Below are 72,089 nucleotides of genomic sequence, written 5' to 3'. Positions count from 1 at the left end.
CAATGCATTCTCCCGGATTGAGGCTGCCTGGGACCAGGGACTTAAAGTCCCATTGCGGGCAATACAGGACATGTGGTCACCCTTGGACTGACCAGATTTCAAAATTCCAAAAAAGCACACCTTGCAAAGGTGGCCTTTTACCTCCCAAATAGCCCAACAAACCAATGCATGGGGGTATCATTGTACTCAGGAGAATACTTGGGAGATGTTGAACACACATTGTGTGACACATAACAAGAGCTGTAAATCCATATCTAAAGTATAATGTGTGTAGAAAATACACACATGGAATACTACTGCAAACTTTTACAAAGGCTGGTAGTAAAAATGTGTTCATGGAAAGAGTTAAAATTTCAGCATTTGAAATACCCTGGGGTGTCTATTTTTTAAAAATATATAATTTGATGGGGTAAATTGTCAACATGTCAAAATTCCAATTTGAAATACGCACACCTTCTTGTGTGGGTACAGTAAATGAGAAAGAAGAAAATTACAGCTAAACATGAGCACCACAGAAATATTAACAGTCATTGTCACAAGGGGGTTAACAAAGTAGTCAATCTTGTCAAGGACCCTCTAACATGTATGCTGATATTGTTATTATTATTATTATTATTATTATTATTAGGATAAATAACAACGTATTTACCAGAATTAGGAATGTGTGATGTAAGTGGTGCTCAGTAATTTACAGGCCTAGCCTGGAAAACAAGGACAAAATTCTAAATTGTAATATTTTGAGTATTGTTGCCTTGAATAAGTGATGGAAAAAAACAAAGAACTATTATATTTCTATAATGTTCATCATTCGAATACATTCTTAACTACATTTCACCATGTTGACAGTAAAATACGTATGATATAGGATAAATATGTGTTAGTAAAACTATAATCTGTACCTTTTGATACCTAAAGTAAATTTTTAATCTGTATAAAAAACCCTGACAATGTAGATTATAGATTCTTCCTGCTAGATTATTTGTGGAAAACAGTAACCTTTATGTCATGTACCTCCCACCATGGAGAAGGGGGAGACATGTGCAAATGGGCCAAAAACAATTCGGACAAATTTTTCAGTTCGTTTTTGGCTCGTTACTTTTCAGGCAATGAATCATGTATCCTGCCCATTCAGTTTAGCAGAAAATTTGGGGGCATTTTTAATTCGGGTACGAATTTCAGTGCACACATTCAATTTCATTCACTCTCTCACACTCTCATTCTGGTTCACTCTCTCACGGTCTCTAAATGTTTCCCTACCTTCTCTGCCGACGATTTCCGCTTCTGCTGACCACTTCTTCTTTATTTTCTATCTTCTCCCTTCTTTTCTCTATTATATCTTCGTACTTCAATTCATAATCCGCCAAAACGTCAGCGCTGTGGTGACGTCTTCTTCGATCGTCTAATGGAGAAAGAGGACGTCACCAAAAGCGCCAACTAAGGGCAATATGGCAGTGCTTGTGGTGAGGTCCTCTCGGGGGGAGGAGTGTAATAAAAGGGATTTATGGTAGTATGATTCATGGGCCTGGTCACAATAGAGTTAAGATTAGTTGTATAAGTAGTTATATAACAAGCAGGGGAGGGCTGGCAGCCTAAGGCCTGGGGGGCAAGTCAAGTGAAGTGGCTCCGCCCCCTCGCACTCACCTTTCACCCCTCACGCTGCTCCCATCACTATGCGGCCATCAGACTGCTGGAAAACTTATCTAAACGGCCGCTGGGTGCTGATGCCACCGGCCGGAGCTACTTTAATCCTTTTTTTTATTTATTTAATATGCCGGATCGGCTTGCCATATTAAAAATAAATAAATAAAGTATTAACCCCTTCGCGACCTTTGCCGGTTCACGACCGTCATGACATGCAGGTCACTAAATGACCTTTGACGGTCCTGAACCGTCAAAAAGTTAAATAAGCTTAGAAAGTGATCAAGGATCACTTTCTTCGCTTAAACGGCCTTGCTGCAATGCCTCGATGTCGAGGCATTCAGCAAGGCCGAGATCGGCATCGGGGGCCATGTCTCGCCCCTCCCCGGGGCGTCAACAGCCGCCATACATTGTATGGCGGCGGACGCCCGTTTTAAAAGCGTTTAGGAGGCGATCAACGATCGCCTCCTAAACTTAAATGGTGTCGCTGGAATGCCTCGATCAGGAGGCATCCAGCGACACCAAACACTTACCTTTAGGTGGGCTGTGACCGCTCCGGAGAGCGGTCACAGCCGCCGCTGCCGGCGATCTTCGCCATCAAGCAAGATGGCGGCGGCCCGGCAAATAAAACAATAGAGACGAAAAAGTTCGCTAGAGGGTCTCCAGACCCTCTAGAGAACTGGCTCCACTTGCTGGTTGAATACAGGTACTGCATTCAACCATGCAAGTCAATGGAGCCCAGCTTTCTAATCACTATGTGATTAGTAAAATATTAAAAAAAAAATAAAAAAATAAAAAAAAATAAAAAAATGTGCTAACATTTAAAAATAATTATGCAGTGATGTCACTAGATGAACCATCCAGTACCAGCAAAATGTGTAAAAAAATATAAAAAAAGTATTAAAAAAATAAAAAAAATAAAGTTTATTATTTTGAGCAAGTGCTAAAATTTCTCAAAAATCTCAAAGAGTTAAATAAAAGCACTTCAAATACCCAAGGGGTGTCTAATATATAAAAAAAATGGCTGATGGGGTAAATTGGAGTGGCCTAGCTCACAGATAGGGCATAGGTACAGACTGACCAAAATGGAGAAAAAAAGCGCACTTCCCAAATGTGGCATTTTAAATCTGAAACAACCCGACAAACCCATGCATGTGGGGTATCACTGCACTCAGGAGATGTTCCTGAACACATATTGGGGGGTTGTTTGACAGTGACATATACTAGAACCTGTATATCTATAACTAAAGTACAATTTGTGTGAAAAAAATTACTATTACAAAGTTTGACAAAGTGTAGTTCTATAATTGGTGCATAGAAAGGGTTAAAATAACAGCATTCGGAATACCCTGGGGTGTCTAGTTTTCCAAAATATATGGTTTGAATGGGTTAAATTGAGTTAACCGGCTTCAAAGATATTCCAAAGAGGAGATGGAGGCAGAATGACCAAATGACCACCTGAATTACGCATGCCCCAAAAGTAGCCTTTTACCAGCCAAACAATCTGACAAACCCATGCATGTGGGGTATCGCTGTACTCAGGAGATGTTCCTGAACACACATTGGGGTGTTGTTTGATAGTGACATATACCAGAACCTGTATATCTATAACTAAAGTACAATTTGTGTGGAAAAAAAAATAAAAAAAATTACTATTACAAAGTTTGACAAAGTGTAGTTGTATAATTGGTGCATGGAAAGGGTTAAAATAACAGCATTTGGAATACCCTGGGGCGTCTAGTTTTCAAAAATATATGGTTTGAATGGGTTAAATTGAGTTAACCGGCTTCAAAGATCTTCCAAAGAGGAGATGGAGGCAGACTGAACAGATTTGTTAAAAAAGATTTGGAAATCATAAAACGCTGCTTGTACTTATTGCCCTATAACGTACAAAAAACAGCAAAAAAACATAAAAACATTGGGTATCTCTAAACTCAGGACAAGTAGTAGAATCTATTTAGCTAGTTTTTTTACTTGCTTTTTTAGGTGAGTAAAAGATTTTTCAAATAAAAGTCATAAAATGTCTTTTTTTTCAATTTTTCACCATGTTTTTTTTATTTCTTTTATAGTAAATAAGATGATACGATCAAAATAATGGTATCTGAAGAAAGCCCATCTTGTCCTGAAAAAAACAATATATAACTTATGTGGGTACACTAAATGGGTGAGGAGAAAATTACACCTGAACACAAGCACCACAAAAGTGTCAAAACAGCCTCGGTCCCACAGGGTAGAAAACGAAAAATGAGCCCGGTCCTTAAGGGGTTAAAGTAGCGTCGGCCGGCAGCATCAGCACCCAGCGGCCGTTTAGATTCGATTTCCAACAATCTGATGGCCGCATAGTGATGGGAGCAGCGTGAGGGGTGAAAGGTGAGTGCGAGGGGGCGCGGTTTTCACCCCTCCCGCTGCTCCCATCACTTGGCGGCCATCGCATACGGCTGCTGGGTGCTTTAACACTATTTTTGATAGCCGATCCGGCTTGCCATACTAAATTTAAAAAAAAAGTATTAAAGTAGCGCCGGCCGGCGGCGGCATCAACACCCAGCGGCCGTTTAGATTAGATAACAAGTTACATTAAGTTGTAAACAGCAACAGTACAGACAGCTGCCGATACAAGATAATTGTGGTAATGGCACACGACTATTTGCGTCACAGAACCGAAGCCACCTAAAGATAACACCATGATGTAAAGACATGGATGATTCTGGAAAGTTCCAACAACAGCTTTAAAAACCCACGGCCACGGCCATTAACTTTGAAGCCACATCTGCGGTGTCAGAGATGTGCACGGGCAGCCCAGGACAGGATCCATAGTGAGTGGAAGCTATACTCCCCGAACAGACTGACCAGGGGCATCCCAGTCCATGCTGGACAACGAATAACCAGCTGAGAGAGTGATACTTGGCTCGATGATGTATTACTGTATTGTTGACAGATATTGAGTGAATAGTTTGTACTCGCATAAGAAACTGCTATCTACCCTGCGGTAGTGATCCTATATTAAAGTTTTGCTTGATCAAACAATTGTGTGTGTAGTGCTGTCATATCCTCATTGATTGGGCAAAACAAATACGTCACTGCAAGCACTGCCATATTGGCGGTGCATGCAGTGACATCCGTGTCCACACGCCCTCCAGTGGATCGGTTGGCTACTACACCTCGACACACTCAAGATGGCCGCGGGAAGGAACCGAAGCGAAGATGGACCACTGGTTGGATCAATGTTTTCATGCTCTTCAGACCTTGTTGCAGCATATTGATCCTGCTCAACATATGCCTCACCCCGCAGCACCTGTGGTCCATTCTCTAGTTCATCTACCTTCAACTTGGTATAGTGTCAATCCTGCACCATGCCGAGGTTTTTCTGAACACTGAGAGATACATTTTGAACTAACCTATATGCATTTCCCCCTGATCATGGTAAAGTAGGGTACATCATTTTGCTTCTGACTGATAAAGCCTTGGCAAGGGCCTCTTCACTATGGGAGAGAAACAATCCAGTTGTTCAACCCTACTCTGAATCTGTGGCTGTCCTGAGCTGTGTTTCTGATCTTCCTGGAAGGAAGACCATCACATCCTAATCATTGTTTATTATTCACCAGGGTTCCTGTAACAAATATAAGTCAATTATTAATCTCCAAGGACAAGAGCTGGCTCCCAATACAGTGGGATTCCTCTTGAGTAAATAAGTTTCAAGGAATTACACTAGGGGCAAAACCCAAATGTCCGGGAACTCCCAATACATCAAAGGGCTATCTCTCTACCATGTGGGAACAACAAACAGGAGATAAAATCTACAATCTCCTACAACAAAAGGACTGCAGGTAATAGTATCTGGGCTGGAGACAAGCATGTGTTTCTCCTACAAAACAAGGATTGTAGGAGACAATATCAACATTCCAGACACCCACCCTGAATTTGCCCTGAGGATCATCAACTTCACTGTGGTGCAATCTACCTTCTTGGACAAGAGCGATCTTTACAGGCAGCTGGTGCAGGTACCAGATTGTCCCTTCCTAAGGATGATTGGACAAAAACTCAGAAGATGATTGGCTGGGACTGTTTGGGCATGGTGGCTATAAATGTGTTGTGTGAGCAAAAAAAAAAAAAAGAGAAAGAAAGAAGGATAACATCAAGGTGACAGGGACACCCCGTCCTTACATGCACACATAGAGTCACTAGCATAGTGTAGTTAGAGCCATAGAGCCTTGTATTTCAGACGTTTCTCTGTATACTCACTTATATGTATTTGTTATTTTCATAAACCCATTGTCTTAAGCCACTGGTGTAAGTGGAGTTTCATACGACGAGGAATCTGTAGTAGTTGAAGGAAAGCCAGACGGGTTAAAGGTTATATATCCCGGGATTTAAAGGTGCTTTTCTACAGTTCCTGTTCTCTTTTGGATTATGCTATAGAATGCATCACCCTGATGGCAGAAGTAGATTGGACCAATGAGGGTTTAGTCGCTGCTTTCCTGAATGGACTATCTGATACTCTGAAGGACGAGATTGCAGCCAGAGATTTACGCACTGACCTAGATGACATGATTGGTTGTATCTCAAGACAGTCTATGACTTCATGAGAGGCAGATGCAAAGAGAGGGTCAAAGAGCTTGTGAGAGGAGAAGGCAACTCCACAGTTTGTTCCTGTCAACACCTAGGTAGGCTCTATAGATGTGTTTGGACTTTTCCCCTGATGTTGTCACCCACATGGCCATTCCTGTCTATCTGGTCTGGTCCAAGGAGTCTACCATTACTGAGACTTTAATGGACTTTTATGGAGCCCTTGATAACTTTATCGACTTTATTTTCTGCAACCAGCGTCAGGTACCTACTCTTCCCAGAGCAAATCCTGTGCCTGTAGAGGCCATTGACTGTAGACCTCTTCATCCTGCTAAAGTTTTTTGTGTTCTTCTGGTTCCTGGCCACTAACATTACACAAGGGCCATGAACCAAGGCAAGGCACAGGCAATCAACTGAACACTTTTACCAGGCTGGACCAGGTAGACCAGTATATGGGCCAGTTTTTTGTTAGTGCGCCAGACCTTGTTGCTCCATACTGTGCATCTGGCTCTCCTTAAAGCTGGTGACTCCAATGTTGCTAAAGGCATGACTGGGTCCACCCCACTTCCCTAGCATTATGGAGGCAACCTTGATTTTCGCTGCCCAAAGAGTATCAAGAGTTTCTAGATGTATTTGATAAGGGACGGGCTGGTGAGCTCCCGCCTAAACGTCCCATATGACTGCACCTCCTTGAGGTCAAGTATACCCTCCATCTGTTGCAGAGAATAAGACCATGGAGCTGTCATGGGGGTTCATCTGTAAGTCCTACTCTCCTGTCGGGGTCAGATTCTTCTTCATGTAAAAAAAGAGTGGAGAACTGAGACCCTGTATTGATTACAGGGGGCTTAACCGTATCACAGTCAAAAACGCCTTTCTGATTCCGCTTATTACTATGCTATTCAATCACTCAAAAGGGTCCAAGGTGTTTACTAAGCTCGACCTGCGATAAGGATAAAGGAGGGTCACGAGTGGAAAACTGGGTTTATCACCAGGAGTGGGCATTATGAATACTTTATGCCCTTCGGTCTCTGCAATACTCCCACCATTTTCCAGGAATTTAGAAATGATATATAATAGTGGCCAGGACATAAAGATATTGTTGCCTTTGTTTCTCCTGTACAGTCTGCGTGCAGAGTAAATCACCACATGACTTTCCAGTGGGCCTTCTCCAACCTATACCCAGTGGTGAGAGGCTGTGGTCACACCTTGCCATGTTCATCATAGTCGACCTTCCACAGTAGGTGGTTATCCTCATGGTTGTCAATCGTTTTTTTAAGATGATCCACTGCATACTATTCAAAAAGCTCCCACTTGAAAAGAGTTGGCTATGGTCTTTATGAAAGAGGTCTGTTCCAAAGTCATAATTTATGACCGGGGTAGCCAGTTTGTCTTGAGATTCTGGAAGGCCTTCTGTGAGCAATAAGGGATCCAATTCTCCACTGCCTATCACACGCAATCAAATGGGGCTGCAGAAAGGGCCAATCAGGCTTTAGAGGAATTCCTGCGGCGCTACATCTCGGATCATCAAAACAACTGGTCGGCTCTGCTACCCTAAGAGGAATTTGCTGATACCCATAATTCACTAGACTTCACTGTTATCAGCCCTCCATGATCCCTGATACTTTGACTTCCCAGGAGATTCTGGCACTGGAACATCATCTCCAGCAGATCCATTCGACATAAGTACAGGTTCAAGAGGCACTACAATGCTCACAACAATCTCAGAAGCTCTAGGCCAATCATAAACTCCTACCCACAACCTCCTACCAGGTCTGGGAGAGGATCTGTTATCCTCCAGAAATCTCCACCTGCGGGTGCCCTCCCAGAAACTGATTCCCCATTTTGTGGGGCCTGTGCCTGTACCTCCCTTCCAATATGCACACCCACAATGTCTACCATGTCTCACTGCTGAAAACTCTGGTTTTAATCATTTCACAATGGTCCCTCCTCGACTTCATTCGGTGTCTGTGGACAACCATGAGGAGTTTGAGATCCACTCCATAGTCAACTCTTCTTGGTTCCATGGGAAGCTTCAATATTTGGTCCATTGGAGGGGTACAGTCTGGAGGAGAGATCTTGGGCACCAGCCCCAGATGCCCATGCCCTCCTCCTTCTCTGTGCTGTTTTCCAAATATGAATTTATTGATTTATTTTTGAAGTCCTTCCACCTAACTAAATCTCTAAACCCACCCTTAAAAATGCCCCTTTTTTAACCAGTGAAATATTGTGAAGTTATGCCATTTTTGACTGATGCAGATCCCCCCCCCTAAATTTAAACAAAAAAAGATAAGATGGAATGATAAAACTTGATGTAAACCCACGCTACAAATGAATTCCTTAACAATGTATTTGAAGTTTGCCATATACTTTTATAAAAAAGGTGAAAGCTAGCTATCTTTTGTACATGCACTTGAAATGCTAATAAATTTGCTGTGGATACGTTAATTACCAGTGGGAAGAGTCAAATTGACAGAACAGTTCTGCTAATGCTATTGGGATGCCCATTACTACAGGTCATTTGTGAACACTTCAGAAAGGCTTACCTTCATATTACTGTTGGATATACATGTATGAATTAAAATTAACATGACCACAGTCCAAGCTCACAACGGCTATATAGTTTTGACTACACCTTCATAAACAGGAAAAAGTATATGTGTGATTAGTATAAAACGCCAATTTACTACAAAAATAGGTTGTGAGATGCATTAACAATGTATTCCGAAGGCCCAGTTTGACCCTTCTTGTAAGAGAAGCTTATTAGCTTACTGTTTATAATTCATAGTTAGCAGGGAGATCATTTTTTTCAGGTCAGGGCACAATCTAATGTTATTTTAATAAACCCTCCTAATGGTATCTATTATTTTAAAAAAAAGAGAGAATGTGACATTCTGCCCTGGTTTCCTGGCTCCTGTATTGTGCATTTAGGTTTTTGGACTGTTCCTAGTTCAGCCTCTAGTGGCCGCTCTGCCTATGTTTCTGCTCTCCTCCTTTTGTTGTCACCTGGCCTCTTTACCTGCTGCCCTGCAGTATAAAGGGCTGTAGCTTTCTGCAAACTGGGCCTTGGCATTGTAGTAATAGGACCGTTTTGCCCTGGTCCTGTTCCTGAATTATTCCTGGCTTCCTTTTGTACCTGATTCTGTATTGCTCCTGCCTTCAGCCCTGCGAGTGGGCTTCTTGTCGTGTGCCCTGTGAGTGGGCTTCCTGTCGTGTGCCCAGCCTGAGGGCTTCCAGCAGCATGTCCAGTCCTGTGTTCTGCCAGTGAGCTTCCAGTTGTGTGCCCTGCCAGGGGGGCTTCTATTTCAGCATCACCCTTGCCAGTTCCAGTCCCGCACTTCTGTCTGCTGTGTGCCTGTCTACCTTGCACCATGAATCGCAGTGTACAAACAGACAACGCTATCCCTTCACCGAGGCCCCTCGCTAACCTGCTTACCCAGTGTGTGACAGAGAATTAGCAAAATTACATATATTTTTATGTAGCTAAATAATTTAAACAAGCAAGACAAAGAAAGGCAATATAATAATGGGGTTTTACAAAGAAGAACTTTATTGATTAGGCAAGGCTTGTGTATTTGGATTCGTACGAATTGCAAATTTAATGAAATTTGCTGATTTCATCAATTTGTACTAATCTCTGAAATCAAGGCTAGATCCCCACGAAACAGACATTAGCGTTGCTAAAAAAGCCAAGCATTTTTGTCCAAAATTTGCAGGCTCTCTCACTCCCAGTTTTTAAATGTCTTTCTAGAGTCTCTGCCAACTGCTTCAGTGTCTCACAGCTCCGCTTCCATGCCTCTCATATTTTTTTCGGTTTTCTTCATTCACATCTTCACGGACATAACCTTATTGGAGGATCAGGGAGAGGACGTCACCAGAAGCTCCGCCACTTTGCCTTTAGATAATCCCTTTGAAAGTCTGCTGAGAGATGATGTCACTGGAAGGGGGAGAGGATGTCACTGTAAATTCATGAATTTTTTGCAGGAGGATATGTCTGTGTAGATGTGGAAGAAGAAAGAAGAGAAATGAAAGACGAGAAAAAAGATAGGAGAGATGAGAAATGAGAAAAAAAGCTGCAGAACAAGAAGATACAAGACAAGGAAGCGAAGCTGCGAGACACAGAACAGGAAGCGGTTGGTAGAGAAGGCAGGGAGACATTCAGAGGGTTTGAGAGAGAGTGAATACAACTGAGAGTGTGAGTGAGTTGGCGGCTGAGAGAGTGTAACAGTAAATTTGGGCATTGGACAATGAATCTTCATTCTCTAAATTAAAAAGACCCCTATTTCATCCGTAACAAAACACACAGAAAACGGAATGTGTTGTCCAAATACAAATGTGAAAAAAAACGAATCATTTTTTACCCATTGGCATTTGTCTATTACTGTCAGGACTCAGGCAAGCAGATTGTGTAGGAGCCCAGTGGTAGGGGATACCAGGGGCTCTCTCTCTACCCCACAATTCATCATAACTAGTAGGTAGGTACAGATAGGCAAATAGACACAAGAGGCGGGATATATTTATGCACGCAGATAACAGTCTATATTGGAGTGTGCTGGCAGAACAGAAGCAACAGGACTGGTCAATAAGCGTGATAAAGCAAGATGCACCAGGGCAGGATCCAGACGGATAGAGGACCATGGAGTGGAGCACAAGGTGGAACACGGAGGAACACGGCTGGCGCACGACAGGGGGAGCGGAGCACAAGGCTAGAACTCCTCAGGCGAGGAACACGGCTGGCGCACGACAGGGGGAGCGGAGCACAAGGCTGGAACTCCTCAGGCGAGGAACACGGCTGGCGCATGACAGGCAGCCCTCAGGAGGGGCACACGGCAGGCAGCCCTCAGGCGGGGCACACGTAATTAGGCAAGCTGGGTCAATACCAGGAGATCACAGGAACAAAAGCCAAATCAGAACCCGAGAGCAAGGTCAGGACAAGCTGGGTCATCACCAGATCACAAGAGCCAAATCAGAAGCCCAAATCAAGGTCAGGACAAGCCGGGTCAAAACATGTAGATTCCAACAGAGAAACAGCAAAAGCTGAGTACACTACAATGCAAAGGCCTTAACTGAGGTGGTGAGCAGATATTTAAAGGCAGGGCTAATATCCAGATAATGTGGCTCAGCTGATCAAAATAATTAGAAAAGGGTGCTCCTGGGAGTGAAGGGTGGCCACTAGCGGCTGCAGGTAGACATGTATATAATTATCACATAGTCCAGGCTGGCAAGGTGGAACGCCGGCAAGGTGGAACACTGACAATTACTGACCCAATTCATTTTGCAGGTTCTTATTCATATAAGGTCCTTATATGACATAGATCACTCTTAAAGTGGATTTTGTTCTTCCGTTATGTATTCTGTACAAAAATTCAGTAAGATTATGACCAAAGTAACCAAAACAATATACTTTAAAGACTACATTAAGTAAACAGGTTGGTAGATGTCGGTCCTAATCAGCGATCTTGCAGGGGATGGGAATCGAAGGGGATTCTTTAAATACATAAAAAACAATACACCAGGCAGGCATACAGGAACACAAACATACGTTTGTTAGGGACAAATACAGAACTTTAATATATACTAGAACAATAGGATGGTGATTAAACAATGGATAACAATTTAAATAAGGCATCAGAAAACATTAACCAATAAACAGAAGGCCTTACACAAAAACAACCAATACAATTATGTCTTGGGGTGACTTATGGGAGAATTGACTCCCCTCTCCAGGGAGGAGGGTGACCAATAGGAGAAGCGCCTGCTTTTTCCATGTTATCTCATAGGGATTGGTGCAGGCAGCCTGGATCAACTTTTATAGAATGTGGGTGCCCGATGTTGATTGTGAAAGGCCTCTTCGCCTGCTGGGCACTAACATTTCTACTCCAATCATGCCTCCCATATACGTCACATTAGGTATTTAAACAAATCTGATCTATGACCTATGAAATGTGCAAATGACGACACAAAGCACATCACTTCCTTACAAGAGTACTTACCCATTGGCGTTATTCCTTTAAAACAGCAGAGAGTGTATGTTCCTATGTTATTATTGTTTATTGATTTATATAGTGCAAATATCTACTGTAGCAATTTATGATGGGTATTTATTGCATTTGTTTCCTGTATGGAAGAGTATAATGGTGAGATTAGTTTTTTGAAAGATGTTTCAGACTTTTAGCAAAACAAGTTTTGTTAAAGTTAATTTAATTTATTTTAGCTCTGCATGATAATGGAATACTGCTGCATTTGCATTGGGTTTGTTAATCTGTACTTTGGATCCCCTAAAGCTATAAGTCAGAATAGTTTCTTATTCTCTCCCCACAGTTGGCTTCTTATCAGTTGAAAACAGCAAAGACTCCAAGGTCAGCCTGCTATTGGTGCCAGTGGAAAACTTAGATGTCACGCAGAAATGATGTCAACACTTTCTATTATATGGCTCAAGAGATCTTATTGATCTAATTGAACATGTAAGATAAACATTAATTAATCTGGAAAGTGATTTCTAGAATTGCAAATTACTTGACTGAACTAACTAAACTATGTACTAAAAATCCAATAACCTGTACATCTCATATAATTTCATGATACAAAACAAGGTACAGAAAAGGATTATAAATGAAAACCAACTCTGGTGCATGGAAGTGTTGAGCATGAAACAATCAGAAACAACATTTCATTGGTTACTATGGTAACTGCAACACTTTTATCATCTTTGCATCAAAATGGCTTTAGCACATAGCATGATTGTTCAAAATTGAACATAAAATGAAACGGCAAGAAAAGGTTAACAGAACATAATCATCTCTGGCAATAAACCGGAACACTAATAATTATAAGCTCTCAAGAGCAGTGCCCCCTCTCCTTATGTATCAGTATGTCTTCATGTTTGTCCATATATTATTGTTAAATTGTATCTTTTCAAATTTAATGTAATTGTTACTTTTCACTCAGTGGGCAGCACAAGGTGTGACCCATCTGTGTAGATTTCCTACTTTCCAGTAGGACTCCAGGACCGAGAGAGTCCTAACAAATGACAGATAACTTAAAGTGTATGAATAACCCTGGCAGATTCAGGGATTTAGGAGGGAGATCCCATTTCCTAGTAGCTTCTGGTGACGTCCTATTCCCTGACCCCCAAAGGAGAGAGAAGAAAGAAGAGAGAACAAGAAGATGCAAGATACTGAAGTGGAAGTGGTTGACAGAGAAGTTAGGGAAACAAGAGTGAGAGTTGGAGTGAAAGAGCCACAGATTTTGGACATTAAATTGTAGCTTTTCTGCTTTGTTTTTGTCCGTTTTGTTAGGGTTTAGCCTTGATTTTGGTGATTCATAAAAATCCAAAAACATAAGTCTAATTATCTATCTATCTATCTATCTATCTATCTATCTATCTATCTATCTATCCATCCATCTATTGATAGGCAATATTCCCTGATTAGCCCCAGCAGAGTAGAAGAGTGATTGTTGTTTATTTTATAAGAATGCAAAAAAACCCAGAATGTTACAGAATCTTGTAATACCTTTTTTATTGGACTAACAGTATTTAAAATAATAGACGAGCTTTCAGGAGTCCTCCCTTTATCAAGTCAAAAGCATTTCTGACCAAGCAAGTGAAAAACACAGTTTAAAACTGACCAGTACATGTTCTGATACAGGGTTAAAACAGGGGTTAAAACAACAAGGTAGAGAATTTGCAGACAAAAAACTAAGAGGGACGTAAATAGTAAATTGTTTATTTTATACTACTTATTGGAGCATTTGGAGAGTTTTGTGGACCAGTGCTCCACTCTGCATTCTCATTGTTACTCACAAATGCCAGGTGAGGATTCCAGAACGGGAGTTCCAAAACTCCTCGATTTCACTCACCTGCATCCTGTAACTAGAAAGGAGCTAGTTTTTTTTATGTTGATTATTTTCACCAGGGCAGGGTCACACTGAGGCGGGTGCAGAAGATGCACAGCAGCAGGGAGTGGAGGAGAAAGAGGGGTGCCGAGAAGTCGCTCATGAAAAAAAAATAATCAGCAGCTCGGCACCCCTCTGTCTCCTCTGCTCCTTGTCACCACTCGCCTTGGCTCTGCCCTGACTGCTGTCAGGGAAGTACCTGAAGTCTCTACTGTGCTCTTTTCTTCTGAGAGAAGAGGGTGACTTGATAATGCTAAGAAAATTGTGGGAACAAGAGGCAACGCCGCATTGCAGTGTAATTGAGCATATCACCTGGATGAAGGCACAGTATCTTTTTTCTAAACTGATGAATAGAGTTATCAACAATAAGTTTTTCTGTGATTTGTAGCGATTTTTGTGTTCAGAAAAGTTTTTTTTTACAATGGCTCAATAGTTCATATTTATTCTTGAACTGAATACATAATTAACAATGCATTTTTAAAAAAAAAATCAGTTAAATATTGTGAAAAAAGACATGGCAAATGTTATACCGTCTAATGAGTGTTTACCCTTTACAATACATATGAATAAAAAGGAAGAAAATTTTTGCTGGTCTGCCCTTCCTTCACTTACTTGTCAAATACAGTGAAATGAAGAATTAAGATGTGCAATTTCTCCAGATATCTTCAAATTTGATATTGTGATGGCTGTAGGTTTGCGTGACAACCAACATACAAATACATTGGCATCAACTTGTTTTGGCCTGCATTTTATAAGATGGATATATAATGAGACACAAACAACTGGCATTTATAATATGTTTTTAAAATGTGCTTCTGGGTAGCCTGAAATCCCTCTTCAGACACCTTCTGAATGCATGTGAGGGCCACCATTTCACAGCATAAGCAAAGGGTTCTGAATTAAAAAAATAAATTAAAAAAAGTGTGCATTCAGAGTCGTACAAATTTGCCAAGTTCGTAATTTGTAGAAATGTCCAAAATGAAGAGGGACCCAAATGAAACAAACTAAAACGAAGTACAGAGCTCTGAATTTGTTTTTTGACTCATTCTTGCTCGCACTTACTCTCTCTAACGTTCTCAATGCCTCCCTACCTTCTCCACGTGTCTGTCTCCTTTTCCACAGTTCCACTTATTGGCTTGCCTCTTCTTGTTCTTCTGTCTTCATTTTTGTTCCACTTCTCCACACTATCCACTTTGTTAATCTGGTCTCCTGTAGTGCTTTGGCAACAGGATGGGGCCTTGGTGCACACCACGAGAACTACCTGACACATGATGGGAGGAATGGGGCTGTCCCTGTGGTGCGTGGTATGGCCCCTCCCTTTTGTGCAAGTCTTCCAAGAGGCCAGAAAAATACAGATTCACAGAAAAAGAGAGGTGCAGAAATACTTCAATATGTTCATTATTTTCCTTTGATGGGACCGGAAGCCCAACGAAGGGTGAAACGCGTAGTGTGAGGAGTGGTGGAGCATTTCTTTTGAGATTGATTTTGAGGACTCTTTCCATGCAAACTCTGCATTCCAGATTCTAAGGTGCTATATTCACCAATATGTTGCAATAAATACCATTTTTTAACGCTTACCTCATCTACTTTCTGCTCTATGTGATAAGTCCTGCTCCGTTTAAAGGAATACATCCACCTTACGAGTCTCCACAAGCGCATTCTATGAGCAGTGCTCTGAAATCAGTGAGTGGACATTATCTCAAATCATTGCAGCACTTTATTTGATTTAAACATATTGCACTAAATATTTTTTTTTATTTTTTTTATATGTAAATGGATCCTGCGTTATGAGAATGAAGGTGTTTTAATTTCTTTTGCACGTTGGTGTATTAAGTGCACAACCCAACTGTTTATGTTTATTCAATATCATATTTATTTATTCATGTCCAGATTCCATGACCCTTTTCTCTTGGTCTTTTAAAATCTTTTTTTCCATGAACTTTGGTAAATTGGAATAAATCTGTTCCTAGATTCTATTGGCATTTCCTGTGATGTGGAAGAACACATACCATCTTTCTCTTGTCTTGTCATTACTTTACATTACATTTATATAGCAACATTAGATTCTGTAGCAATGATACAATCAGTGGAATAACGTAAAATCATACACAATCACAAACCGGTACAAGAGGAGACGAGGGACATCTTGCATTTAGTATTATTTTCATTTACTTATGATTACTCAGGTTGTCTTTCCTTACTTTAGGATCACCACTACTTTTATTATATCTGTTATTTCCATACGTTTTTCTTATTTATTCTGTTTTCAAGATCTGTGGATACCTCTATTATAATCATCCTTGTAGTTCTTAATTTGTTGCTTTTCACTTTTATGATTTGTTCCTTTAATTTGTTAACTCTTTCCTGATTACTGATTGTTAGAAGATATAATGGGGGCCTTTAAGTTTCTATGGATCTTTTTTTCTTTTTTTTTCTATACTTCTTAATTGGATTTGCTGGTGTTCTACAATAAATCTAATCAGATTAAAACAACACATTATCCAACATGTCTTTCCATCAAAGCAGATATAGCAAAGTCAGACCATTGTGAATGGTAGTGTCCAAAGACCTCTCTTCATCAGTCAAAAATATTACCTGTATTAAATACTAAACCTCTATATATGTTCATGCAATTTTGAGAGGTCACTCAGCTTTGCGTAAACACAGGCTTTCCACTTGCTGACCGATGTCCAGATTTATAAATGCTAACAAATACATATGAATTGTATAATCTAATCTTTTAACGGGGTAATTAGCCTTGAATAACCTACCTGAAAACCAGCCCTGCCTTTCTCCAATAAAATTATAGTAATTACATTTGGGTATTAGTTCATAGAGAAAAACACCTTACGTGTATAAGTTTGATGGTTATCTGAATATATATTTATATGTTTATATATTATTTATATGTTTTTAACTTGCTTCAAGTTGTAACTATTTACTACCTCTTTATCTACCTCACAACCTCATTTGTAGATTCTATTGTATTCCTTTTAGTTGTTAAATGACACCTGCCACTGCTTGATTAATCTTTATGCGTCTTCCTTTTAACTGCGTAACTTGTACTTTTTTTTTCCTTTTGTCACTTTGGATTTTATTTATATATTCTGCTACTGTGGCTCAGGGCTATATACTTGTTAAAACATTCATACAAGATTTATTTCCATAGTTTTATCCCCTGATTTTTGTGCTGTAAAAACCAGTGCTTAGAGGCGTATGTGTCACTTTTCCCAAATATTACATTTTGCAGTTCAGTACACTTAATAAACCTATGTGATGATGTTTACAGAATTAAAGAGACAATATATAAGTATTAGAACCATCTTATGTTTATACTGTGAAAGCAGTCATGATAACTTGCTGTTCAGTTTTCAGCATTTAGATGTGGATTTTGCTTACTTTCACCTCTGTTGGTGTGGGGAGTGGGGAAGGAGAATTAAGACAAGAACTTGGTTATAGATTTCCTATGTAATATATCTCAAGTTACTCCCTTTACTTTAAAACTATATCTCTAAATTTACACTGTTTATCAAAAGAACCTTTTTTTTACAAACTTAGTTATGTTGAAAGCTGTGACAGTTGTCCTTTAACCATTTCTTGAAATTAAGACATTTCCTCGTGTGTCTGAAAAAAATTAAATACAAACTCTTACTAAACCAAGGCACACATTGAATACATAGCATCTGACACCATATGTAAAGCTACTGTCAGTACCATATGCTGAACATATAAATGTGCAACTATATTTAACACCTTTAGCCTCAACCCCATGGTCTGTAATGAAATACATAAGGAGATCCATAAACTCACATATGTAGTGATGCCTAAAATACATTGGGTCATTGTGCTAAAATAATTTCTCAGCCTTCTAATGCTAAAGAAGGGAATTTGTTGCTAAAGGAGAGACTCTGATTTGTAACCATAATGCAAAGGAAGCACACAATAATGTTGGTTCTGCAACATTATTATTTATTGTTTATATAGCGCCATCAAATTCCGTACAAAGGGTAGACAGGACATAGTAGTATTTAACATAAGGATTTGACTTACAGAGACAACAGTCTAGACATCAGCAGGACCGCTCACTGACATCTGCAGCACCACCAGCAACATCAGCACGACAGCCCACTGACAGGACCTCTTATCACACAAGGGGGGGGCACCAGGTAGCCGGAGCCACAAAGTTCCCAGGTATATAGTATTGGTGTTATCCTCATCTTTTATATCAAGGTACTACTACCTACTACATTGAGGGGGGTGGGCTACCTAAATGACCCACCATTTTCCTGGGGAATCTAAGACTGGGTTTCAGCAGTTGGAAATTCTTAGATTAAGAATTTTTGTGTTTTTTAATAATTTATAGTTAATGTTGTTATAATATCACACATAGTATACTCTGCTACATTCCCCTTTAAAAAAAAAAAAGACCCTACTGATAATATCCCTGAAAGCCTCAAATGTAAGCACCATTAGATCCCAAATCAATCAACAATCTGCAGAGCACTAACCTGCTAGCACTAACATGGAGGTAACCAAGCTAAAGACTAACCCTGGATCCAGGTTAGTTCAAAAAGGTTACCTGTCTGACCTTTCACCCTCTCTTCTAACCCGCCTCACTTTCTTTTTGAAATTGCATCATTGATGGCATTGTATTACCTGAAGCTCAACATCACAAAGACTAGGCTTATGTTTATCCTGCAATCCCCTCCATCCACAAGTCCCGACATCTCTATCACTGTTGACAACTCCACCATACAACCAACTGACCAAGTTTGCTGCCTTGGTGTCACACTTGATTCTTTCTTCTTCATCATTCACATCCAGTCCCTTACCTGATCCTGCTACCTTCACCTGATAAACATCTCCCGAATTCAGCCGTTCCTCTCACAAGAAACAACCAAAATACTGATCCACTTCCTTGTGATATCCCACCTGGATTATTGCAACTCCCTATTTACTGGTCTCCCCTATCCCACCTTTCCCCATTCCAATCTGCAGATAGATTAATTTTTCTCTTTCACCTCATCTGCTGCTCCACTGTGCCAATTGCTCCATTGGCTCCCCATACCCTCCAGAATAAAAAATAAATAAATGTGACTTAAGTGGAGAACTCAGAAATGATATTCTGATAAGTAATCAAGATCAATTTGGTTGATTTGTGGGATACACATCTGCTCAGCTGTTGTCCCAGGTAAAAGTCAGAGTTATGTACAAGGGGCATCATAAGAGAGGGTGTGAACCAATCCAGATTTAATGGTAAATTTGTTCCAGACCTCCAGAGTTGACCAGTCCATGACTCAGGTGGGATTAGTCCACCACTCGGCTCAAGAGTACTTATTTGCCTCTACTATCCCTGGGTCTAATTTAGTATTTGTAGCCTAGTCTCTATTTCCCCTCCTCCATATAAAGTCTAAGAATGTTTTCCTAAGCATCAGAAAGATAAGTTTTAGTACATGAATGGGGAATACTTATAGAAGGTAGAGTTCTATGGTTGGGATTTATTTATTTTAAAAAATGTTTTTTGGGCCAGGCCCTTAAATCTGACTTGAGGGAGTTGAGTAATATTTACTGATTGTGGATAGGGTGGTTCCCAGGTATTTAATGGGGTTTGTGGAGGCCCATTTGAATGCCCCCAGGGCAGGAGGTATGCTATGATATTTAAGATTTATGTGAATTGATTTTGAAATAGGATAGCCCGCAAAAATAATAGCTGACAAGGAGATTGTTTGCAAAAGCACCAAGTTTGTGGTGGACCAGGCCTGCCTGACCCTCAGGAAGTCTGGGTTTGCCTGAAGGGCATTGGCAAATGGCTCCAAGGATAGAGCAAAGAGGGGAGATAAGAAGGGACACTCCTGCCTGGTGCGGTTTGACAGGGGCAGCAATTCTTTACGTGTTAGTTTTGAGACCTCCTGGATGAGTCATTAATGCGCTCTTGGAGGATTGTTTGGTAGACCAGCCACTCCAGGGAAGTTCAAGTCCTTCCTGAATGACAAAGTCCATGGGCCCCAGCTATCAATAATATCATCATTTAGATTTCTACACACAGACAATAGCACACATCCTAATGCCATAGCCCTTGATGCAGACACAAGGGCACTTGTCTTCACCCAGCTGATCAAAAGGCCCCAACCATGTACATGGACAAATTCTGGACCTGATATCCACTAACCAAAAAGAGTCAGAAAACAAATACATCAACTACCTCCTCCACTGGACTGACCACAAACTCTTATCTGTCTGCCTGGGGATTGACTATTACCACGATGAATATAATAAAACCAATTACCTAACTGGAAAAGTAAAGAGTGTCAATATCAGGACATGAACTATGAGAATGATGTTGCGTACGTAGTACCCGCCTTTAACAACACAGTAAGTGCTGCCCTTGACAAGATTTCGCCTCTCCACAAGTACATTATCAGAACACAAAACTATTATCTTATCATACCAAACTGGCAAAGATGGTTCTAACAGGAAGAAAAGGGGCTTAAAAAGAATGGTGAGGAAAGCATAACATCAGTGGAGGAAGAACAGGGAGTAGTGGCTCAAGAGATGCATGGAAAGACAAGAAAAAAAACACTGTGTCCCAACCACATTACAGATTGACCTACTCAGTATCACAGCTAAGACCAAGCCAAAATCATGCAAATTGAACCATTGCCCAGAAAGTCCCCTCAAACTCTGCACACCAGCAATAATTGCCCCAATCCATTTCATAGTCAGTGCATCAAACAAGGGGTGCTCCAACCATAACTTAAACAAGCCATCACTAAACCCATACTAAAACCCAAAGCTAAGATCGACCCAGATATCCATTTAGACCAACCGCTAACATCCCATGCCTGGCTTAAGTCATTGAAAAGGTCATGACAACCCAAGTCCAAAAGCATCCACATTGGTGCTACATTGGGTAATATCTCCCCTGACCGACAGAACACAGGCTATGAACATGGGCAATTTCAAAGCTCCAACCACTAAAGTAACTTGTGGAGTCCCCCAGGGGTGCTCCCTATCACCGATCTTTTTTTAACATTTGCATCAAACCTCTCGCAGACATACCATCATAATCACTTCATGCCTCAGAGACATACTAGCAAGACATACCACAAGGAAGTATGAGGTGGCTGTTTACCTTATGTACTAGGTACACCGTTTTAGAACACCCTCCCTCCACCTATCAGGACAACAAAAGAATATCATACATTCAATTAAAAATTCTTCTTCTTCAACAAGGCATTTCCAACCATCACCTCCTAAATCATTTTTTTCTGGTCCCACTGGGCACACAGAAGCAGGGTTTACCCTGTTTATGCGCTATATAAGCTTATAGCTAGATATTACTGACAAAATATGAGAAAATGAACAGCCCCCTTTACCAGAACTACCGCTTAATCCTTTCACTGTCAACCACATATGTAAAAGCGAACGCATATGTAAAAGTTGGATCCAACATATGTTGGCACTTCAGGATACTTTTTGTGATCAATAGAAGTGATTGTGTAAAATCCTGTTGTGTATTGTGGCTGCTGATTGTGTGTGGCATTATTTTACAGTGGCACATGAAGTAACAAACACAAACGACGTGGTTCCAGGAATGTTATTTTACTGTCAATATAAAAAAATACTCACAGGTTTTAATGTAATTTGAAAAACATTAGGTCAGCCAATACAAATGGAGAACCAATTACCAGTTAGTGTTTAATATTTCCAAAACTGCTTCTCTTAACAAATAACTGTCAAATGCACAAATAGGTAAATTTATAAGTCATATTCAAAAACAGTAATCTGAAGAAAATAAAAAGGTTGTATGATGAGTAAAGCAGAAAATATTAATATTTACAAAATTATTTTAGTGCATAGTACATTCAAACTATAACCCCAATTGTATATACAATTCACACATAAAATTACTGCAATGTGTTAAATAACACTTAGCATGTTAAATTATTATATTTAATTTCACATTTTAATAATTGCATTTATTGTATTTGTACACTGCAGAGATATAGCCTTTGGTGTAAAAGTAGGCTGATATTGCTAAATATGGTATACTTTTAAATATATGGAAAGTCATCTGTATCACTAAGTTCAGAATCCTCATCTTCCACTCCTCCTTCAATGATTGCTTTCTTGCCCTTGCAACAAGATACAATGAATCCAAAAATAAAAGCCTGCAATTGAAATAGGTATCACATTACAATTTGAACATTTACCTGTAAAGGGTTTAATCCTTTCAGTCCCAAACACGTATGTGATATGCCGTTAACAAAATAGACCCCAGTAGCCCACTTGTGGTGGCACTGCAGAGTATACCCTCCAGACAGTGTAACAGTACATATGAGACTTTCATTTTTAAACGGATTGCCTTTTTCTGGGGGGGTCTGAGAATGCAGCAGTAATAGACTGATCTGTAAATTATAATAAATGTAAAAAGTGTAATGAATTTATGAACATGTTCGGAGGCAGGGGGCTAAAGTGCCAGCATGCTGTTTGCTGATCTGTTATGAGATCAGCTGCCTGACACGCTATTAAAACAAGCCTGATTTCTGCCACACTTTCTAAAACCTTACACCTTATTAAAAAATGTTTTTTTAAATAAAGAAATGTGTTTTTGTTTTTAAAGTAAATTATTTTATGTTAAATAAAATGGACCTATCTGCTTCCACAGACTTTTTAGGATGATGCCATATAATATGTTCTTAACAGGTTCACTTTTCAATGATCATAGATTGAGGAAAAGAGTGAAAAAATAGAAATGGTGAGTGAAAAGGGTGTGGTCTTCAATACAATGAATGGTCAAGTAAACTTGTTAGACTGCCAATTAAACATTTTCTAAAACAGATTATTACTTACAACAATGAAAGTCCAGTTTCCATAGTAATAGATGGAGCTGAAGAACCAAAACTTATGAAGAAATAAGTATGTTCGGGTCACCATGCACTGGTCTGTTAAAATAAGGAAACAATTTTTTTTTCTCATTACAATAATAATCAATGTCAAGACACTTATATGACACACATTTATTATATATATATATATATATATATATATATATATATACACACACACACACACTATATGGACAAAATTATTGGGACACTTGACCATTACACCAACAGCGACTCTTATGACATTGTATTCTAAAAACATAGACATTAATATGTAATTGGTCCCCACTTTGCAGCTATGACACCTTCTACTCTTCTGGGAAGGATTTACAAATGATTTTGGAGTGTTTCTGTGGGAGTTGTTGCCCACTCATCCAGAGCATTTGTCAGACTCACAATCTCTGTTACAGTTCATCCAAAAAGTGTCTGACAGGGCCAGTCAAGTCCTTCCACACCAAACAGAAAAGGGTCTTCTTCCCCAAACTGTTCCCACAGTTGGAAGTACAGCATTGTCCAAAATGTCTTGGTATGTCCCATTAAGCATACCAAGACATTAAAACACTCCAAAACCTTGTGCAAAGTCTTCCCAGAAGAGTGGAAGCTATTGTAGCTACAAAGGGGGCACCAACTACATATTAATGTCTATATATTTAGAATGTGAGGTCATAAAAGTCCCTGTTGGTGTAATGGCCATGCGTCCCAACACATTTCTCCATATAGTGTGTGTTTATATATATATATGCGTTTCTGTACAATTCAACTAATAAGGTTATTATAATCTCAATTGAATAAACAATTTTTTCATGTCAGAAATGTAGTTCACTATGAGTTAAAATCCTATTTATTAGAATGAAAGTTATTTTGTCAAAATATTAGGTCTCTCTGACCTGTACCCATAGGCAATCTGAAATGTTTATACACATAACATAATACAATAAGGCATATTTACTAAAATATGAAAAAAATACAATTGTTAAGCTAAAACTAAAACAATCTACATGTTTACTGCTCCAAACACTACATTGATATGTTAAACATGGAACAAGACACACAACATGAAACTGCAACATGTGGGGACAAACCAAGGGTCTGTCAACTAGCCCAGTATCAGGCCTCATGGCTACTAAAACCATTCTAAAGGAAAAAAAATATTTAAGTTTCAATACTTTATTGCATTTCCCAGAAAAACATTTACAAAACAGATATAACACCCAATTACGGAGTGAAGTCCTTTCTCAGAGATATTCCTGGTCACAGTTATGTAAAACAGACATAATTCTCTGTATTTACTTTGAGTAAATGTTATTCAATAACAAAACAAAAAAAAACAAGAATAACTAAATTCTTCAAGCAACTTATGTTCATTAATATCACAAGCCAGGGACAATCATATAGTGACATCCCAGTAGCATTTAAGTTCCTCTTGTGTCTACACCCAGGTGAAATATAAAGAAGTAAACAGATCAAGACCATAAAATTAACCTGGTTAGGCAACTAATTTATCCAATACAACCAATTTCCCCCAAGGTTATTTTCCCCAGCTATTCCCAAAACAAATCAGGTGCCTTCTTGTCAGGTCATAGAAATCCTGTTGAATCACCCCTTTTTACAATGGCTCTTCAATACCAAAATGTATATCGGAATGCTCTTTTGGTCTGCTGGCAAGTAATATTCTCTATGTACAGGCCTCAAAAAATAATAATAATAAAAAAATGTATGTTTAGCCCTTTAGCTTGTATTCCAACCAGTCCAAGCAGAAGGCATTAAATAGTTTATTGTTCAAAAGAGCGAGTAGTCTGCCCAACTACTGTAGTGGATGAAGCCTAAAAACCTTTCTCCAAAAGCTTTGGACAACATGGACAATAGCTAGTAGGACGTAAGCCTGCAGTGGCTTGCTGTTTTGGTATGCAGTACACATTATGAATTATTTTATAGGCCATTTCCATAAAATCAAGGATGTCAACCCTATATTAGTCCGTAGTGTAGCTTTTACAAATTGCCTGGGTCAGAAAACCACTGTGTCTAGAATTGAATCCCTGAGGACAAATAAAGTGATTGGTACTGATTATAAGTAATAAGTAGAGTATGTCCAGCCTCTGTCAAATAATATATGAGTGGCCAAGGGGCTAGTTCAGTCCAATGAAAGGGTTTTTTGCCACAGTCACAACGTAGCTAGCTAACTGAAGACAGGCAAACCAAGCCACTGGTACATTGCATTGTGTTGTCTTGAAGATAGGAGATTGACGGCCAGTCTGCCTTATACTAGATTGAAAAAGGGATATGTGTTTTATATGCTTGAATGTCAGGGTTGTGTAATTGTGTCATACAACCAAGTATGGATTTTTGTTTCCGTTTAATGACTTTCCAGGCTTATAACATACTAAATCCTTAATGCTATGCTACCTATAGAAAAAAAGTCTTGAATTTACAATTGTCTACATACCATTATTCACTGTAGCTGCTGACCTTCTACCATTTTTATCTCATTACTAAATCAAATTTGTTTAATACAACAGGATGCCGACTATGCACGCAGTACTGTGTCTGACTCACTTGACAAGCCATTATGGCGTATCATATAGCTTCATCATTTCAATCAGTTGTGTAGCTAGGTTGTAAGTTCATTTCTCATGTCACTAACTACTTTTATATCTGCTCATGGAAAATCAGGACATCTATCTGTATAAAATCTAATAATAAAAAATGTAACTAAGAATACATGGAAGATTATCTGCAAAATTTTACCAATGTGGGTAATTTTATAAAGAGCATTTCCTTTGCAAAGACTTAAAGGTGATCTTATTGCCACAACAGTGAGATATTCCAGTGGGAAAGTTTCATATAGTGTTAAAATGTTTCACCAGAAGTGCTCATCATTATGTCTGTTCAAATAAAACAAATACTTCATCTATATTTATTTTCCAGTCATCTTTTTTGCACCCTGTTTGCCAATGCCCAGGCTTGTGTACTTTTATTATGTGTCTTTTATTATCTGTTATTTATTACAGAAAACACTGTTTAGAGTGGAGTAGACATTATTTAACAGTTGTTGATAATCAGTTACGTGTCCTTTAAGACTAAAAACTATGTTAACCTGAAATACCAATTAGTACATAATGCAGAAGCAACCTGACCAGTATAGTTTGAGTGAAAGGGTTCACCAAAGATATGGCATTAAAGAATAATTTCTCACCCATGAGGTAGGCTATCTGAGCTTGGATTGCCCAATATTTAACATGGCATGGATAAAACCAACTGGCACAAAGTTCATACAAAACATTAAACTGCAGTCTATTGCAGTTCTGAAAATAAAGACTACCATACTAAGAAAGTTCTCAAAAGATACCTGCAATTGCATCATATTATTGGCGGCAATTGCAGCCATATTTAACATTCCTTATACAATTACTCAGCTTGAATAGATTACTAAATGATAAAATGTCTAGTGTGTTCCTACCGCTGTGCCCTTGCTGATAGTTCTTGGCACAGAGTATTATTTCCCACATAAAAGGGCATTCTTAGCTAATAAAGCATTTACTCTGACCTTGTCTAACAGGGTTTCCAGGACACTGGAGAAGTGATGACCTGAGGACTGTGTCACTGGGGTTTATCATAAATTTCTTGCTGGTTGTAAGACTCGGTCAGTTGGATTTCTGCCCAGTAAAGTATTTGATGAAGCAATTGTTCAGAGAAAGAACAGATGGGGCACACAGTCTGTGTAAGAAAACTGCAGGAAAACCTTTGTAATTACAGCATTTGCTTTTTGAGTATGGCTTATTTACAGAGGCCAATTTAGGCATGCCTGCTACAAACACAACTGTACATACTGTATGCTTGCTATACAGGTTTTCAGTATTATCATGCAATTACTCTAGCATTTGATTTTCAAAGAGATTACAGAATGAGATTTGCTAACAATGTGTTTTAATTAGAACAGTATGTGTCTTTGGGGATCCGAGCAATATTCAGGTATACTGACCTTTCTGAAAAAGAAGACCGCTTAGTAAAAAAAAAAGTAGTAAAAAAAGCAAGCAAGCAAAATTATTAACGTGAAATATTTAAAAAATCTAGCATTTGTAAGTACCCTGGTGTCGTCTGGACCACAGGGTTATTGTCCACATTCAGATTTCAAACTACCCACCTCCCCATATGTTTTTTTTCATCAAACACAAAATCACATCTTATTATATATCTTAATAGCAATAAACACATATAGCTATGGCGATAGCTTTAACTTCTGTTCTCTCTTACACATTACATGAGTACAGGTGCTCCTTCCCAGAACACATACAGTAGATATGAAAATCATCAATTCACTTTTTACCTTCATTACCACTTCCCCAGAACACAAGGTCAAACAAACGCAAATATACAAACATATGCCTACATCAAGTTCTATTTTTAATACCAGTAATTGTTCAATGTTTTTATTAGGTGTTTCCAAAGAAAATACATGTTTCAACCGATAAACTTTATAAAGTAGCTATAAAATGCTATGAAAGTTTTTATCATAAAATACATGAATAAAGCAAGTTTAGTGATCGTATCTGCCTTCCCAAAACTTGGATTGTGGATCAGTGGGAGAAACATTGAGTACCTCCAAGACCAGTTCAGACTAGTCTTCTTCCAGGCAACGATGGGTTATCTACAATTTGATCGGGATGTTATACTGTGTGGGCAATAAGCCAACTATATTCACCTGTGAGAGTAACTGCTGATTCAGAACATGATCAGTAAATCAGGCGGCCTAATCCATTGCATAACCTAGAAATGCCACTTGATTATATTGCTCCTCGTCAGGGAGATTAATTTTGCCAGGCTTATTAGCTACTTCTAGTCTTTCCAAATGAAAGAGCTGAGGTAAGAGTTGATCCATCTATTATTCCTGGAATTTAAATAGTAATAGAAGGGTTTAACCCCTTAATGCCCAACGACGGCCCAGGCGCGTCCGACACAAACGGTCAGGTAACGACCAATGACGTGCTTAGCATGTCATTTCATTAAACAAGCTTACAAAGTGATCTACGATCACTTTCTTCGATTAAACGGTGTTGCTGTAATGCCTCAATGTCGAGGCATTCAGCAACACTGAGATATGCATCAGGGGCCATGTCTGGCCCCTCCCAGGGCGTCAACATCCGCCATACACTGTATGACGGCGGAAACCCGTTTTAAAAGAGTTTAGGAGGGGATCAACTTAATAACAAAGCTGGGAAAGTTCGCTAGAGGGTCTCCACTTGGAGGTTGAAACCATGCAAGTCAATGAAACCTAGCTTTCTAATCCCAATGTGATTGGTAAAATATTTAAAAAATAATAATAAAAAAATATGGGGAAAAAAAGCTGAAAAAAAAAAAGTGGTAACATTTAAAAATAATTATGCAATGATGTCATCAGAGGAACCATCCAGTTCCAGCCAAATGTAAAAAAAAGTCCAATAATAATAAAATAAAAAAAAGTTAATGATTATGTGCTCTGCAAAATACCCCTTATTATATAATCCGTTTAGTCTGACTCACAGCAGCAGCTCCTACTTACCAGTCCCTCCCTGTAATCACTGTGACAACTGGCCCCGTCCCTTCCTTCTCCCAGAAGGCCAGAACCACATGCCTGTGACACTCATCTAACTGAAAGTATAAAATTAATATTTGGGCTGCTGAAAGTTAGGGAAGGTGGGGGTTAATTTAGGGGCAGCTATGGTTAATGGGGTGTTTAGGGTTAATATAGGAGCAGCTGTGGTTAATGGGGTGTTTGGGGTTAATTTAGGGGATGTTGTGGTTGATGCGGTCTTTAGGGTTAATTTAGGGGATGCTGTGGTTAATGGGGTGTTTAGGGTTAATTTAGGGTAGTTGTGTTTGATGGGGTATTTAGAGTTAATTTAGGGGTAGTTATGGTTAATGGGGTGTTTAGGGTTAATTTAATGATGAGGACTGAGGGTTAATTTAATTAATTTAATAAAGTTAACTTAAGGCGCAGTTAGGGGTAAAGGGGGAAAGACTAAGGGGAATCTAAATCCTGGGGGCAGTGAAGATTAACCCAGTGCTTATTTATTAAAGTATGGTGTCAGTGTGCTGTGAACAGGTCTGTGACTCTATGAGGGGACTATGAGGTATCTGGGGGGTATAAGGCATATCTGGGGAGGATGGAGTGACATATCTGGGGGTATAAGGCATATACGGTATATAAGGCATATGTGGGGAGGGCAGTGTGGCATGTCTGGGAGGCAGTGTGGCATGTCTGGGGAGGATGGAGTGGTGTATCAGGGGGTATAAGGCGTACCAGGCACAGTGGCATATGTGGGGGTAGAGTGGAGTAACATATGTGAGAGGCAGCGTGGCATATGTGGGACGCAGCATGGAGTGGAATATGTGGGAGGCAGCGTGGCATATGTGGGAGGCAGCGTGGAGTGGCATATGTGGGAGGCAGCGTGGAGTGGCATATGTGGGAGGCAGCGTGGAGTGGCATATGTGGGAGGCAGCATGGAGTGGTATATGTGGGAGGCAGCGTGGAGTGGCATATGTGGGGGTAGAGTGGAGTGGTATATGTGGGAGGCAGCGTGGAGTGGCATATGTGGGAGGCAGCGTGGAGTGGCATATGTGGGAGGCAGCGTGGCAAGCCTGGGCTCAAATGTGCATAAATTGGGGGGGCTGGTTGGGAAATAAAGACAAGAAATGCATTTTATCAGTTTTTTTTTATTCTGCTGTTTGTATTTAACATAATTTGTTTATTAAATTATTTTAAATAAATGAAAAATGTACATTCATTTTTTTTATCGGATTAATCGATTAATCGAAAAATAATCGGCCAACGAATCGATTATGAAAATAATCGTTAGTTGCAGCCCTAATTACAAACAAGGTCAGAAACCAAGATGACATACTGGGCAGTGGTCATCTTCAAGCTTTAACGGGGGATTGTGTGTTTGCCTTTGTAACTAGTAATTTACCCAGTATGTTGTACATATTTTAGTTGGCACATGTCTCCAAATGGGATTTTATGTTTTAGGGATGCACCGAAAATTCTGGACTGAACCCAAAAATTCTGCATTCACTTGGCCGAAATATATATTAACAGACATACCCAGATTCTAGCATGCACTGGTTACCTGGGCATGATAGGAGTGTGATTTCTAACAGCAATCACACTCCTATCATGCCCAGGCAACCATTACATGCTAGAACCTGGGCATGATAGGAGGAGATAGTGATATATATATCAGGGCTCGACAAATCCCAGGCGCCAGGTCGCCATGGCGACTCAGAATTTTGTCCTGGCGCCTAGGAGTTTGTCAGCCTCTTACATTCACAAAAAATGCCCCCGTGTCACCACACGGGGGCGCTGCTGAGGCTGTCTGCCCAGGAGTCTGGGCAGACAGCACAGCCACTCAGAGCCCGCCCCCGAGCCTGAGATCACTCCCACGGAGTGATCCTGTAGGCTGAAACCGCGATTGCAGAGAAACCTGCAATAGCGTTTTCAGCTGCCACAGGCAGCTTCAGGAAAGGGGGTTCAGTGTTGATTGGGTCCCCACACAAGTGTGGGGACCTGACACAACATCCCCCTGCTGCCTGATCGCTCCATGAGAGCGACAGGGCAGCGTTAACCCCTTCAATGCCGCGATCACGGCATTTAGGGGTTAATTCCCGTTTTTCAAGGGGCTCTGCTGCTGGTGGTCTGCTTGGAAGTCCAGGCAGGCCAGCAACAGCAAAAACGAGCCCCCCCCCACAAGCCCTTTGATGACTCCTGTAGGCATGGAAGCCTACAGCAGTCATCAGAGAGACTCCCCCCTGCAGTGGCTGGTCTATAGACCAGCAATTGCTTCCCAGCTGCCAGAGGCAGCTTCAGTGACAGGGGGAGAGGGTTCTTTGGTCTCCACATGAGTGTGGAGACCAGCCCCAACACCCCCCTGCTGCCTGATCGCTCCATGAGAGCGACAGGGCAGCGTTAACCCCTTCAATGCCGCGATCACGGCATTTAGTGGTTAATTCCCGTTTTCAAGGGGCTCTGCTGCTGGTGGTCTGCCTGGAAGTCCAGGCAGACCAGCAACAGCAAAAACGAGCCCCCACAAGCCCTTTGATGACTCCTGTAGGCATGGAAGCCTACAGCAGTCATCAGAGACTCCCCCCTGCAATGGCTGGTCTATAGACCAGCAATTGCTTCCCAGCTGCCAGAGGCAGCTTCAGTGACAGGGGGAGAGGGCTCTTTGGTCTCCACATGAGTGTGGAGACCAGCCCCAACACCCCCCTGCTGCCTGATCGCTCCATGAGAGCGACAGTGCAGCGTTAACCCCTTCAATTCCACAATTGTTTATAACACATTCGTGGCATTGTAGGGGTTAACATTTGTCCCCACAAGCTTGTGGGGACTAAATATCAATCAATGCTGTGCTCCAATGGAACATCAGCATTGAAAGTGTTAAAAAAAATATATATCAAAAAAAATTATTTAAAAAAAAAAACAAAAAAAAAAAAAACAGCACTGACCTGAAAGTCCAGGGTGCTTCCAGGTCAAATGCTGTGAGTTTAGTAAGGGGCTGATGATGATCAGATCACTCCTTACCAACTGTTAGTTTAAAAAAAAATCCTGGCTCCTAACTTTTTTAGCTGGCGCCTGGATTCACAACAAATTTGTCAAGCCCTGATATACCGTATTTGCTCGATTATAAGACGACCCTGATTATAAGACGACCCCCCAAAATCTGAATATTAACTTAGGAAAAAAAGAAAAAGCCTGAATATAAGACGACCCTAAAGGAAAAAAGTTTTACCAGTAAATGTTAATTCATGTAAACTATTTTTTTTAATAAAAGCTATGATTGAGAAAAATATTTTTTTTTGTTTTTATTTCTTGTATTTTCCAACCTGTCCCCCAGTTACGCACATCTGCCCCCAGGCTTGCCACACCAATATGGCACTGTGGCCCATGATATGCCTTTTAACCCTCTATATGCCACTGTGCCCCATGGTATGCCTTTTGACCCCCTATGTGCCACTCTGCCTCCAGAAATGCCTTATACCCCTATATCCCATTCTGGCATTTAGGGGGTTAAAATGCATATTATGGGGCAGAGTGGCATATAGGGAGGTATAAGGCATTCCAGGAGGCAGAGTGGCATTAAGGGAGTTAAAAGGCATTATATAGAGCACTCTGCCTCCAGAAATGCCTTATACCCCTATATGCCACTCTGGCATTTAGGGGGTTAAAAGGCATATTATGGGGCAGAGTGGCATATAGGGAGGTATAAGGCATTTCAGGAGGCAGAGTGCTCTATTAAATGCCCCCTTAACGCCACTCTGCCTCCTGAAATGCCTTATACCTCCCTATATGCCACTCTGCCCCATAATATGCCTTTTAACCCCCTAAGTGCCAGAGTGGCATATAGGGGTATAAGGCATTCCAGAAATGCCACACACACACACACACACACACACACACACTTACTTACTTACCGGTGCTTCCAATTTCCTGCTGTATTGCCGGGGCAGCGGGTTGACGTCTCATTCCGCGGCAGCCGGAAGGAGGTGGAGTTGGCAGCGGGGGTTTGTATGCGTCCGTCGCAAATACCTTCCCCGGCTGTCAGAGATGAGAGTTCCCCGCACCGGTGCGGGGAACTCTGATCTCTGACAGTCGGGGAAGGTATTTGCGACGGACGCATACAAACCCCCGCTGCCAACTTCACCTCCGGAAGCACCGGTAAGTGTGTGTGTGTGGGGGGGGCGACGACACGAGGATCCAGGTCCCCTGCAGCGGTGCGGGGGATCTGGATCTTAGTCTCATAATCAGACCTCTATTTGAGGTCTGATTAGAAGACGACCCCGATTATAAGACGAGGGGTATTTTTCAGAGCATTTGCTCTGAAAAAAACCTCGTCTTATAATCGAGCAAATACGGTATATAATTGCTAACAACAATCACACTCCTATCATGCCCAGGCAGACAGTACATGCTGGAACCTGAGCATGATAGGAGTGTGATTACAGCCTCCCTATGCCATGCTACCCCACACACACTTACACATCCATGCTATCACACACTCATTCACAAACATTCATATACTCATACTGATATTCCCATATTCACTCATACACCCTCTCACAAAGCTCTCACTAGCAGGGGCTGCTGTTTCCCCTCTGTGTTGCTTGCACTCTGTGCTAACAACTTCTCTTGTCCCACCCCGGGGAAGAAGGAACGGAGCAGAGTCATGCGACATGCATTCACGTGACTCCACTGGGTTCCTGCTTCTCCTGGCCGGTAAAAGAGACGCTGCTCGCACACTGTGCGACCAAAGCATAGGTAAGCAGCAGGGCCCCTGCAGACGATTATTTTATTTCGGCATTTTGTCGATAATGCCCTTTTCGGCCAATACATTTCGGCCACCGATATATTGATGCATCCCTAGTATTCATTATATTTACAAGAACTAGATTGCTTTTTGACATCACAGCACAGTTGCCAAATAATGAATGAGTGTTTTGAATGCATTTTATGTACCATGAAATAAGGCACCGAATTTACACAAAAGTTAAAGAGATCACACAAACTGCACATCCAGAAAAAGAGAGGTGTTGAGGTCTCACAAAATGTGCAGATTAGTTCTTCTGAACAAAGAAGATGAGATTGTCACACGTAGGCAAAAACCTGGACATTTATTTTCTGCCATAGCGTGAAATGGGAGATGTTGTACTCTGAGAACCTCAATAATTGAAACTGCACTTCCAGGCTAAATGATGAAGTAACATAGCATATTTAACATTATGTTAGAATATTTTTTACATTACATTTTATTTATAGAGTGCCAGCAGATTCTGGAGCATTATTACAATAGGAAGAGAGTGGAAATCAATAACATTACGACTGACAATATACAAAATTGACAATAACATTAACACATGTTAAGACATTCTTGTACAGAAGGAGAAGAAGGCTCTGCTCTGGCAGTACTTTTTGACAACCTAATCAATCACATTTACAGTTTAAAGTATTGCCACAAATTCTGAATAGCTATTAAAAAAGGTGTTTAGAGAGCTTTCATATTTTATGCTATTTGCCACTTACCTTGTGGGGCATCAGTGCTGCATTCCTTGGAAACAAAGGTTGTATAATTTCCATTACCATCCTGCTGTGTATCATTGGTCTGGGAAGAAGAAAAAAGACAGATATACATTAAGAACCCGCAGTGGAAAATAATTGGGAGACAAATTCAATATACAGTATACCACTCAGTTTTATTGGTCAGAGATCATAGTATCTACTGTAAAACACTTACATTTATATTTTCCAAAAAAAAAGTATTTTAAAAAGTTTTAAAAAAATATATGAATCAAATGCTATTAGTAGTACAACTTTCAAACTAAGTTAAAAACCAACGATGAAATATAAAAACGTTTTTTGATTGATATACATATATACGTCACACTTAGCAGCTGATATATAGGGAGTGTTGGAAATCTCTGTTAATCTACTCGTCCTTAACTCATTGGAAAGGGCATAGTATTCGTGTCCCATGTACATTTCGGTGTGGGCAATTTTGGTGGAAAACAAATAAAAATTTACCTTCGCCAGGTATCTTTGGTTTCCATACATCACATACTGAGGTGCAAGGCTATAAGTCATGTAACTTGTGTACAGAACAATAAGCAGAAGGATCATGCTGAGAAACAGAAGAGCCTGTGGTCGTGTTCGGCCTCTTTTTATCTTGTACAACTATCCAAACAAATGTAAATAATAAAACGTAATTAGAGAATTATCACAGAAGACTGGAAAATAGGTATTGGCTTATATGGCACACAACATGGGATCATGACATTTTTAAATCAGGCCTGTATTATCATCGCTTCTTTAAGTTGTTTCACTTCCACCACTACACTAACTGCTCTGTATATAAATCTCATGCAAAGCAACAACACATTTTCTAATACACAAGTAGGGTATATGCACAAGACACAACCAAGTTTTCCAAGCTACCACGCCTGAATTAACAATATGTATTCTTCATGCAGCAGGAAAATTCTTTAACTGATACAATCTTTACCCTTATCCAGAAGAACCATATTCCCATGTTCCTTAATCCAGCCATTGAACTAAAGACCAAATACATGGTGACTGCTGCAATAAAGAAGTAATCTAGAGGAAAAACCTAAAAAAAAAAACCAAAAAAAAACAAACAATAAAGATAATTTATTACATTAGATGTCACATTCAACATACTATGGGGTATAAAATGCTTAATGTTAACACATTTTGATGATGGTAAGCAAATATAGTAAGTAGATTAGTGGCTAGTATACATCTAAACCTATCACTATCATTTTTAAACATTTCACAGTGAATGTATACTACCTCAATAGGATATTTCTAACTCAAACTTAAAAACCCTATAGTGGATAATGGAGTTAATTCACTAAACAGAGTTGGCAGGAAATTTTGCAAAAGAGTTGAGGTTTCGACACTATGAATTCCTTGTCCTTGATTAAGGGTGATCCTCCAGTAGGCTTTTCCTTCAGAGAAGGCCGAGTTCTCACTGAATAATGCATAGGCTCAATCAGCTAGGCGACTTTAAAGAAATCTCACTGATTTCACTAGGCAATATACAGGGCCAGCCAAGCTCTTTCTGTAGCAAGAGTTCACTCAGGATGGACACAATGTGTAGTAAACTTTGTGAGTAAAGCATTGGGCACCGTTGAATATGCACTAGACTAAGTTATCTCATGGTGTATCACAAGTTAAGTATACTGAAAAAGGGTTAAACAAATTATCACCTTACAATCTAAAGAGAGAGAGAAAATATTTGTATTTGCTGCTGTTAAATGTTTTTGGCAGAGGTGAATTTGTAGGGTTTGTATATGACATACAAATTGTCTTGCAAAGGCTAAAGACAAATTGTTTGTTTTTATTCTTCTTAATAGATCAAATCCAGCCAGATTAAGTTCTCCATTTATTTTCCTTGCAGAATTTGTTTTCTCATCAAAAGCATCTCAGATAAGCAATGCGCATGTACGAGATACTCCTAGCCAGCTAGTTTAATTGAGAGTTCCAGGGGTCTCAGCCACTGAATTACATTTTCATAGATTTTTGTATTTTAAGATACATTTATTACTGGTGGGGCCCCAAACTGCCCCTTTAAATTATACTAAATTACAAAGTTGGATTTTAGTTTTTGCTAGACAAGTGTATTTTTTATTGGTATCATCCAAATCACCAATGATGGTTTGAAGTAATTGCTGGTGACCTCTGCAGCCTGTGGTAAGATTAACATCCGATAACTCTTGATGGATGTACCTCCGGCATTGAATCCTACCTAATTTGGCAATGAATTCCAGAACTTTACTGCTGTTATTCTTAAAAAACAACATGTCACTAAACTGATCTTGAATTTTAATTCCTCCTAACGTCCTTGACAGTATAAAAATACCAATAGACATAAATGACCTTGAATACATATGTACATGATAATCCTGTCTCCTCACTGACACCAATTTTCCAAAATTAAAGAAAAAAAAATTCTCCATAAAAGTGTATCTGTGAAACTACCATTTAATATTTAATAAGCAATATCATATAAGATATATTATTTTCCCAAACTGATTTATAGTTTTCTGCATTTAGCCATCTTGCACTCTGCCCGAATGTCCCTGGGGAATGAAATGTCTGTATCTCCGTATGCAATTTCTATCATCAGGAAGCCAGTTTTGACGTTGCTTTGCTATTATGCTGGGGCTGTAGCAAAAACCCTTATTCTCTGTTTCAGCCATGCCTGTTAAAGCTACTTTAGACAACACAAATCAGAAAATAGACATTGGGAAATATTTATGTTGGTATATTTATCCTGGTAACACCCTTTCATGGCAGTTTTTTTTTTTTGAAGAAGCTCTTCTGCAACCCAGGTGTATCCCACAACAAAAAGAAAATCATGCCTTCAAAGGTTTTATCATTACTAAATGATCTTATTAAAACCACATTTTTTTAGACATTATTTTGCTTTTCCGTCTGTAAGTAACTGTACAGATTTTGTTTTGGTTAAATGCATCAAGTATAGATTTCTATCAAAAGGTAGCCAAACTTACATTTACATTTTTTCTTTCTTTTTTTTCCCCAGAGACAATCAGCCCCCAATGAAGTGCAACAGTAACTTAAAAAAAAGGGAGAACTAATGGGGATGAATTATGTAAATCCTATAATAATATACAAATAAGGAGGGCTTTTTATACATAAATATGACTTATTTTAATCTGTAAGCACTGTAAATACACATGAATTTGGGGGTTCTAAAGATTAAGGCATTCAGGTTTATCATTCCATTTTTAGGGAAAACTGGACTGTAGAGCAGTCACAAAAACATAACATGGCTTAACATATCTTAGGAACATCAGTTGTAACATTATTCAAATAAAGAAATCTTCACCAACATACCTTACAGTACCACCCGTTGGGTTAAACCCAAGCAAATGTCTCCTACAGGAAGAGCTTGGCTGGCCCTGTTCATTTAAATGAGCATTATCAAAAATCACCTCGCTTATTCAGCTAAGCGTTTTACATGATCAGTTTGGTCTACGCTTGCAGGAAAAGTTCATTTGAGTTTGCCCTTTATGATGTATAGTGAAGTAAGTTAGTTGAAACTGCAATTCTCCTACAAACACCTTCTTTATTGAACAAACTTAATTGAGACTGAATACTTTTGCGTTTTAACTGCACTAACCTTCTGCAGAACAGGGAGCAGAGCGTTCATAGGATTGCTTAAATTGGTCCCAAAGATTATGAATCCAGTATTGAAGCCAGCAGAGTGGAGGGCTTTATCTAAGCTGTAAAAGAGCAAACAAATGTGTAACGGTAACATAACCGTAAAATTCAGGCACCATATATGTTCTACCTGGTCATACAAGTACACAGTCACACTCGCTCCACCGGGCCTGCCACCCTAGGCCAATCAGTCTAAGGCCAGAATATGGAACGGATTCAAACCTTTATACATGAAAAGGATACATAAGCTCAATTTAAATAAATCCACAATAATAAACCAGATTAAAATTGTTTTTGATTTAACATTTAGCATTTTTTGGCTTGACATGTTATTTTTACTTACAAGTTGAAAGGAAAATGTGCATACTATGGTACATTAACTACAGATGGTATTTCCTTTCTGCCAAATGAGGCTAGATGGAGAGCCTCCATCTAAAATAGATGCCTTTTATAAAGTGTAGGTGTTAAATAACCTTTTTATTCCCAAAGACAACCAAATTACCTTGCTGCTTAATCATGGCTTTCGGTGGCTTACATTTACCTCTCAAAGTTTTTGTTTGATTAAGATTTCATGTGTTTAAAATTGGTCTTTGTATCATCAATAAAATAATGTTTGGACAATGGCTAGTATGGCCCAATTACTACACTAAAAATAGAAACAATACATTAATCAGAATTAACCCTACAAATCTGTCTATAAGATGCTAACAAATGCATGTTAGTTAAAACGTTCTATATACAAGAGACATGTAATGGAAGGGTTGTTAGTAAACATGCATTATCTTAACTCCTCAATAATCAATGAAATTAATGATTTACACTGTTTTCACTGACTGCAGGTTGAACCAATTGCCTGAATTAATTAGACTGAAATCCTTTTTAATTTTAATTAGACAGCTGGATCTTGCAGTTTTGTGAATTTTATACCATTTCTACTGGCACATGCTTCGACAAAACCTCCACCTTTCTCAATGTAGAAATACATCCTTACGATACATCTAAACCTCAGAGCATCTAGTTTTTGGCCTCTTCATCTAGAGCCAATTATATTATAACTTACTTTGTAAGGAAAAGGGATGTCACAAACAGAAATGCCAGTAAGATTATGAAGATTCCCCAAACAATCTGAAAAAAAGGCCATACAAAAATTTTTAATTGCTTAAACTGTACATGTCCACAGTAAAAATGGAAGTAAAAGCTGTATATATATATATTACACACAGTATCTAGCAAAAGTGAGTACACCCCTCACATTTTTGTAAATATTTTATTATATCGTTTCATGTGACAACGCTGAAGAAATGACACTCTGCTACAATGTAAAGTAGTGAGTGTGCAGCCTGTATAACAGTGTAAATTTGCTGTCCCCTCAAAATAACAACGCACAGCCATTAATGTCTAAACCTTGGCAACAAAGGCGAGTACACCGCTAAGTGGAAATGTCTAAATTGGGCCCAATTAGCCATTTCCCCTCTTTATGCTCTTCATAAAGATGGACTAGGCTATAAGAAGATTGCCAAGACCCTGACACTGAGCTGCATCACGGTGGGCAAGACCATACAGCGGTTTCACTGGACAGGTTCCACTCAGAACAGGCCTCGCCATTGGTCGACCAAAGAAGTTGAGTGCACATGCTCAGCACAAGGTCTCTAACATCCACCAGCTCCATGATGTTGTCATAGAGGAGTAGAAGAGGACTCCAGTGGCAACCTGTGAAGCTCTGGTGAACTCCATGCCCAAGAGGATTAAGGCAGTGCTGGAAAATAATGGTGGCCACACAAAATATTGACACTTTGGGCCCAATTTGGACATTTCCACTTGGGGGTGTACTCACTTTTGTTGCCAAGGTTCAGACATTAACGGCTGTGTGTTGAGTTTTTTTTTATTGGGGGGGGCGGCAAATTTACACTGTTATACAGGCTGTACACTCACTACTTTACATTGTAGCAGAGTGTCATTTCTTCAGTGTTGTCACATGAAATACAAGTTATGTGGGAAAAGCAAGTCTTCTGGCTTGCATGCTGGATGTAGATGAGTGTTTAATAATGCTTACTATTATATAAATAAATATTTATATCTCCACCAATAATTCACAGCACTCATGGGTCTTGTATAAATAATACAGAATATTTGATTCACATCAAAAAATGATGTCTGTGTCCCTCCAGGGAGACCCGTATCAAGGATATACACACACGCACATACACACAAATGAACAGGCATGCTTCAGTGTAAAGCATTAATTTATTTAACTGATTCATGTTTGCTTTATGGAAACAGCCCACTGTGTCTGCGAAGTAAATCATTATGCAGATATATTTATATCTATATATATATATCTATATATATATATCTATATATATATATATATATATATATATATATAGATATATATAGATATATATAGATATATATATATATATATATATATATGACATATTTTCACTAAATTAGGAGCATGCAGGTAAGTTTAACATCTTAATTTGCTGACTATGCATGATAAATGGCCAAAACTAGTGTTTTCCTCCAAGATGGGCTAATCACATAACCATGCATATTTAATGAAAGCATCATTTAACGATACATTTTGCAAAGTCAGTCCTTTCTTGCAAGAGAAACTCCTCTTGAACAGATCTCAATGAGAAAGAGAAAAGTACTAGTTGGAAAAGGCGATCCAACTAGTGTTTGGTTTGTTTGTATTATCCAGAGATAAGATCATCTTGCATAATAGCAACAGACTTGCAAGATGTTTCTGAGAAGTCAAAAAAAAAAAGCTTAAAATCCATTATACTGATATAAGCTTGCCTATGCTCCATCCAATAGTTATCGCCCAATATGAAAGCAGCACTGCAGAAAAACCCTATAGCTGAGAAATAAATAAGTAAAAACATCTTGAATCCATATATTTTATTTATGAATCCTGCTCTACAATGTGTGCTATTTCTTGCATGTTTTTGTAAGAGCATCTGGACGATTTCACTGAAAAACAGTTATCTAATAAACACAAAAAAATGTCAAGAATTATATTTCCAGCCTTAATATGAAAAGAGAACAGCTGCACATTTGAAATATGCAATTAATTATTACAGAGCATTTTGGAAAGTTAAGTTGCAGTGAAATGGCAGCTAGTGCAACCGTTTCCAAAGTCCATGTCATAAAAATCAGTGAAATATTTTTATTAGCAAGACTGAAAGAAGAAACACTTATTAGAGACTCACAAAAAGTAGCCCTTGTACCCAACTAAGGTAGAGAGGAAATGAATGGTTCAAGAAGGTAGGGCTCCACAACCAGACCCCCCCCCACAAACGCACAAACTGTAAAGAAAGCGGTAGTTGGACATATTGAGTGCACCTCCATAAACATAAATCAAGACAATTCATGTTCTGTGATACTGCTAAAAACAGCCAAAAAGCTTCCAAATGAATGTAACAAAAATAAGTTAGAAAGAAAACTTGTTTGCTTTGTATAAAGATAACAGATTGCTAATTACTAAAATGATTAGTCAACCTCTTGACTCATTGAAAAGTAAATAAAAAAGGCTATGACTTTAAGTAATACACAGACTCATTTGCTTTTCTATTTTGAAGGAAAAATTGAAAACTGAATTTTACATTTAAGTTTAGTTTTAAAATGTAAGACATCTATACATACACACATTTTTGTGTAGTTTTTAGGACATTACGCCATTATCCCACTTCCAATGTACGTGGCTTGTTTTTTTTTACAATATTTAACAAATAAATGTTTATTATATCGAATCTTAAAAAGCTTGTTATTACCTTAAGTGGCCGCATAGCTATACAGAATTTTGAGCAAGAGCTCTTTTCGTAAAGGTCAAAAAGTCCCTCCTTCTTTCTCAGTGTCCGCAAATTGTCTTCAAGCTTCTGAAGGTTATGCCTGTCCATGCTTAATAATGGCCTTCCATCTTTGCACTTTAAACAAAAAAATAATTCAAAAATGAAAAAACAAAGAATTATATCACATACATTGCAGACAAACTGCATATGCATTAGATTTTTTTAAAAGAAAAAAATTCAAATTGTAATAAAAGCAAAAAATAATAACAAAATGTAACATAAATAACAGGTAATTAAAGTCTGCCTTGGCTATGTGGCATTGAGAGCAGACAGGCAATGTACACAGGTATTACAGGCTGTAAGGAATGGAAGTGCAAAAAGCATATCGATCAGCTCAACAAAATGGTGTTAACTGTTTTAAAATCATTAAGTGTATATGTTTTTTTTTAGAACTGGAAAATATATCTTTGTAATATGTCTCTGTAAAACTCCAGAATACAGCCATTTAACCAGTTAATGGTGGTAATCTTGGCAACAAAGCACTCAATGGAAGAAAAAGATATATGACCATAAATTATTTCTCTCTCAAACACTGGACAGGCAAAATTTATTTCCCTATCCCTTACAACTGAATGGTACTAGAATGCTTGAGTATATAGATAACTGTAGACAGGACAAATGTAATGTTTCGGCACAAAAGTCACTAATTCTTCCTATAAATCACATTTTAAGTAGCCTAGTAAAAAGTCCCTAACTTATACACATATTCCCTGTTATCTTATACAAGGTATAGCAGTATTTTTATCTTTTGAGTAGAATTTGTTATTTAGGGACCTAAATTTGAAGAAACATTAACGATCAACCCATACATAGAACATTATATTAATTTTCTGGTGCTAGTTCCTATAATGTACTCTCTTTCTTATTATGACCTTCTGTGGAAGACCAATGAGACCAATATGACTTCTGGTAACATCAATGCACCGCTTGGCTTAAATCAGCTACCAAAGGTTTATTTGAAATTAACATTTCTACACATCCTAGTTTGTTCCTTGCCCTGGAGTCATCTGGAAATCTCAACATTATAAAGGAAAACCACTGGAAATTGGTCAAGTTATATGGCGTTACCTAAAGTGTTACCACATTTCTGTCCAAGAAACATCTCATATTAATTACAGTACAAACACAACTGGCCGTTTTTACTGTATTTTCATGAAACTGGAGTTTATTACTTGCTTTTATGAAAAAAGTGCCATATATATTTTATATATACCTATTATAATCATGGGGTGTTTCATATCCCTTTATAATATATTAGATATGCCAGCCCTTTTTAAGAACTCTAAAAGCTTACAAATGGCTTTGCTAATAAAAATATAGAGCAATTTATCACTATGTCATCTGGTTTTGCATGTTATATCTATATAAATTAAATTTGGGTTATACCTGTTAACAAAGGTGACAAAAATTGAAAAGAGGTGGTGGTGGGGGTTAAACAATCTTACTCATACTCAGACCCTTCTCAATTAAAAATGAAAGGAACATAATAGGGGCTATGTACAAAAGAGGATTCTTTTGCAAAGGTATTCTATCACTATAGCAACCAATGGGCCATTACAATTATTGCTATGGTGATAAGACCACTTTTTAAACTTTTCAAAATGGATCTTCGTATATATAATCTCCAATACTTTCACTGGTCATATTTTTTCAACAAATAATAAAATCATGTCAATGTTATTCAATTATGAACAGCATTAAGTAAACACTTTGAAGACATTAATTTACACCTTCCTTAAATGTAATCTCGTCTTTCAAACTGTATACTTCTATCACACTTTCATCTGCATACCATTTTCGGCCCTTCAAACATAATTGACACTTATGACTGCCTAACTTTGTGATAAGAACCCAGCTTATAGTCACGTTACGGTGCCATTATAGCAGTAATTTTTCCATGCTCTCATCATGAGTATTACTTTAATCGAAATACCCATACAAAGAGCCAGAGTTACAGATATAAAGAGCTAATTATTAATTCATTTTTTTACGGCAGAGATTAATTTGACTAGGATTATACCCACGGTTTTACATTTTCTCAAATACACACAGGTTTGAAAACAAATTATTCTCAAGTATTTGTTCTGCCTAATTTAAATTATATTTTCTACTTGCCTTTGACCTAATTCTTTCAATTTTCACTTTCAGTTCTTCCATATCTTCCACGTTTTGTAAGCGTTCATAAACCACACTTTTGTAACCTATAATAAAACGTAAGGGCAACGCAGACATTCCATAAGCCTACAAAAAAAAAAAAAGAATAACTTAACTTAACTGCAAATACTTTGTTTATATGAACAACTTGACATTCAAATATATATATTTAACCCCTTCAAGACCGCGACGTACATGGTACTTCCTGGTCACGTGTTATCAGCAGACCGGGACGTACCAGGTACGTCATTGATGATACGCAATCCAGCGTCACTCTGAATCCTGGGATCCCGAGGGGATGGCTGCTACTGACCACTGGGTGACCCCAGCGATCCCTGGCAGCCAATCCGCCTCAGTTCCGTGCACGTGATGGCTTCTGAAGCGAATCACGTGTACGGAACAAGGAAATTTAAATGGGTACACGGTCTTCGAAAGAAGACGCAGTACGAAGGGGATAAAGTACTAACCACAAAAAAGACTGCCATTTTACTTTGTGAATACTGTAATTACTGTTTTATCTTGTAGAAAAGAAGCTACAGCTCAAGCTGCAGAATCCATTAACCAGAAATACCGTTTCTTCTTTAAAAGAAGGTTCTGCCAATAAGTGTACACAAAGGATTTGCTGAGCCAGGGCTGAAATTAACTGGTGGTGGGTAAACCAGAATGGCAGATGTCTGCAAGCCAAGGGGTTGAGTGGTAGGGAAAGTGGCATATGGATATGGGGGCATTCTGCAGAATCTCCACATGCATTCACAAGGGAGACCACTCAAAACTTAAAGGGATCACTAAGCTTTTATATGTTTAGTGGATTTTCTGAACTACAAACTATAGCATAAAACAGCAGAGCACACATTGAAGCTATGTGCGTAATGGTAATAAATACACTAGCATATAACGGCAAACCATATACAAAGGGTCAGTAATAAGCATGGATTTTGTTCTCCTCAGAATTGCGAGATTTGTAAATGCATCACTTTCCTGTGACGTTTAATGTTGCAATTATGTAAAACAAGGTAATGAAGGTGTCAGAAAGATACAGATGAAACGAAAAACAAACAAACAAAAACAAAACCCACTGACACATTTCTATTCTTATTGACATTTTGGAGGCTAGCAGGAATACATATTGGGGAGTATCTCAAAAAACGCACTAATGAAAAATGTTAACCCTCATGCCTTTATATATATATATATATATATATATATATATATAAAGTCCAAAATTAACAATTGCACTCCAAATGCCAAATTTCTGCCCGGTGCCAAATAACTGCAGCAGTAAATAATATAAAGTCCAAAAATAATTACCGGCACTCCAGGGACTTTGCAAATGACCACACAAACAACTTCGGTTTTTAAGTCAACGTTTCAGTCTTGTTTATTACAGACTTTCATCAGGACATGATGTCCTGATGAAAGTCTGTAATAAACAAGACTGAAACGTTGACTTAACTTCGGTTTTTAAGTCAACGTTTCAGTCTTGTTTATTACAGACTTTCATCAGGACATGATGTCCTGATGAAAGTCTGTAATAAACAAGACTGAAACGTTGACTTAAAAACCGAAGTTGTTTGTGTGGTCATTTGCAAAGTCCCTGGAGTGCCGGTAATTATTTTTGGACTTTATATATATATATATATATATATAGTTGTGCGTTAAGGTTTGCATACCCTGACAGAAATTGTGAAACGTTGGCATTGATTTTGAAAATATGACTGATCATGCAAAAGACTGTCTTATTGAAGGCTAGTGATCATATGGAGCCATTTATTATCACATAGCTGTTTGGCTCCTTTTTGCCAGAAAGAAGCCTTTACTGAGCCAATGCTACAAAGACCAGTTACAATATGCCCGACAACACCTTGACACCCCTCGCAGCTTCTGGCACACTGTAATGTGATGTGACAAGACCAAAATAGAGATATATGGTCACAATCATAAGAGCTATGTTTAGAGAGGGGTCGAAAAGGTATATTGCAAGAAGAATACCAACCCCACCGTGTAAAGTGGTAAATTTGAGATAATCAATATATAAAAATGTTCCTTTGGTTGCATGGTGACTGCACATTTACCACTTCACACCAGAAACAGCCATTATGCTTACCGGCCCCCCCCAGTACTAAAACATCATGATCAAAATTTGTATTATTAATGTTAATTACCACTAAAGAACTTAAGTCTTGTATCCCTCCTGAGTAAAGCGAGACATGGGTACTTATGTATCACGCAATAAAAAGTACCTTGGAGACTGTGTTCTGGAATTAAATCAGACTCCATTCCCTCATCCTGTAGCATTAAAGACTAAGAAATACTTTGATGCCTTTGTCAGAGAACTGTGCAAATCCGAGCTTAGAATATAATAAAACATACATCTATTTGCTTTATTCTTCATACATACTAATCTTAATAGCAAGAAAATTATATTAATAGCAAGAACAAAATACAGGGATCCCAAGGCAGGGAGTGGGGGAGGACGGTTGTTATCCAGAGAGTATTCATATAATCCTTGGGCAAAAAACTTAAAAGGTTTAGTCTGGATAACACAACAGATAAAAAATGAATATGATTTTGGATTTCTAGACAGAAAAGATTAACTGGAGTAAAGGGATATCAAAAGAGTTGATGGCATACAATTTGTCAACTGAAATATGAATATACTGCATGGCAATGGAGGTCACACTAGCTTGTGCCAGCTTAGCAATAAAGAACAATTATGCAGCCTATCTGTGTATTTAGAAATATGCAAGTCTTTGTGGGGATGATCTATAAGGTTAAAGAACTCATAATTATTCCACAATCTAAGTATAATTATCTACTTGCTAAAGTGAAATGATAATCTCAGCCATTGAAACAAAACAAATGAAATCCCACAGAAATTATGACATGTGGAATTGTAAATACGGAATTAAATTATTTATTTTTGTTACAATACAACATTAAAAAAGAAAAACAATATTGAGGCATTATATATAACAAAACCTCACAAAATATTTAGTTACTTGTGAAAATCCATTTATGAATATGGTTTCCTACATAAATTGAATAACACTGCCCCCTAGTGAATAATCAAAGTTGAATCAGCAGTTTTATTTTTTGCAACAACATTATTTGGCTTACTGTACAGAAATACTGTTTCTCATTAATACAAAAAAAATATGAAAAAAAAATATTGGAATCAATTTAGTGCACTTTATCTGTGCTAACTTGTAATGACCACAGAAGCAAAAGTGTCAAAAAAATAATATTCTATGATGCACATAATTACGAAAAAGCTTTTGTGCAGATGCGTTGAACAAGAAAACTGTACAAAAAAGGCAGATAAGTGATGCAAACTACTGAGAGGTAGCCTTAGTGGAAAGATTGATAAAGTAGAGGCAGGGCAAATTACAAAATAATAGGATACTTAAAACCTGGAAATGGATAAATTATATATTTTTTTATGACTTAAAGTGCTTAAAATGTCTGGTGCCTATTGTGGGCAGAAGAGGGTGGTGTGGCACCAAGAGTAATACTTATTTTACTCTTATGGACAATAGGTGGTCAAGTGCTTCAAAATTATACATTTTTGGCTCTAGCTGGCCTCAGTATCTTGCATTTATCAGTAATGTTACAGTTCCTTTAATAGCAAGACAGAGCACACAGAGCAAAAAGTAACAGCAGATATTCAAAGACTTCACGAAGATCACAAGAAATAGGGTTTCAGCTTTCGACAGCAATGTGATCTCATATCAAAGTAATGTGAAAAGCAGTAATAATTAGAGTCGCATAAGACTCAAACAGCAAATACTTCTTTTAAACAGTAAATAACGAAATGTAGACAAAATATTTGTATGACATTTAGACATACTTAAAGGAACTAGGTGGCACTTTCTTCTTGAAGACTATAGCCTTCAAGTAAAACGAACACTAAGATTATTATGGAATTAAACACACGTTGTGCTGAGGTTTACCCAATATAAGTAGCTACCAATAGAAAAAAACATAAAATAAAAGTAAAAATATATCACCTGTTATAATGTAAATGCAAAAAAAAAGTCTAAATGTATGCGACGCTGCAATGGTCATATCATTTAAACCAACTGATGAGTGTTGAGTGATTTAATATTCAATTCTACAGGTAATGATTGTATCAAATAATTAGACTAGTTGTGTATACAAAGGTATCTTTTGTTTCTCTACCACTTGAGTTACTAATGCATTTTACAATAATAAGAATATGAGATCACTGAAACCGGACTAATTACAAGCTTAAAACGGAAGGGATGAGTAAACGTCTTACATTTAAGGTCTGAGCACCTGAATACATTGTTAGCGGCGTCTTTGTTTTTCATATTATGACTACTCACAGACCTGAACTTCCATGATGTAAAAAGAACAAAGCTCCACTATTTTTCAAGATCATTAGGAAGCTGAACACATTCTTATTGTGCTTAAAGGGATAGGTTATTGGTCTTATGGACGCATTGGGGAATTAAAAAATAAATAAATACAGTTATGATAGGAGTTGCCATTTTGGTTACACCTAGATGCATCATTAATATTCTCTATCGTAACAGGCTGTAATTATTATGGGAATGAGTTCCATGCCAGTTTTAGGCTAGCAGGCGAAAGGTGCCACGGTTCTATATCAAAAAGGTAACCCTAACTAATGAATATTATCATGTGTTTAACAATGAAACAAATAGCATTATTTCCTATCATTTTATATCCATGAGTGGCCAAAGGCACTGGATGCACTTATAGATAGCTGATCTTATAGCTCAAGAGATAAATTGTACTTTAGGTAAGGATTTAATCTTATGTAGACATTTGTAGAACTGTATTCACCATAAAAAGGTGGCAGTTTTGAAAAGACATGTTCTAGCACTCGCTGTAATAGAGCTCGGTTTCCTAATGTTTTTCTAATGCATCTCTTCCTACCATTCTAAATCCTGCTGACAGCTTGGTTATAACAACACAAAGTTGTTGTTTTTTCATTAAAAAACCTGTTGTTTGCATCTGCCCAGAACCAAACTGTGACCTGGGTGGATTTAGTCTTTTATTCAATACGAATAATGCAAGAAACTAGAGCAGCACTTTCTTAATGTATTTTCTGTACCAGCACCTATTTTATATTGATCATCTTCTTCTCCCCCCAAATAAGCACTGTACAACCTAGAAATCACGACAACTCTAAAAAAATAACAACAAATGACAGTAATTCATTTTACAGGAACCAAATTGCATTGAATTTAAGAATATAGATTGGCAAATGGTACTAAAAGCATGGAACTTACTGTGTAGGTGATTGCTGCCAACATTCCTATCAAGGTCAAAGAACTAACGGAAAATGACAAGGCTGCCAAACCGTCTGAAATACAAAATGTACAAACTGCTGAGAACTCATTCATAAAACACCAAAACAAATTATTTGATCTGGTGTTGGATTGCACAGTGCAATGCAAAGGTTTTAGGCAGGTGTGGAAAAACATTGTAAAGTAAGAATTTCATGGTCGAAAGGTTTGCATCGTGTTAGCCGTGGAGGAAAGTATATTTAAAATGATACCATTTATTGGCCAACAGAGTTTAATGGCAAGCTTTCAAACCTAGCTGTTAGGTCCCTTTGTCGGGCATTAATGACACTAAAACAGAATTTATTAAATACAAAAGCCAAGTTCGCAGGTTTAGCGAAAGGCAAAATAAACAGAGATATTGGAGAATTTTCTCATCTGTGAATTAGCGGGACTAACAGATCTGATACAGTGAAGTCAGAGCATCTTTGATCAGTCTACTCCCTGGTTAGAGGGGCCATAAAACAATCTGTAATGTTAGTAGGAATAGGTTAGTTGTGGTAATTCAGTGTTTGTAAAGGGATTATTAATTTGTATCATTATATCTGTAGATTAATTTTCCGTCTCTATTGAGACCAGTGAGAAGGGCATTAAGCCGGTGTATCAGTTTGACTTCCCGTATCTGTCTCTGCCTCTGGGTGTGGAACGATTCCATCAGTACTAAGAGCGTCACATATTATGCTGTGCCAGGCTGACAGAAATGTATGTTTTTTTCTGGGTGATAGTATATCTGTGGTTATTAAACATTGCTGTTGGTAATTTCATACACATAATGAGGTACACTACTTTGGATTATTTGCACACAAAGCAGCCATTGATGTGAGCCTGGTATCAGTATTTTATCTGGGCTGTGGATGTGTGCACAGGTCTCACATCTCTGTCGATGGCACTGAGAGATACCATTTGAGGTTTGTGAAGGTTGGGAGGCTGTTTGAATGAAAGTAATGGGGGATTTGGGGATATTTTCCTTCATCAGTGAGTAGGATTGCTTGTAGTTCTCTTGTGGATTGTAGGTTGCCACTAATGGTACTCTCTCTTTTTTTTGGTTGCTGGTATCTCAGAAGATGTTTTCTTGGGATATTAATGGCGTTCTGTATTTGAGAGTCTGTGATTTGTATACTCTACTCATGGTTGATGAACTCCTTGAGATTCTGAAGATGTTCATTCTGGTCCATAGAATGCAAATAAAATGTGATTATATCTGATGGATTGACTGTAGATGATTGAGTTTTTGGTATGTCTGGGATGTAAACTGTTGTGTTTCAGGTAGGTCGGTCTGTTTGTTTGTGGTACAGTGAAGTCTGAATGGACTTGTTCTTAATGTAAAAGGTGTCTAGGAAGTGGATTTTTGTGTGGGAGTATTTCAGTTTCAAGGTTATGTAGGGATGGAAGGCACTATAGTCTTCATGAAATCTGAAAAGCTCCTCTTCACTAGCAGTCCAGATAATTAGGATATCGTCTATGTAGCACATATATTCCATATATGGTTTGGTGTGGAAGGTGGAGATGCAGTCCTACTCCAGTTTGGCCATGAACAGATTGGTATATTGTGGTGCCATTCATGTGCTCATTGCAGTCCCCATTCATTGGAGATAAAAGTCCTGTCCTGTAACCAGGTGTTCACTTTACTAGGGGTATAAGGATTTTTCAAACCCAGTCAGATGATATGTTTTCTGCAAGTGTTCCAACTCCTGAAATTATGGAACTTCTGGGGTTTCCCTCTTTGTGTATTTTGGGGAACATATAGAAGAAGCCCACTTTGGGGTCTGTTGGCCCCACTTCCACCTGTCTGATGTTGAGTGTCATTTTATGGTTTTCTTGAGTTTTTTGTTATGGGTGTTTGTGTGATCCTCCTGAAGTTGGACATACTGTCTGTCATCATAGAGTTGTCTGCATGCTTCTTTTATGTAAACCTTAGTGTCCATAATAACCACTGCACACCCTTTGTCCACTGGTTTAATTGCAAAGTCGTGGTTGTTCTTAAGTGATCAAATCGCCTTCTGTTCCTTGGTGGTTATGTTGGCAGTCTGGTTTGTTGACTGTGTCTGAAGCTCTCTATATATTGTTCAAGCATGAGGTTATACCTTGGTTTTGGTGTCCAAGTGTAGGTATTTTGTTGTATTTGTTTTTCCATAGTGTCCATCACAGAGGTATTGGAGAATTTTTCTGCAGTAAATAAGCTGGACTAAACTATAAGAGACTAAAAGATATATACAGTTCAGTCAGAGCATCATTAATCAGACTACTCCCTGGTTAGAGGGGCCATAAAACCATTTGAAATGTTAGTAAGAATACATTAGTTGTAGTAATTCAGTGATTGTAAGTGGATTATTAACTTGTAAGGTTATATCGGGAGAGTAATTTGCTGTCTCTATTAAGGCCAGTATAGGGCATTAAACCTGCATATCAGCATTGACCTCTCCAGATTTTTCTCTCCCTCTGGGTGCAGGACAATACCATCAGTGCAAGGAGCTAAATACCCCTCATGCTGGCTCTAGAAGTGCTCTCCAACAGACATAGACATGTTAATAAGTTAATATGCAGGTAGGTTGTTCCAAACATCTTGCAGAACTAACCACAGTCCTTCTGTGGATTTAGGCAGCCTCAGTTGCTTTCGCTCTTAATCACTTTGGCTGTTTGGGGTCAGCCATTCAGATTCCTCACTGATGGTTTTGTATGATGGATAGGTATCTGCCTGTACTTCTCAGCACTGAAATGCAGCCTCAAACTTGCAAGCAACCTCCAAACATGTTACTTTTCATCCATGCTGCATTCAATTTTTTTGACCAACCACTGTTTCCACGGTCCTCAACATTGTCTGTTTATTTACACTTCTTCAAAAGAGCTTGGACAGAACATCTGGAAACCCATTTGCCTTTCTCATGGGGAGAGACCTTACTGATGCACTATAACTACCTTGTGTCTTGTTGCTGTGCTCAGTCTTGCCATGGTGTACGACTTTTCACATTAAATGGTCTTCAGCTACCTCACCTTATGTGAGTTTCAATTTACATATTAAAATCGATAATAATTGGCTCCTGTTTGGTATAATTGTTTAACCCCTTAATGACAAAGCCCGTACATGGACAGTCTCAAAATGCATTGTTTTCAAAGGTTTTAGGGACCGCCCATTGCCCTTAAGGGGTTAATAATACATCTAAGTGTATGGCTAAACAATCCTTGGTTTTATTCAAATGTACCTAGAAGAATTGATGCTGTTTGAAAGGCAATGGGTGGTCACACCAAATATTGATTTGATTTAGATTTTTCTGTGTTCTGTTCTCTTTTGCTAAATGATACAAATATATTTTTTAAAGTATTCTTACTTTACAGCATTTTTTCACATCTGCCTAAAACGTTTGCACTACACTACATTTATAATAGTTATTGATTCATCTTTTTTCCTTCTTTTGTACAGAAAAGAACTGCAGACATGACCAAAAAGCATACAAACAGTATTAATGCATTTTACTTCCCACTGGATAGAAATAGCGATGCAATTTGTCACTTGGGTTCCATATTAAATAATACAGGTTACCTTAAAACATACAAACATATGAAGAAAATGAATGTTACGTTACAAAGCTGAGAAAAAAATCATGTGATATGGTTTTGATGTGGTTTGCCAAGTAGGCGAGAAGGCTAAAGTTTACAAAGTAACAATATCGAAAATGAGTTAGAGAATGAGGCAAACAAAAAACAAAGACAATTCTGATACACTTTAAAGTTTGAGCCTCCTTAGGGAGATGTAATTATGGAGCCTGATTCTGTGTTAAGATTCTCAAACAGCTGTGCTTGTTATAAGCAGCTGAACAAGAAGCAATGGCACATGTGTTTATCTAAACAAGACTAAGTAATTGTTGGTTGCATGAGTATTACCTCTGGGTTGTAAAGGTGTCTGTCATTGGCAAGCCAATGGTAAAGTTCAAAAGACAGATGCAAAGAAACAGAGATGGTAGCATAGCTCGAACCAAGAGGATTACAAACACATTGTAAATGGTATTATCTAATTTAGGTTAGAGAATAAGGTTGCTAGAATTTACCTAATAAACATACTTTGGGAGTTATATTCAATAACTATGCATGTGTATAATCAAAAAGTGATACAGCTTTACATCTGAGTACAATATAGGTGAATTATTTGAGCTATATTTGTATGTATTGTGTGTATTGAAGTGACAATTGTATTCATCATCCTGAAGTACTTAATACTACTAAGTACTATAGGTGAATGATCTGAGGTCAGAAATTGCATTTAAAAACAAATGCAAAAAAGTTTTCTACCTAAATGTTTAATCTTACACACACCATCTCTAGAGTTGAGGTGTTGAGTAATGAGAGGCTTAAATGTGTGTGTGTGTGTGTGTGTGTGTGTGTGTGTGTGTGTGTGTGTGTGTGTGTGTGTGTGTGTGTGTGTGTGTGTGTGTGTGTGTGTGTGTGTGTGTGTGTGTGTGTGTGTGTGTGTGTGTACTCACAGTTACTTCCCAGTTCTTCAAACAAAAGCATTATCTTTTCCGCCTCAGTGACATTTCTGTTTCTGCTAATGTCCAAAGGGATAAATATTCTATGAAAAAAACAACATATATTAATATATATTTATCTTATTTTACAATAGATACAATCTATTAGATAGGTACTATAATCTACAATAAAATTATGCATTTCAAATTATTTCAAATATGTATTTAACATTAAACATTGCTATAATTGTATGTAAAATTATCTGTATATGTTTTTGGATAGCCTTTACCAAAGAAAATGGCAATAAGGATCCACGTTATATTTCATCATATTACAGATTAGCATTTGAATGCAAGTAATATATTATGTTCATAAAGCAGATATGGGGTTTTTGCAACAAACTAGTTTTCTCGTAGTTAAATTGCCACATGTCAATGTTTTTCTCCCACCATTGGTCCCCATTTTCTCTTCTTTTTCAATGATCCCTAAAGTATTGTGCATGGTCAGGATTCAGGAAGCATCATTCGTGGTAACAATGAAGATCCATCAGGCGATCTCCATTCACAAATTCTGTCAAACAACCTATTTTTGATGTCTTGGACACTTCTCAAGATATACCTTTACAATCATCTATCAGATTTTTTTATGATCATCAGATGACAAAACTATTTACAGAAAAGACCCGGAAGTTATGGTCTGGTTGGTGCATGGAAAAAAAACAGAAACCATTTGTACAGATTAAGAAATAATTGCCAGTTTTTTTGGCCAAGGCAAAGGCAATTATTGAAAAGTATTATTTAAAAAAAAATTAAAAACACTTTCATCTTCAGTTATTTTATTTGTTGCTAAGATCTTATATATTACTATTTGCTTTAAACTAACACAATAAATGCCCCCTCTGCTCTAAAATAAAATTTGAGGATATTTCTAGAAAAGATTAATTTTCCAATTCCTGTGTTCCTATGGATGAAGTCCTTCATTCACTTCAAGTGGTTGTTGTTTGATGTTGGGATTTGTTTTGTTTCTTTCCGAAGATTTAATCTTCATTGTTCAGGCATAGTTCTGGCAAACAAAAGTGGTTCTGGATAGCTGGACTCAGTATTTAGAAATAAGACTGTTAATAGTTTGCGTTCCTGAATGTTATTACCGTATTTGCTCGATTATAAGACTAGGTTTTTTCCAGAGCAAATGCTCTGAAAAATACCTCTCGTCTTATAATCGGGGTCGTCTTATAATCAGACCTCAAATAGGTCTGACTATGAGACTAAGATCCAGATCCCCTGCAGTGATGCAGGGGACCTGGATCCTCCTGTGTTATGCCCCCCCAACTTACCGGTTACCGGACTAAGCAACAGGGACTCAGATGCAGGGGACCTGGATCCTCCTGTGCTATGCCCCCCCTCAACTTACCGGTGCTTTTGAGTTCCCGGTCTACACGGTTTTGAGCTCTACACGCTGCCCGCACTAAGCACCGGGGGGACTCAGATGCAAAGGTATCTGATGCACCGGTAAATAACAGTCTTATTTCTAAATACTGATCTTCTGAGTCCCCCGGTGCTTAGTCAGGGCAGCGTGTAGAGCTCTACGCGATTCGCGTAGACAACTTCCACTCTACGCGAATCGCGTAGAGCTCTACATGCTGCCCGGACTAAGCACCGGGGGACTCAGAAGCTCCGGTAAGTTTGGAGGAGGGAGGGGGAGGGAGTGTTAAATGGGGGGCATAAGGCATTTCTGGAGGCAGAGTGCTCTGTGAAATGCCTTTTAACCCCCTTAATGCCACTCTGCCTCCTGAAATGCCTTATACCTCCCTATATGCCACTCTGCCCCATAATATGCCTTTTAACCCCCTAAATGCCAGAGAGGGTTAAAAGGCATATCATGGGGCACAGTGGCATATAGGGGGTATAAGGCATTTCTGGGCAGAGTGGCAAGCCTGGGGGCAGATGTGCATAACCGGGGGGGGGCAGGTTGAAAAAAAAAAGGAAATAAAAACAAAATATTTTTCTCGATCGTAGCTTTTATTAACAAACAATTGTTCACATAGTTTACATGAATTAATATTTACTGGTAAAACTTTTTCCCTATAGGGTCGTCTTATATTCAGGCTTTTTCTTTTTTTTCGTAAATTAATATTCAGATTTTGGGGGTCGTCTTATAATCAAGCAAATGCAGTATATATTGTTGTCTTTGGTGCTGGGAGTTAAGTAAAGAAGTATAAAGCATAATAATTGTTTTGTAATCTTGAATTATAGTGAACTAAATAAGCATTTAAATATTGGACAAATCTACTTACCCAACAAGTAGAAGACAGGAGCAGACCATCATAAATCCAAAAGTATATTTGAGGGCTGTTTTTATTTGCTGAAAAATAAAGGGGTGATAACTTAATGGTTTGAAAAAATAAAATGAATCTGGCCATTTATGCATTCAGTAGTTTTCTATTGAAAAATAAGGTATAAGAGCTTAGCAGAATGAGGTGGATATAATGGTTTTTAGTGGGCTGAGATCTTTTGTTGGGATATCTCAGATACTGTCATAAGAGGAGCGAAACCATGTCTTTCAACCCTTTTAAAATCTCTAAATAGGCAAGGTACAAAACAACATAGGAAGCCACAAATGACCTTAAAAGAACATCTTGGGATCTATAGCGCTCTCTCACAGGTCAGCTTATATTGTTTACAACTCCACCTATAAAAACCTATAGAGCAGATCACCAAGGAGGAAACCACTGCTTTTCAAGAAGAACATGAATGTTCATCTACTTTATCAAAAGTTAACTGAATGCTCCTCAAGAGTCCTGGAACAAAGTTTTATGGACAGAAGTATCAAAAAGGAATTCTTTAGGCAATTAGATCCTTATGTTTGGCAAAAAAAGGAAACAACATTGCATATTAAGGAGCTCATGCCAGCCAATCAACAATTATGGTGGCAGTGTAATGAGGACACAATACAAACTCCATTGCGATGCTGTGGCAGGTCCTGAAACAAGCAGTTCATCTTCGAAAACTCACTAATGTCATTGAGTGTGTGTGTGTGTGGGGGGGGGGTAGATTTGTATGCAATTGTATTTGGTTTCTGTATACATATTCAAAAATAACATAAGCAAGAGTATATGAGAGAAGTAAAGCAGATGGCAAACACTGGAAATTTGTCACAGTTTGAAAAGTCAACCTGTCTGAGAATGATAAAAAAAAAAAAAAAAATAGGACACATGGAAGAATTCTTTTCATAACTAAATAATTGACTTAACTAGTAACATTTCCCTTGGTAATGTTTATTGGCTAATATATCCGTTAAAAACAGTCTGTTCGTACTTAATTTAGAAGATTCAGTCTAACCCAACTCTGGCTAATTCTAATAAAATCCTTACTTGTACCGTTGTTCTTTAAACAATAATAAAAAACAGGTATTGACATTTTAGCCAATGGAAGTCATTGTACACATTTTGTGACGTTAGGTCAAATTTAAAACAAAAAAAAAATAAAACTTACTATACAGCGACCCTCCTCATCATCCTTTTCTTCATAATAGAAATACGCAAAAGGAATCCACATAAACACGCAGAACAAAATGCATGAATAGAAGACTAAAAAGCAAAAACAAAAAATATTATTACTGCATATTATTAGTAGACAACTTGAAATGTGATGAATTGTAAACCAACAATTGATAGCAAGAAGATTTTGTTCTAATACATGACACTACAGACATCATCAATAATCAAAACTTGGAAGCACTACTTTGAGTCCAAATAATTTTTTAATCCTTTCATGACAATGACAGATTTTATTTTTAGTACCCTTCGTAGCCTCGTTTGCAGTAGTATTTTTGTGTGTTTTTATTCCCCACAACATTCTACATTAGGTTTGAATACACAGCCCTTGGTATATGACACTGTCAAACTCTCCAGACTACAGTCAAACCCCCCATGTTCGGTTGTTTGGGGGCTAAAAGGCCACATTTGAGATGTGTGCATTTTTCCAATTGGAATTCAGACACGTAGTCATCCTGCCCCCATGTATTATTTGGGACATCTTTGTCCAACTCAATTTACCCAGTCAAACCATTTATGTTTCAAACATGTTACAAGACACCCCAATTAGGGTATTTCAAATGCACTTATTTTTACACCAGCCTTCGTCAAAACCCGTGGCGGTATTTTTCTCACACACGCTGCACTTCAGGTATGAATTAAACGTTCCCGGTAAACATCACCCCAAAATGTGTTCAGTACAGAGTAAAGTAGTGTATTTTTTTTAATTTGGACATCTGGCTAGTCTGTACCCATTGTCTTATTTTCAGGACATCTCTGAACCCGGTCCATGGGCATTTAACATGCCAGTATTTTAACTCTTTCTATGCAAGAATGTTTGTGAATATATAGCGCTAATTTTAGGACTTGCTCATAAAAATAAAAAAGAATTGGGGGGGGACTTTTTAGAAGAGGATAAAGGTCTAGCTGACTACCTCATTTTATATTTCAGTTCAGTTTTTACAAATGAAAATGAGGTAAGGGGACCTCAATTAGGAAAAAAGACTGAGTCATTTGAAATATGTGAGTTTATCGAGGCGGAGGTTCTCTTCAGTTCTCTAAGGTAAACACTAATAAATCGATGGGGCCTGATTGGATACACCAAGTTATTAAAAGAGTTTGGTGGTGTACTAGCAAAACCGTTATTTATTTATTGAATCATTGGTAACGGGAGTCGTCCCAGGGGATTGGAAAGTAGCGAATGTTGTGCCCATTCACAAAAAAGGCAATAGGGAGGAGCTGGGCAACTACAGGCCAGTAAGTCTTACATCTGTAGTGGGGAAATTAATGGAAACTATGTTAAATGACAGGATTGTTGAACATCTGAAGTCACATGGGTTTCAAGATCAAAAACAACATGGGTTTACCTCAGGAAGATCATACCAAATGAATCTTATTGATTTAGTTTTGATTGGGTGACTAAAGTAATTGATCAAGGTGGTGCAGTAGACATTGCGTATCTGGATTTCAGTAAGGCCTTTGACACTGTGCCACAGAGAAGACTTATAAATAAACTGCAACCTCTGAGTTTAGATCCCAATGTTGTTGTATGGATTACGGAGTGGCTGAGTGACAGACAACAGAGGGTTGTAGTCAATGGCGTATATTCAGAGCAAGGTCTTGTTACCAGTGGGATACCTCAGGGATCTGTACTTGGATATTTTTATTAGTGATATTGCAGAAGGTCTTGATGGAAAGGTATGTCTTTTTGCTGACGACACAAAAATTTGCAACAGGGTTGATGTTCCTGAAGGGAGAAGCCAAATGGCAAACGGTTTAGGTAAACTAGAAAAATGGTCAGAGCTGTGGCAACTGGCAATTAATATGAATAAATGCAAAGTAATGCATCTAGGGCATAAAAACCCAAGGGCAGAGTATAGAATATTTGATACTGTCCTAACCTCAACATGTGAGGAAAGGGATTTAGGGGTAATTATTTCTCAGGATTTAAAGGTAGGCAGGCAATGCAGTAGAGCAGCAGGTAATGCTAGCAGAATGCTTGGTTGTATAGGGAGAGGTATTAGCAGTAGAAAGAGGGAAGTGCTCATGCCGTTGTACAGATCACTGGTGAGACCTCACTTGGAGTATTGTGCACAGTACTGGAAACTGTATCTCCAGAAGGATACAGAAATGTTGGAGAAAGTGCAGAGAAGGGCTACTAAAATGGTTCATGGATTACAGGCTAAACCTTACCAGGACAGGTTTAAGGATCTTAACCTATATAGCCTGGAAGAAAGACGTGACAGGCGGGATACGACAGAAACATTTAAAAACTTAAAGGGAATCGACAAGATAAAGGAAGAGAGTTTATTTAAAAAGAGGTATACTACCACAACAAGATGACATAGTCATAAGCTAGAGGGGCAAAGGTAACATCAGGAAATATTACTTTACGTTAAGGGAAAGGGAAACATGGAATAGCCTTCCAGCAGAAGTGGTAGATGTTAATACAGTAAAGACATTTAAGCAAGCATGAAATAGGCATAAGGCCAAGCTAGATACAGGATCAGACCAGGTACTCAGGGGTTGGGCAGACTTGATGGGCCTAATGGTTCTTATCTGCCGTCACTTTCTATGATTATAGAAGGTCTACTTATAATGATGTAAACCGGAGAGCGCTAGGGATGAATGTCAGAACTCTGTTGCTAAGCAACACCAGTGTCTCATTAAAATTGTAAACGCAGTTTTTAGGTGACAGGGACCATCAATGATAAAATTTCAAAATAGACCCATTTCTCTTTCTGTCCTTTAAACGAAGACGCGTCACATTTTCTTACAGACTTGAAGTGAAATAGCACCTTTTACAATGTCTACGTCTATAGTATAAAGTAGGTTTCTTTTAGGCATACACATTTATATACTGTTTTTCAGCCTGCAAATGCCAATACATTGTGGTTTGGTCACTAAAGAGAGAGCTGGCACAAAAGTTTGCAGGAGACTTATAGTTTTAACTCTTTATTCAATATAAAGAATCAGCACTGGCAGGTTTCTTAACCATAAAGGGCTGAGCTTGCCCTGTATAATGTATAATTCGACATGTAAGTATGCTTTAAAGAAATCTTGTTGATTAAACATATAATGAGGTTTAATAAATGTATATTTATAAATATATAAATGTACAAATAATGTATAATACATTATACAGGGCCAACCAAGGTCTTCCAGCAGCAGAAGCTCATTGGGGTTGGCTCTTCATAGTGTACAGTGAATTGAATGAGCTGAAACACCCCTGTCAACTTTCTGCTTAGTGTGCAAAACCCATAGGCTTGTTTAGTGTAAAAATACAGTGGACTACACAAAATAAAATGTTCTGAAAGTGACAGATCTAATTAGCAAAAAGAAGACATTTGAAAGAAATTGACAATTTTAGAGATAAGGCTGGTTTCCCAATAAAGGATTTGATACTTTTATAGTTATTGCTAAGTAACAGATTATTTTGAAGTGTCTCAAAATATGAAGTTTATTTATTTATTTATAAACATTTTTTCATACATGGCTAAAAGTATTAAGCTACTTTAGTTATCTGTACTAATTTTGTTCCAAGAAAGCTACTCATTTCTTACAGAAGAGCATTTCACTGAAGTATCTCTAGGATGCACGTTTAGTAATCTATGCAACAAAGTGCCTCATACATTGCCTGTGATGGTTTGGACATTTTAGCTCAGTATACGTTACAACAAGCTTTATTGTATGCTATTTGACCAAAAGTATGTAGACACCCATTCTAATAACGGTGTATAAAGCACTTATGCAGCCATCACCATAGGCAAACATCAGCAGTTTACAATTCTTTAAAACTACGTTACAGAGATAAGTTCGTAGGGTTGTGAACAGAGGGGTGACTAAGCTAGTATGGCATATATATAAGTACCGGGTAATGAAAAAAAAAAAAAAAAAAGGGAGCGACTGAAGTACTTAAAGGGTTTGTGCTGTTTTTCTTGTACATTATGATTATGATTATGGGAATGATAAGGGGAGAAAAAAACGTAAAAAAATAAAAAGGGGGCTTCAGATGCAGGTCAATATAAGCAGTAAAAAAAAAAAAAAAAAAAAAAACATAGGCAGATAATGCAAATGGAGATATGTTTGTTAGAATAAGAAGATATGTGATTACTATATTACAATGTAAAATATACTGAATATACTGTATATTACAAGCTGCTCGTGTGAACAGATGTGTGTGTACTTTTCCCGAGACTAAACAAAAAGAAATTAAGTAACTTAGCAAATATATTTGAGTAAAAAAAAAAAAGTAGCTGATTAAAATGTGAAAGCTTGCACATATTTTTACATAGCTAACTTGTAAAAACAGATCACGCATAAAGCTTGCAATATAAATTAAAACGATTGACATGATTCATGAGATAACAGCTCTGTGTTCAAGCATACATAAAAAAGGAACTGAATGAGATGGATAAACCTAGCACAGGACTAGACGAGTCACACCAAGGTGAATTGATCTGTCTCAGAGGAGACAACGACAATCTTAAGTTTTGCTCACACAGCACACAGCCTGTGCTTTTGCATAGAACAGGTATCCTGATTTCCATTTAATAATTAACCACATAAACATTCTGCTTCACATGAATATCCAGCTAAATAGTTCCGTGCTATTAAACCATTAAAGTTAAAAAGAAAAAATGTATAAGACGTATGGTATTCCTAAAAGGAGATTCTATTAAATTGTACTTTATAAATGATATATAACATGAGTTTATATCTTTTGGTTTAAATATGTATGCTGTAACAGGGTACCTTAAATATAAAGGGGCAGTCAAACCTTCAAGTATCTTTATTTTATGATAAATTCTACCACTATTTGAAACCTCAAAATTCTCTCTTAATTTGCAAACATTACACAAAATTACACTAAATTACTTAGCAAAATAAATCTACATATGATTGGAGCAATAAGAAAATTAAAATACTAAATCTTTACATGGACAATGGTTATCACAGAAGATCCCTGCCCCGATTTATGAAAATGTATTAGACCCCCTATATGTAATTTAGACAAATTATTACAACAATAGGCCTCATCATAGTATATTCAAACATTAACCATTTGTCAGTCCACTGAACATATGATCTGTATGAACTTTGTGAATTAAACTTACAAATGAATGCAGAATTTCAAATATTGTTGAATGAAGACAAAAGCTGTGTGATGTCCAACTGCTAAACGCTCATTACGTGATCTTGAGTAAGCTGTCCAATTCATTTTGCCTAATTGTCTCTACAATATTAATTACAGCGGGAATACAAATATCATACTGGGAATTTAAACAGGCAGTTGTAGGATTCCATAAAGTATACTTACTGTAATAGCCAATTAAAACCGTGTTCTCAATTTGCAGCCGTGTGGTGTTGTCTGCTGCCCAATCCTAACAAGAATAAAAGGAGAACCGTTACGTCACTAGAAGGGAGTAAACTAAATGTATAAAATTAATAAAAAAATGAATCTGAATGTCAGTTGAGAAGGAAAACTAACATAATAGTTAAGGAAAATCATGGCTTAGCATGGACTCATCTACATCTACTTAAAAGTAGACATCTACTTAAATCAACAGCATAACAAACTAATGAAAAGTTTAGAAATGATCTTGTCAGCACGGCTACAGATTGGTTGTTGTGGTGATATGATCACTCTTCTAAATCACTTTTTACATTACTTCCTATATGAGTCACATGTAGATTTTATGGCATCATCTAAGAAGACATACATCAATAAGCAACTGGGCAGCTTTTTAATCATTTTTCATATTTATATATGTAAAATCAGTTTCTACCCACAAAAAATACGTATAAATGCTACAATGAGAAGGCTTAAAGTTCTTATTTCAAATACCTCAAACACAGATATACATGCAATCTTTAAACTGCCAGATTGATATTTTATGAAATGTGGTTTTAAGCCATGCGCAGAACGCGCAAAATTATAAAAGCCCATTAAAACTGAGATCTGGTAACATATTATATTCCCAAACACAATCAGGGATATTTTAGCCCATTAAGGTGAAAGGCTTTGACAAGGGAGGACAAATTTCTGGCACTTTGAGGCCAACGTTCGCTGTATGTCATTAGTGTGGCTGACAGCTATATACGTGCAGATGCCTGCTACGTTGTTCTGTCCATGTAGCTTGCGGCCAGCGGCTGGATATACCCGACTACACGCTATGAGAGCATAAAAATGTGCAACGCTGTCTGCCAGGTGGCCAATCCAGGCCCAATTCCCACAACTAGCTGTTTGGGTAAAAGGGATTCCTCAATGTTAATCTTTCTATTTCAATGTTAATTCAGCTTAAGCCAAAGCTTTACCACCGGTATACCATTCTCACATTGATTATTTGTGATTGTTTTTAGTAAAAAGAAGGACGACATATTATATTGTAATACAATGTAGAAAACGGAGTAATTAAAACAGCTCAGCTTTTATTCCTTTGAAATGCCTTGCTCTGATATTTAAATGTAATTCATTTTCTCCAAAACTACTGGCAGGTATGTGAGCTTTCATGTTTAAATTCAACAATCCCTAGGTGGGAAGAACAAGGAGCAACTCATTTTGTATGACTTGATAAAACAATCAGTTCCTGAGTCACGGCAAACAAGGTGCTAAATGAAGGGATGTCGCACACAGTTGGAAGGCACAGCTGCCTGGGATGCTTAAAAGTACATCTGTTCTGAAAAAAAAAAATAACTTATCTGCATTCTTGGATCTCTGTGATATATTACCACGAACTAAAAATCAATACACAGCTAATCGGCGGAGTGTAAGCTATAGCATTAATATGTAAGATTTAAATATATATATATATATATATATATATATATATATATATATATATATATATATATATATATAAAAATCATGTTTTCCACCAAAATAAAACAAAAAATACTGTGAAGTAAATGGAGCGTTCAACAAGTTGTTTTTAAATCAGTGGGGACTGAACTCACAAGAACACGTTTGCAGCATCCGAGTTCAATGGAAGTTTCTGCCATGAGCCTAATGAAGTATCCTCAATGAGAATTGGAAAGTTTAAAAGGCCATTTGTTCTGTTTAAATTGCCTCAATGTTTCATTATTGACAATGGTGATTCTTTGTATTAAAAGACCAATACAACTCTGTTTAAAAATCAAACTTGTAAAACTACGTATGTGAATTTACCCCAGAGAATCATAAATACAAAAGATGGGAACACAACTTTTAGGGAACCAGACAATACAGCTTGCAGAGGAGTGTGATAGATTAATCTCATATCAAGCATGAAGAAGCCATCATTCTGCAGTGAGTCCTCCCCATTCCTAATATAAGACACGTAGGGATCATCAACAGCGCAGACTGTTAGAAACATTAAAACGAACAAAATATTTTTTTTTTTTTAAAACACACAACCCCCCCCCAAAAAGCATAAACAAAATTAAAAGCATTTAAGCCATGAAAAACAATAAAAGCAAATACAAAAGCATGCTGTCTTTGTGGTACAAATCTCTACTTCCACAAACGCAATGGCCTTTTGTTTAAAGTCTCAAGTCCAACTCATTTCTTTCTATGCAGACTTAAAACAACTATAGTTGTCCCTGATGGTTATAAAATGTAGTGGCAAACATCATCAGACCACAGAAGAGGAGGGCAGCTGCATCTTCTACTTCAGGAAGAGCGCATATTACATACGATATTACACCAGTCCTGTTAGGGGTGGTCTTCAAACGCAGATGTGGTCTTCAAACGCAGATGTGGTCATTCTTCCACAGTCACCACTTTGCCATAACTGATACACAGTATTAACTTACCTTAAACGTGCCATTTTCATTTTTCATATACGAGACAAGGAAAATGTCCACAGGCAGAATTGCTGAGGTGGTCAGGGCAAGAGTCAGCGAACATATCGCTGTCAGAGTCGGAAACACTTCACTGAAACGATTGCTTTGGTATCTTCGGACATAAATCCAACTAAAAACCAAAAAAATCTGAAAAAGAAAGATGATATTGGTCAGACAAAACAAGATGGCGTCAGTATTGCACATTGCTGCCATGCTTGAACACTGAAACAGTTGCAATTACCGTATTTGCTCGATTATAAGACGACCCTGATTATAAGACGACCCCCCAAAATCTGAATATTAACTTAGGAAAAAAAGAAAAAGCCTGAATATAAGACGACCCCAAAGGAAAAAAGTTTTACCAGTAAATGTTAATTCATGTAAACTCTTTTTTTAATAAAAGCTATGATTGAGAAAAAGATTTCTTTTGTTTTTATTTCCTTGTATTTTCCAACCTGTCCCCCAGTTACGCACATCTGCCCCCAGGCTTGCCACTCCAATATGGCACTGTGGCCCATGATATGCCTCTTAACCCTCTATATGCCACTGTGCCCCATGGTATGCCTTTTGACCCCCTATGTGCCACTCTGCCTCCAGAAATGCCTTATACCCCTATATCCCATTCTGGCATTTAGGGGGTTAAAATGCATATTATGGGGCAGAGTGGCATATAGGGAGGTACCCCATATAGATACCCCTATATGCCACTCTGCCATTTAGGGGGTTAAAAGGCATATTATGGGGCAGAGTGGCATATAGGGAGGTATAAGGCATTTCAGGAGGCAGAGTGCTCTATTAAATGCCCCCTTAACGCCACTCCAGAAATGCCCTATGCCCCCATTTAACACACACACACACCCTATAACCCCATTTAACTAACACACTCTCTCTCTCTCCCCCCCCTCTCTCTCTCACCCCCCTTCCCCCGCTCTCCCCCCTCTCTTACCGGTGCTTCCAGCCGGGGCAGCGGGTTGACGTCGCCTTCTGCTGCAGCCGGAAGGAGGTGTGGCTAGCAGCGGGGGTTTGTATGCGTCCGTCGCGTATACTTTCCCCGACTCTGACAGTCGGGGAAGGTCTATGCGACGGACGCAGACAACCCCCGCTGCTAGCCACACCTCCTTCCGGCTGCAGCGGACGTTGTCTACGCGCATCGCGTAGGGGGGGGGGTGAGACAGGAGGATCCAGGTCCCCTGCAGCGGTGCGGGGGATCTGGATCTTAGTCTCCTAATCAGACCTCTATTTGAGGTCTGATTAGAAGACGACCCCGATTAGAAGACGAGGGGTATTTTTCAGAGCATTTGCTCTGAAAAAAACCTTGTCTTATAATCGAGCAAATACGGTATGTAACAGAACTTTCAAATACAACGTTTTATTTTGTTGCAGGTATAACAGCAAGTGCAAAAAACATAAAAACACACCACATAATGACAGAATTAGCATAAATACTAAACAACTGTTTTTACAAACGCTTGGGGAACTACTTACCTCCTGAGGTCTAACAGGTCTCAAAAGCTTCATGTGAATACGATCAAGGTAAACAAATTATACAAGCACGGTCCTTAGGTTGCCAAGCCAATATAATTTAAAATAATCCAAAAGTTATTAAAACTTAAAAACTATGTTACTTTTAAAAATTAATTGATGCAAAAATTGTAGTAGGTATCTGCTATAGATAAAACAACAGAAATGGGTCTGATCTCACAATGGGCAGACTAGACACCTACGCTCGGCCTATGGTTGACCACCTGCTTTAAAGGAGTGGGAAGCCACATAGACCACTTTTTCAGTACAGCTCCCCAAGTACTATGGAAGAGGTGTACCTAGAGGGGTTCACGCTGCCAAGACCCCAAGTACTGTAGACCTCCAAGTGAGTTAGGGATGAGCCAAGAGACTTGTATGTGAGTCTGTCTTATTCTCTTGGGATCAGGGAGCCAGTTAAGAAATATTTCCACTGGTGAAGGTACAAAGCATACTTCTTTCCAATACCGTTCTCAAAATCAGCCTTGGACGGCAAAAGAGCTGGTCCAAAATTAGTAAGCTAAATTGTGTTACTTTTCAGACATGTTCAGCCTGTGCTAATACGATGTGAATACCTGTACTGCGGTACAGTGAGAGAGAAAAAAGATGAGAATCCAGGTCTTGGAATTCTCAAAAATGGGCTTAATTAGTCTTTAAAGTGCCACTTCAGCTGTGCCCTACGCTAAATGAAAGCTCTAGCTGCCTCAAAAGCCAGCCACCAATATGATGAAGTTGCATGTTAAGTAACCACGTATCCTAATTGAGATTATATTAAAGGAGAACTTGTAACGATCACAGCTTCTGGCACAGCAAGATGTACCGTATTGGCTCGAATATAGGCCGCACTTTTTTCCCCCACTTTAAGTTTTTAAAGTGGGGGTGCGGCCTATATTCGGGGTCTAGCGCCCGACGCCCGGGACATGCAGTCCCGGGCGCCGGGCAGGCAGCGGGGTTAAGATACAGATCCCCCGCAGCGGTGCAGGGGACCTGCATCCTTCTCCCCGATACGCTCAGACAGCCTCCCCTGCCAGCACTTCCCACGGGGGGGGGGTGCCGGCACGGGAGGTTATCTAAGCGTTTTACCTCTGCCCACCCCCGACTTACCGGAGCAGACTCCCGGGTGTCTTGCGGGGCCGGCGGGAGACATTTACGCAATACGCAAATGCAACTTCCGGTAACGGTACCGGAAGTTGCATACGCGTATTGCGTAGATGTCCCTCGCCGGCCCTGAAGACACCCGGGAGTCTGCTCCGGTAAGTCGAGGAAGGGGGGGGCAGAGGAGGACAGCGGCAGCGGATCGCGGGGAGGGAGGACAGCAGCAGCGGATCGCGGGGAGGGAGGACAGCGGCAGCGGATCGCGGGGAGGGAGGGCAGCGGATCGCGGGGAGGGAGGGCAGCGGATCTCGGGGAGGGAGCGCAGCGGATCGCGGGGAGGGAGCGCAGCGGATCGCGGGGAGGGAGCGCAGCGGATCGCGGGGAGGGAGGACAGCGGCAGCGTATCTCGGGGAGGGAGGACAGCGGCAGCGGATCGCGGGGAGGGAGGACAGTGGCAGCGTATCTCGGGGGGGAGGACAGTGGTAGCATATCTCGGGGAGGGAGGACAGTGGCAGCATGTTTTTTTTGGTGCTTTTTTAAAGAAAAAAAACTTTTTCTTTAAAAAAGCACCAAACTTTTAGGGTGCGGCCTATATACGGGGGCGGCCTATATCCGAGCCAATACGGTATTAAGCCCATCAATATCAAGTTTTGCTCATGGGAGGCTGGGCCCGGGATTCATAGCTTTGCCAGGCTCAGCCAGACATCTCCTGGAAGCCTAGGAGCTGGGAAAGAAGCGGAAAAAGATTACTTAGGGGCACACAGCTATCGCATGCTTTAAAGTGTATATGATGTCTGCAGTGTCCCTTTAAGGAGTTTGCGGGAGACTAGAACATCAGCAGCATACAACTTGGCATAAAGGGGGATTCTGCGTTCTCTATACATGCAGTTGCTTGGGGGTGAGGAGGCATTCGAATTTAAAGGGACCATGCAGCCATAATACACATTGCATAGTGTATAATAGCAGGGATGTCCCTCTCTGGCAAACTTTTTAGTATACTTGTAAATTCACCAATGCCAATTACCAATAAAATGTAAAAAAAAAGAAAAATCTCTAAGCTTCCAAAAAAAAAAAAGACTGATTTTGTATCTGAAAACCTTGGGTACTGCAATCGGGACAGGAAAGGTTAATAGAGGATTTGGATCCAAGATGGACTGTCCCTACTAAAGCAGGATACTTGGGACCTGTGTGTTTTGCTGTTCGTAACGATGTACGCAGACACACTGTGTATATAATAAAAGCCGGTACGCCATGCATGTATATGCAAACACGACATTCCTAACGACTAAAAGGACATGTCATTAACAATAAGCCCTTCACGCCGCTACACTATGCGTCACCGCTATGGACAAACCACAAGGGCATCAGCATTTCCTGTAGGGGGCGGACACTTCGTGGAGACTCAAACTCCCGCCTCCTGTCATGACAGACAAGGCTAAGCAGCTAGCTTTTCACATAGCAAGTTAAAATGGCGCCTACCAGTAGTAACCCCGTAAAGGGACCCCATCCGATCAGAAGCGCTAAGTAGTCCGCCGCCATTTTGCAGCTTCCTGCTTCTCTGACATCTGTCAGAACGTGTGACAGCGTGAAATACAAGCCGACTGGTGCCAACCCGAATAAACAATCGCAATAACCAGCCAACGCTTCTACCGTCTACCGCACGCCGGATAGGAGGAGCTCGTTATCACTAGTGTAATGGCGCACGGCGCCCCGTAACCACGGCAACCGAGGCAAATATTCGGTGTCTCGCGATGTCATCATGGATTTTCTTATGATTATTTTTTAGAATTTATAAAGTAGTAAAATACATGTAGCGTTTGGTTTCTCGTATTTTCGTGTTATGTGTTAATGTTTTGTGCGTCATTCTTTAACCCACTACCACCGTTGCAGTGGAAGCATGAGGCATATCAGCCACCATCTAAAAAGGGGAATGGACTTTTAGAGGGCGTGGTTGGAGCCAGGGGTGGAGCTTTACCATTTTTTTTTATTGTGGGAGTTTGTAACTTTTTACAATAAATAACTTTTATAACTACCTGCCAGCTGTGCTGAATTTGTCAGGACAGTCCCTTTTTGGGCCCTGTCCCATCAAATTCGGGTCTGTCCACTTTTGTATAGGTAGCATTGCGTTTAAGCTGTGTATGTCTCAGACACGTGCATCCTAAACGCTGGTAAACGAGCTCCAGGCAGCACAGGACAGAAGGAGGTGGAGCCTAAGATAAGCCATGTAGCGCCACATACTGCCAGCAACTATAGGCTCTGCCTCTTTGTGTCCCCGGACACCTGGAGCAAAAGTTGGCAAGTATGTAACTAAGTGCTGTAAAGTATGAATGCTTGAGATATAGTGGAAGGCAAATCAGATCTGGTCAGGCCCGGATCGGCCATCTGGCATACCGACAAATGACCGGTGGCTGGATATGCCTAGCCACATGCTACTTGAGCATAAAAACTAGCCGTCAACTACACTTATGTCGAAAAACGGACGCTGGCCTTAAAGTGCCAGGGCCACCCCGTCTTCCTCATTTTTTAGTGCAGGACCAAAGACAATGAACTAACGCTAGCTAAGTATAGAAGGACAGTAGAAGAAACCCAAAACAATCCAACTCTACCTGTAGTATTTAAGATTTAAAACTATTTTGGCAAAAAACCTTTTACCAAAAGGTTTCTTATTATACCAAACATTGGCAACTGCAGAAATAATCTGTCCATTTTTGGGCATGTGTATACCGTATTGGCTCGAATATAGGCCGCACTTTTTCCCCCCACTTTCCCCCGGGCGCCGGGCAGGCAGCGGGGTTAGGATACAGATCCCCCGCAGCGGTGCAGGGGACCTGCATCCTACTCCCCGATACGCTCAGACAGCCTTCCCTGTCAGCACTTCCCAGCGGGGGGGTGCCGGCACGGGAGGTTGTCTAAGCGCATCGTGCGGTCTCCCCCCCCCCGGACTTACCGGAGCAGACTCCCGGGTGTCTTGCGGGGCCGACGGGGGACGTCTAAGCAATACGCGTATACAACTTCCGTTGCCGGCACCGGAAGTTGTATTGCATAGATGTCCCCCTCCGGCCCCGCAAGACACCCGGGAGTCTGCTCCGGTAAGTCGGGGGGGGGGCAGAGGAGGACAGTGGTAGCATATCTCGGGGGGGGGAGGACAGTGGCAGCATATCTCGGGGGGGGCAGTGGTAGCATATCTCGGGGAGGGAGGACAGTGGCAGCATATCTCGGGGGGGGACAGTGGCAGCATATCTCGGGGGGGGACAGTGGCAGCATATCTCGGGGGGGACAGAGTGGCAGCATGTTTTTTTTGGTGCTTTTTTAAAGAAAAAAACTTTAGGGTGCGGCCTATATACGGGGGCGGCCTATATCCGAGCCAATACGGTAATTATTTTTAATAACTTATTCCTTCAGCTGCATTTGTAAAATCCAGGGGCACTACCAACTCCAGGGCTGCCTCACTGGACCCTCCTTGGTTGCTGCAGCCAAGCTTGGGAACAAAGGGAAGGGATGGGCAGAGGCCAGCAGCGCTCTGCCTCAATGCCAGCAGTTCATCTGGGGGATCTGGCTGGGACATGCAGGGGGGTCAGTTTCTGAGCCATATTGTGGGGAATGGTGCAGCATGTCTGGGGTGAGGGAAGGGAGCGGGCAGAGTCCAGCTGCACTCTGCCCGGCTTTTTGTGCTTCTGGTGTGGGTACAATACTGACAGGAGGTACCTGGGCAAGCTGCTTAGCATGGTCAGAGTTCTAGGTAGGCCTGCTCCAGGATCCATTCTTGGTAAACCAAATAATCAAAATCAGCCCACAGGTCGGGGCAGGTAACAGGGTACATCTGCATTCCTTCCCTGAACTCCCGGACCTCCTCACACTGATACTTCCATGGGCTCCCAAATTCTCGGTCCTCCTGTTGGCTTTCCATTATCAGTACCGGATCGCTGAAGTCATCGCCATCTGGCAGGTAGTCATCCTTCAGCTCTGGACACCACTGTGCAGCCTGCCAATACAGGGCCCGGTATCCACAATCCACAGTCATTTCACGTGGGAACAACTTCTCCAACTCAGCCACCAAGTCCTCTTGGGGCTGCTGTCTCAGGTACAGCATTTACCAATATAGTTGTAGCACGTAACATTCCTTGGAGGATGGGAGGACCATTCCCTGGACACCCTGGTCAACTCTGAGAGCCGCCATCCAGGCATTCAGGTAGCTCACGACTCTGCTGCGCACCAACATGTCCTGTAGTGCTGGAACCATCTTTAGCTTGCTGCTGGTATACCCGTTGGTACTCTGCTGGGGCATTTGCAAGGAAGATCCCGCCGCTGCCACCATTGTCGTCTGCAACCAGTTCAGTTGGGGAGCACAGCTCCGTCGCTTCTAGAGTTGTAAATGCAGGGGAGTTGGCAAGAGGCATCTGTCCCACTAACCAGTACTGGGGTGCACATATAGACTGGGGAGTTGGGGTCCCAGGTGAGGACAACAGTCCCACGCACCAGGGCAGGGAGACAGGGACCATAATCTGTGGGTAGCAGGCTTGCTTTCAGTACTCTCCAAGGGACAGTTCCGTCATAAATTTCGTCACAGGTACAAAGTATGGCACTGATGTTATCGGTTTGTGCGAC

General features: G+C 39.3%; 1 protein-coding gene across 1 annotated transcript; it reads right to left on the bottom strand.

The window, feature by feature from the left end:
* Positions 1 to 21,680: 21,680 nt before the first annotated feature.
* Positions 21,681 to 69,164, bottom strand: LMBRD1 (LMBR1 domain containing 1). The gene is made up of 16 exons (XM_053458859.1): positions 68,964 to 69,164; positions 64,842 to 65,018; positions 62,368 to 62,431; positions 57,007 to 57,101; positions 55,809 to 55,876; positions 53,530 to 53,618; positions 49,001 to 49,074; positions 43,686 to 43,811; positions 41,493 to 41,645; positions 38,774 to 38,838; positions 37,673 to 37,775; positions 35,009 to 35,113; positions 34,531 to 34,680; positions 34,033 to 34,111; positions 22,948 to 23,039; positions 21,681 to 22,265 (listed from the first exon to the last, which is right to left on the bottom strand). Exons 1-16 carry the CDS (start codon positions 69,021 to 69,023, stop codon positions 22,149 to 22,151), a joined length of 1,617 nt encoding a protein of 538 aa, XP_053314834.1. The 5' UTR covers positions 69,024 to 69,164; the 3' UTR covers positions 21,681 to 22,148.
* Between the last annotated feature and the right edge of the window lie 2,925 nt (positions 69,165 to 72,089).

Source organism: Spea bombifrons, chromosome 3 (assembly GCF_027358695.1).
Source record: "Spea bombifrons isolate aSpeBom1 chromosome 3, aSpeBom1.2.pri, whole genome shotgun sequence".
NCBI classification, from domain to species: Eukaryota; Metazoa; Chordata; class Amphibia; order Anura; family Pelobatidae; genus Spea; species Spea bombifrons.
This window is presented reverse-complemented; position numbering and strand designations above follow the sequence as displayed.

What these genes read in the sequence shown, in the direction of transcription:
- LMBRD1 (XM_053458859.1), bottom strand. Translation starts at nt 69,023, where the DNA reads ATGGCGGCGGACTACTTAGCGCTTCTGATCGGATGGGGTCCCTTTACG. An exon ending in CCTTTACGGGGTTACTACTG is followed by an intron (nt 65,019 to 68,963) that starts GTAGGCGCCATT and finishes TTTCTTTTTCAG; the next exon opens with ATTTTTTTGGTTTTTAGTTG. An exon ending in ATGAGGAGGGTCGCTGTATA is followed by an intron (nt 55,877 to 57,006) that starts GTAAGTTTTATT and finishes TTTATTTTTCAG; the next exon opens with CAAATAAAAACAGCCCTCAA.